The sequence below is a fragment of the Manihot esculenta genome, chromosome 15 (genome assembly GCF_001659605.2).
Source record: "Manihot esculenta cultivar AM560-2 chromosome 15, M.esculenta_v8, whole genome shotgun sequence".
In the NCBI taxonomy this organism is placed as follows: Eukaryota; Viridiplantae; Streptophyta; class Magnoliopsida; order Malpighiales; family Euphorbiaceae; genus Manihot; species Manihot esculenta.
The window spans coordinates 12,736,763-12,806,949 of record NC_035175.2 but is presented as its reverse complement, the minus strand read 5'-3'; the positions used below and the strand labels follow the sequence as shown (position 1 = coordinate 12,806,949).

Below are 70,187 nucleotides of genomic sequence, written 5' to 3'. Positions count from 1 at the left end.
TTTGCATACATTTTAATTTTATATATAATTAACACACACACTATAGCGTAGGCATAGACATGAAAATTCAGTTGATCTCAATCACCTTCTTCCCTGGTTTCTTAACCTCCTCTTTAGGCACAGTCACAACAAGCACTCCATTCTCCATGGAAGCTTTCACTTGATCAATCTTAGCATTTTCCGGCAGCCGAAACCTCCTCAGAAACTTCCCCCGACAACGTTCGACCCTATGCCACTTATCATTTTCGCCATCTTTGTCCGCCGAAGGCCTTTCTCCACTTATCTGAAGCACTCTCCCTTCATCAACCTCCACCTTCACATCCTCTTTCTTCAGACCAGGGAGATCAGATATGAAGACATGGGCTTCTGGGGTCTCTTTCCAATCTGTTGGGGTGTTGAGAACTGGACATTTGTTGATCATTGAAAGAAAAGGGTCAAAAATTTCATCAACACACAGTTGAGAAATGAGGGACGACATGCTTCCAAAGAGTTGGGAACAGGTGTTGAATGTTTCAGACAGAAATTTTCGTAAATCATGGGAGAGAATGGAGGAGTGTGTTGTATTTAAAGGGAGGATGTATGATTGTCTTGAAGTTTCTTGGATGTTCTTCTCTTTTCTGGTTTAATTAAGATAAGGATTAACGTGGGATGTTCTACGAGCTTCTCATGACATGGAGCTTCAAAATTATTTTATTTCTGTTTCACCAACAAATCAATAAAAGAATGACCGAATGTGACTGATTGGGCCCCACTTTCTTGCAATTTCTCTTATATTTTTTATGAGTAAATTATTTTTTTTATGCATATTAAAATTAAGGAGATAACTAAAAAAAACTACTATGTATTTTCTCGTTTTTTTTTTAAATAGAATTTTATAATTTAATTTATAATGAAAAAATATGTAATTTTACTAACAAAATATACTGTTTTTCTTTAACAAATTTAAAGAATGCTGACATGACATTAAAATTAATTAAAAATAATTTTTAATTAGGTAAATTTATATTTTAATTCTTGAAATTTTGTAAAATATATAATTTACTTCATATATTTATAAATTTAATTATAAAATTTTATTTTATAATAAAGTAGTCCTTTAATTATAATTTACCTTTATATCCTTATAAATTGATTTCTAAAATATTTATAATTATTTACAAATAATTATTTATATCTTTTTATAAATTAATCTCACATATTTATTAAGTTTAATATCTTATACTTAGAAATAAATTGATAAAATAAAAAATAAATAAATAATTTTAACAATATACATTTAAATTGAAGTTGAAAGAATTCTTTCTCATTTAACTTTTAACTTTCTCAATAATTTTTTTATTTAATTAAATAAAAAATATCAAAATTTTTATTTAATTTTTTTTCATATATAAGATATTAAATTTTAATTAGCAAAAATATTAGTTTGTAAAAATTTACTAATAATTATAATATTTAAGGACTAATCTATAAAAACTATATGAATTAATTTTAATTACAAATATAAAGTTTAAATTAATAAAAAAATTTATTAATTAAATAAAAATCTTATCCCTTCCACTTTGCTCAATTGACGTGACCTTGATACAAAGGATTCTTATCAATTCAGGCACCTATTTCAACTTTGGCTTTATCTTTCTCATATTCAAACAATAACCTCATGCCCCATTTTTTTCAACAACTGGGTTTATCCTTCTTCTTGAACCTTCTCTCCTTATTAAACTTTGATGTAATGTACACCAACACCTTCCAAGCACATATACTAAAATCATGCTGCTAGTTGTTTTAATAATTATTAACTATTTAGGAATTAATAATTATTATGATAGTGATTAATTAAAATTTAACATAAAAATGTTTTGAAAATTCTTACAAAATAAAATAATACCGGTGATTGATTAAGAGAAATTATTTTGATGCTTAAATTAGTAATGTAATTTAAATATAAATTTATACGAAGGTGATTAAAAATATCAACAATATGAATTTTAATTTTTGGGATTGAGATCCATGTATTTTAGTTTTTAGAGTCAAAATTTGTGAATGTATTTTCTTTTTATTTTTATTGACCATGATGAGTATTTTTTTAATTTTAATTTTAAATTTTTATATTAATATTTAAATAATTTTGTATCATTCATTTTCTTAAAATATAAAAAATAGTATTACCGAATAGTCTAAATTAACAAGATAATATGAGATAAATGAATTATTTCATATTTTGTTTTATGTGAGAATTAATTAAAATTTAGAATACATGATGATTTACAATAAAAATAAAATAGAGCAAGTGAACTATTACACATTCATAGGAAATAGAATAAATTATCTTCCGTCTTTCTATTATCTCAATTAACTTGTATTCTTATATTCCGAAAAATAAATAAAAATGTCACAAAAAATTGAATTTCATTATACATTAATTTCCTCTATTAATATCAATGGATAAAACTTGGTCAATTAAGGGATTAATTAAAACATTAATAATCGTAAAATTAAAGATCAGGAATTTTCTTAAATGATAAAATTTATAGACAAAACATTAAAATTTGAAATTAAATATCACATTTTTTTAAAGTAAAACTATTCATTCTATTAATAAAATTTAATCAAACAAATAGGGATATCATTCAGACGATTATACCTAATAAATTCTCTTGCCAAAGTATGAGCAGTTAGAGTAGCATTATGACGAATCCATATAACAAAAATATCAGTTCTATAATCTAATAAAAATTTACAATCATTCAAAATCAAACCCCTATATAGGATAATTTGGCAAAAATGCTCCTCAAGTGTCTGCCTAAACCTCTGCATAAGATAATTTGGCAAAGATGCTTCTCCTTCTTTCTCATCTCTTAAGCATAAATCATTAAAGATTTCCGGCGACATAGCTGAAATATTTTTCATATCATACTCTTTATAGTGGCCAACAAAATCCTCGATTAATTTAGCCAACGTCTCGTTATAATAACTAGAAGGGAGGTCTTTAATCATAATCCAAAAATCAGAATGAGTTAGAGGGATATGGAGAGGATTTTCATTATCTAGTATCTTGTAATACCAGGCTAGATTCCGGCATCGGAATCCCTACCTTCCGGCTGAATCTCCGTTGGAATCAGGAATTCTGTCGATGTCAGAGTCTTCTAGAGGGGTAAAATGTGTTTCTAAAATGTTTTCACATGATTTTTATGGTTTTAAATGGAAAAGAATTGAGTTTTGAAAAGAAAAGACCAAGGAGGCATTTGCCAGGTTCGGCCGCCGAAAGTGAAGTTCGGCCGCCGAATATGGAAAGGTTTCGGGAGCGCTTTTGGCCTCCGAAAGCCTTGTTTGAACGAACCAAGATTCGGCCGCAGAACATGCATGAGTTTAGGGGGCACGTTAGGCTGCCGAAGGTTGTTGACCAGGCCACCTATAAAGAGCCCTCAGATCGGAAATGGGCGAGTTTTCTCCCCGTTCTCGAGCTCAGGTGAGTTTTTGTACTCTTTTGGTCGTTTTCATGCTTTTTTTACCCATCCCTCAAGTTTTCATGAGTTCTACCCTTGTTTTGAAGTTTTGAAGTTTAAATAGGAGTTTTGGGAGCTTGGAGGCTTTTGGAGCTTGGATCCTTCACACCTCCGAGTTAGGGATCACACCACCCCTCGATCTTCAAGAGGTAAGTGTAGATCCTTGCTTTCCTTGTGTTTTAATGAAGTTTTAAGCGAGTTTAAAGATGTTTTGATGGTTGAGTATGGGTAGATATGCATGTTAGAGTTTATGTGGGTTTTATGCCCAATATATGTTTATGTGCTGATTGTTGGGGGCTTGGACTAGTGTTTATGCTCCTTTATACATGTGGGAGAGTGTATGTATGATTGGGAGAGAGCGAGTGAGATTTTGAGTAGTTTTGATGGTTTTGGCTTATGTGGGTCATAAGCTACTTATGTGTGCTTTATGATGTTCTTTGTTGGAGTTTAAGCTTGTTTAAGCTCCTTTGTGCATGGTTAAGGGTTTATGCATGTTTTTATGAGGTTGGGTGCTTGTTTTGGGGTGTTTGGAAGGTTTGGGAGGCTGGTATGCAGGAGAGGCTGAGTTCTGGACGAACTCAAGTTCGGCCGCCGAAGGTAGTTTCGGCCGCCGAACTCAAGTTCGGCCGCCGAAGGTAGTTTCGGCCGCCGAACTTGCCTGTGGATGCATGGTTTGGCAGCCTAACCGTGCCCCCAAAAGTTGAGTTTTGGCTTGAAAGCAGACTTTCGGCCGCCGAAGGAAGGTTCGGCCGCCGAAAGTGCCTGACTTTCGTCTCTAGAGAGGGACTTTCGGCCACCGAAGGTGCCGCCGAAAGTGCCCGAGTTTCGTCTCTGGAGAGAGGGTTCGGCCGCCGAAGGTGCAGCCGAAAGTGCCCTGTCCAGCCTTTTCATGGTTATTTTCTATGCATGATTAAGTGATATTTTAGGGGGTTTTTGGGTAGTTGTTTATGAGTTGTTTAGAGTGTGTTTGGCACCTCATTCGAGTCCACCTGTGTAGGATCGGACCCGAGGGACCGAGGAGGCCATCAGTGTTAGCAGTTGCAGAGTCAGTCCAGCGTCTGCCAGAGGTGAGTGGAACTAAACTTAATGTTTTAAATTGAGAAATTAAATGTTTTTAGAGCATGATCCATGCATCATAAAATGCCATGATATGTATTAGGTTGTTTTGCATTAGAATCCACGAATATAATGCATTGCATAATATGTTGTTGATGTGGATGGATATTGGATGATCCTTAGCCCTCAATATGAGATGGGATAACATGATATGAGATGATATGGCATGAGATGGAAAGACCAGGTGTGGCCTAGTCGCCCCTGGCATTATGTATATGTAAGGAAAGACCAGGTGTGGCCTAATCGCCCCTGACGTAGTTGAACATGTTATGATATGAGCTAGTTAAGGGAAGCCCAGGTGAGGCCTAACCACCCCTGGCGTAGTTGGACATATTACGATATATAGAGGGCTATTGGTGACAAGTTCATCCTTGATGTGATATGCTTGTGATGTATTGCATTTCATGAAAGCATATGTTTAAAAGATTCTTATTATTATTCTGCTCACTGGGCTTTATAGCTCACCCCTCTCCCCTAACCCCAGGTTTATAGGGTCAGAGATAGTTCAGGAAGTCATCAGGATATGGCTATGGCTATGATATGTAATAGAATAGTTGTGGACATGATGTAATGTAAGGTTATGTAATGATATAAAAGAGTTGTATTGTAAAAGGATATTATGTAATGTGTTCAGAGTTATAGTATTGTGCTTGGCCCGAGTTGGTTAATCCCTTTGTACATGAGTTTTATATTATATTGATATATGTGTTGGACCAAGTTTGACATAGGGTATGCTGACCCTAGGGGTTTTATGAGTTCAGTCATAGTGCATACACAGGTCAAACTTGGTAAAGGTAAAGTTTTAAATGTTTTATGGAAATGTTTGATCATGTTTGGGATTATACCAATTGTACAGGATGCATAGTAGGCTTGCTACGGGTCCCGGCGGCCTTATGCCGATCTGGATCCTAGCGTCGGTAGCGGTCCGGTTTTCGAGTCGTTACAGATTGGTATTAGAGCCCTAGGTTCATATGGTCGGACCTATAGTGTGTCGGGCTCATAAAGGTTATAGACGGACAAGCACAATAGGAAAATCATGTCCACTAGGATAGGATGTGGAGTCCTGTCTTGCATGATAATGTGGAATGCCATGATTTTATGCATGTGCATTGATGTTATACTATGTATGCTATGTATGTTGCAGGTTCATGTGTTTCCACCTGAACCGTATGATGATGCTAATGTTCGTATGATTGTGTATTGTGGATTCATATGTTCCCGCATGGATCATATGATGTTATGTTTAGTATGTATGTTGTGCTTTTCAGAAAGCAGGATGAGAGGAACTCGTCAATCTGCTAGATTGACTGGAGCTCCACCAGAGAATGAGGGCATGGATGCCCATCCCCCTGCATTGCCAAGGGCAATGTCATGTAGATCAAGCAGAGAAGGTACATCAAGGGACCCTAGAAGGTCTTTTGATGCAAGCAGGAGGAGCTCAGTTCAAGGGGGTATGTCAGAGGATATGAGGGGATCGGAGGAGAATGATCAGAGAAGAGATAGGAGTATGGGCGTGAGTATGTCAGTAGAGGATATGGGAGAGTCCCAAGGAGGCACTCAGGCCTCGGGTTTTGTTCCATCACAATATCCACCCTACCCGCAAGGGCCAGGGCGTCCGATGGGGAATGCAGCGGATTTCTTTAGCTATAACCCATATCCCACCTTTATGCCCTATCCTCCCTTTTACCCGCCATATCCACAGTATCCCATGTTTCCACCCTCACCCTTTTTTCCAGGTACAGCAGACCCTAATCCGGGGAATGCTACACCTCCTCCTCCACCAGTAGAACCAGTAACCCCAGTAGTCCAAACACTTAATCCTAGCTCATCTGGGGGGAGCAAGGTAAAGATGACGGACTATCTGAAGTTGGATGCTCCCAAGTTTGAGACAGGTGATGACCCTTTTGAGTATCTCAGAACGGTAAAGATGATAACTAATGAGTTGGGAGCTAATGATAGTAGAGCCATTCAGATGGCAGGGTTCACATTGAAATGCAAGAAGGCAAGGGAATGGTTCAAAAACTATGTGGACCCAAGGTTGGAGAGCTTATCCTGAGAGCAGTTTGCCAATGAGTTTGCAGGATGGGCTTTTTCAGATAGTTCCAGAGAATTGAAGATGATTGAGTTTGAACAACTGAGGCAAACAGAAGAGATGAGTGTTGAGGAGTTTACAGATAAGTTTGTGGAGTTGTTGCCATATGTGGGGCAAGCCTATGATACGGACCAGAAGAGGGCTAAGAGGTATACCTTGAGGCTCCATTCCAGGTATTCCTCTTTGATTCAATCAGTAGGCAGGGAGAGCTTCCATGCCATAGTAGATATGGCTTGGAAGATGGAGGCTAGTGCCATCATTCAAGGGACAGTTAAACAGTACGTGGCACAGTCTCCGGGTTCCAAAATCCCGGGGACAAGTGATGTTAATCTCTCCCCTCTGAGCGAGGCTGTCACAAAGAGTAAGAAGGGAGGCAGAGGCCTCAGAAGATCGAAGAAGAACAAGTTCTGGAACCGGATAAAGTCTGGTCTGGGAATAGGTGATGGTTCGAGCTCTGGTTTGGACTACTCCAGATGTACGAGGTGCGGTAGGCCGCACAAGGGAGTCTGTCTGGTGGGGACAATGGCATGTTTCAGGTGCGGACAGGAGGGGCACATGGCACGTGAGTGTCCCACCGTGACCTTGGTGACACAGTCCCAGCAGACAGCTTCAGGTAGAGTGGCTCAGCCAAGAGATCCAGCCATGGCGCAGGGCAGAGGCAGAGGGAGAGGGATAGCTCCTTCTTCAGCAGGTTTCCCAAGTGAAGGTCCATCAGCTTCAGCGCGGATCTTCACTATGACGTAGCGGGAGGCTGACACATCGGACATGGCGGTGACAGGTAATTTTCACTCCCTTATGTTTTGATGTGTCTGCTTTTATGAACCCTGATGTTTTCCTTTCCTTATTGCTTCGAGAGCCGTAGTGAGAGTGGGTTTGATAGCTTCTGGGAATAGAGTGTCCTCTCTGGGTCAATGGACCCAAGTGTGATCCATCAGCAGCAGAGTCAGTCTGCCGGTATAGTTCAGTGTATGTTGTGAGTAGGCGCCTTCCAGTTGACCTAGTGGTTCTGGAGTGACTGTTTGATGTCATTCTAGGGGTGGATTGGCTAGCTGCTCATAGTGCTGCCTTAGTTAGCAGAGGCATGGTAGTCATGTTTAGAGATCAGGATGGATCAAGGTAGTCTTTTGAGGGGACAGTGTAGTGATGCCTAGAGGTTTGATATCAGCCCTTCAGGCTCATAGACTGTTTATGAAAGGTTGTCAGGGGTTTCTTGTTCATGTGAGGGAGCGTAGTAGTCAGATCGGAGAAACCAACTTCAGTGCCCGCAGTTAGAGAGTCATTGGATGTTTTCCCAGACAAGCTGTCAGGTTTACCACCTGCTAGGGAGATGGAATTTGAAGTTGAAGTAATGATGGGGGCCAGACCCGTCTTTACCACTCCCTACAGGATGGCACCTGCAGAGTTAAAAAGAGTAGAAAGAGCAGTTATAAAAGTTGGTAGACAAGGGTTTCATCTGACTGAGTACCTCGCCCTGCGATACTCTAGTGTTGGTTATAAAAAAAAAAAAAGGATGGATCCCTAGGACTTTGTATTGACTACAATTCGTTGAATAAAGTCACTACCCAGAACAAGTGTTTGTTACCTTGGATTGATGATCTATTTTAAACCAGCTAACAGGAACTGGTTGTCTTTCCAAGATAGATCTGAAATCTAGGTACCATCAGTTAAGATCAAGGAAGAAGATGTACCGAAGGTGGTGTTTAGAATCAGATATGGGCACTATGAGTTCCTAGTAATGTCGTTCGGGTTAATAAATGCCCCTACAGCATTCATGGATCTCATAAGCAGAGTTTTAGTCGATTTCTGGATCGCTTCGTTATTGTCTTCATTGACGGTACCTCGGTGAGTTCCAGAAATATAGAGGAGTATGCCCATTATCTGAGGTCAGGATTGCAGATCCTGAGAGAACATGGCTTGGATGCCCCGTTCTCCAAATGTGAGTTTCGGTCAAGGAGCATATCTTTCTTGGGTCAAGGTATGTCGGAAAAAGAAAAATGAGGTTGACCCCGAGAAAATTGAAGTTGTAGTTGACTAGCCCAGGCCCATTGGAGTGGCAAAAATCAATAGCTTTTGGGTTGGGCAGGTTACCTACTAGAGGTTCATCCAGAACTTCTATAGAGTTGCCGCTCCTATGACCAGATGGATCAAGAATAACCAAAGGGTTATGTGGTTTATTCAGTGTAAAGGGAGCTCTGAAAAGCCGAAGAAAAGGTTAATGTCAGCACCGGTGGTGGCTCTGCCTACCAGTAATGAAGATTTTGCAGTGTTCTGTGATGCATCCCGTGTGGGGCTAGATTGTGTGTTAATGCAAGTGATGGGGTAATTGCTTATGTTTCTAGGTAGCTGAAGAAGCATGAGTTGAATTATCCTACACATGATCTAGAGATGCAGTTGTAATCTTTGCACTCAAGATGAGGAGGCATTACCTTCATGGGGTAAAATGTGAGATCTTTACAGATCATAACAGTTAGCAGTACATCTTGAGTCAAAGAGAGTCGAACCTAAGGCAGAGATGATGGGTAGAACTGCATAGTGACTATGATTGCAAGATCCAATATCATCCGGGTGAGGCAAATATTATGTTAGACGTCCTCAGCCGGAGATCACTTGGCAGTTTATCCCATATTACAGTGAAGAGAAGGCCTGTGTTTAGAGGAAGAAGTAGAACTATTGTGAGTCAGCAGAAGAGTTGTGTAGAGTTCCAGAAAGGGAAAGAGTTTTATCAGAGTGCGCAGTGAAAGCTTGTTAAGGTCTAGGAGAAGGTTGTGGTACTACTGGAGGTGTCTCCTTAGAGAGGGTGATTCGTTATGGGAAAAAGGGTAAACTAACTCTAAGATACATCAGACCCTTTGAAATCCTGCAAAGGATTGGGAATGTATCCCACGAGTTAGATTAATGGAAGAGATCCATCCGTTTTTCCATGTTTCCACGGTATGTGAGTTCGTGTCGGATCCGAGTGAGGTTCCTAAAGGAACCAGAGGTGAAGATCGTAGAGAATCTCACCTATATTGAGCAGCTAGTACGGACCGCAAACACGCAAGTCAGAAAGTGTGGAAACAAGAAAATCCCGATGGTGAAAGCCTCTTGGAATCACCTTAAGATGAAAAGTCCACCTGGGAGACCGGGAGTTCATACTCCAGTGGTACCGTGTTTCTTTATAGACTAGAGTTTATGTGTTGTTATGATTGTGTTTATGTTATGTTTATGCATGTGTTAGTTGAGGAACATTCGGGGACGAATGTTCTTAAGAGGGGAAGAATGTAATATCCGGCTAGATTCTGGCATCGGAATCCCTACCTTCCGGCGGAATCTCCGTTGGAATCAAGAATTCTGTCGATGCCAGAGTCTTCTAGAGGGGTAAAATGTGTTTCTAAAATATTTTCACATGATTTTTATGGTTTTAAATGGAAAAGAATTGAGTTTTGAAAAGAAAAGACCAAGGAGGCATTTGCCAGGTTCGGCCGCCGAAAGTGAAGTTCGACCGCCGAATATGGGAAGGTTTCGGGAGCGCTTTTGGCCTCCGAAAGTCTTGTTTGAACGAACCAAGGTTCGGCCGCCAAACCTCAAGTTCGGCCGCCGAACATGCATGAGTTTAGGGGGCACGTTAGGCTGCCGAAGGTTGTTGACCAGGCCACCTATAAAGAGCCCTCAGATCGAAAATGGGCGAGTTTTCTCCCCGTTCTCGAGCTCAGGTGAGTTTTTGTACTCCTTTGGTCGTTTTCATGCTTTCTTTACCCATCCCTTAAGTTTTCATGAGTTCTACCCTTGTTTTGAAGTTTTGAAGTTTAAATAGGAGTTTTGGGAGCTTGGAGGCTTTTGGAGCTTGGATCCTCCACACCTCCGAGTTAGGGATCGCACCACCCCTCGATCTTCAAGAGGTAAGTGTAGATCCTTGCTTTCCTTGTGTTTTAATGAAGTTTTAAGCGAGTATAAAGATGTTTTGATGGTTGAGTATGGGTAGATATGCATGTTAGGGTTTATGTGGGTTTTATGCCCAATATATATTTATGTGCTGATTGTTGGGGGCTTGGACTAGTGTTTATGCTCCTTTATACATGTGAGAGAGTGTATGTATGATTGGGAGAGAGCAAGTGAGGTTTTGAGTAGTTTTGATGGTTTTGGTTTATGTGGGTCATAAGCTACTTATGTGTGCTTTATGATGTTCTTTGTTGGAGTTTAAGCTTGTTTAAGCTCCTTTGTGCATGGTTAAGGGTTTATGCATGTTTTTAGGAGGTTGGGTGCTTGTTTTGGGGTGTTTGGAAGGTTTGGGAGGCTGGTATGCAGGAGAGGCTGAGTTCTGGACGAACTCAGGTTGGGCCGTCGAAGGTAGTTTCGGCCGCCGAACCTGCCTGTGGATGCATGGTTTGGCCGCCTAACCTTGCCCCCGAAAGTTGAGTTTTGGCTTGAAAGCAGACTTTCAGCCGCCGAAGGAAGGTTCGGCCGCCGAAAGTGCCTGACTTTCGTCTCTGGAGAGGGACTTTCGGCCGCCGAAGGTGTCGCCGAAAGTGCCCGAGTTTCGTCTCTGGAGAGAGGGTTCGGCCGCCGAAGGTGCCACTGAAAGTGCCATGTCCAGCCTTTTCATGGTTATTTTCTATGCATGATTAAGTGATGTTTTAGGGGTTTTTGGGTAGTTGTTTATGAGTTGTTTAGAGTATGTTTGGCACCTCATTCGAGTCCACCTGTATAGGATCGGACCCGAGGGACCGAGGAGGCCATCAGTGTTAGCAGTTGCAGAGTCAGTCCAGCGTCTGCCAGAGGTGAGTGGAACTAAACTTAATGTTTTAAATTGAGAAATTAAATATTTTTATAGAATGATCCATGCATCATAAAATGCCATGATATGTATTAGGTTGTTTTGCATTAGAATCCACGAATATGATGCATTGCATAATATGTTGTTGATGTGGATGGATATTGGATGATCCTTAGCCCTCAATATGAGATGGGATAACATGATATGAGATGATATGGCATGAGATGGAAAGACCAGGTGTGGCCTAGTCGCCCCTGGCATTATGTATATGTAAGGAAAGACCAGGTGTGGCATAGTAGGCTTGCTACGGGTCCTGGCAGCCTTATACCGATCTGGATCCTAGCGCCGGTAGCGGTCCGGTTTTCGGGTCGTTACATATCTCCTTCCAAATAAGTAGGAATCGATTGTACAACTAAGGGTCCCCATTTCTTATATTTTCAAAATCAATATTATTAAAAAATAGAAACAGATATCTTTTTACATCTAATTTCATAATAGATACCCCTCTAAAAGATGTCATAAATCTATCAAAAAGTTCTGCATGTTATGAAAATTGATTGGATTGTATGTGAAAAACATCCCCACCATGCAGAAATTATAAGTAACGATTAGAATATCTCTGAAACTCTTAATAGAGACAACAACGTCTTCTTTTTTATCGATAGTTAATTGACGCAGATCGTCTTTCATGGGGAATGGGAAAAAAGAAGTTAGGTTTAAAGAGAAAGAAAAGACGAAAGAATCGAGTCACGAATAGACCATAGAGAAAAACTTGCGTCAAAAGTATAGTATTTTTTTTTTATTTGTAACCACAATTTATTAATAAATTACATACCCTTATATTTTTTATATTCATAAAATTTCCTACTCAAATTCAAATTAATTTAAAAATATTTTAAAAAATTTACGCTACCTTTAATTATAAAGTTATTTTCCATTTAAAAAAAAAGGTTATTTTAATTTTTTTTCTTTAAATAATTTAAATACAGCGTGAAATACTTTTAAAATTTGGGATCGCATAAATATTTTTTTTATACAAATCAAAGTATGTAAATAAATTGCTTTCAAAAAAGTATGTAAATACATAGATAAAAAAAAAACTATTCAATTTAAATTTTATAATTTAACTTTTTTGTTAAATAAAATTTCAAATTTTATATATAGGATATTATTTTTGTGCAACTCGCATATGTTAAATATTATCCATTAATTTAATTGTAAATTTTGTATTTTGATTTTTGTTTCAATTAAAAAATATTATTAAAAATAATGTTTTATTAAATCAAATTTATTTAAATTTAAAGCAAAATTCAAGTTTTATTTGAAGAAGATTATCAAAAAGGTTAAGCTGCTTTTGAAAGATAGAGAGCTAGTATATGCAGACGCAGAAGTTTATCGGTTAATCATCTTTAAATAAAAATATTTATATTAAAAATTGTATAAATTAATATAATTATTATTAAAATTTTCTTTCTATAAGCTTCAGCTCTTTTATCCTCCCGTAAACATAGGGTAGCATTCAATCGGTTCGATTTAAAATTAATCTGAATCGAATAAATTAAAAATTAAAATTTTAGTATTTATAAAAATCAAATCGAATTGATTTTGATTAGAAATTAAATCAAATCGAACCAATCTGATTCGATTTGATTCAGTTTGATTTGATCGGTTTTGATTTTTAATAAATTTTTTATTTTTTACACTTTATTTTTAGTATTTTAAAATTTAATTAAAATATTTTAATCTTAATATGATTTAATTTCTCTATATTATTGAAAATAACATATTATTATCACTAATCCATTCGTTTTGATTTTTTCAATTTTTTCGATTCAAAATCGAACCGAACTGAAATAACTGAAATTTATGAAATTAAAAACTGAACCGAATCGAATTTTAAAATTAATTTGATTTGATCAATTTTTTCGATTTCAACCGAATACTACTTACTCTACACAAATGTATCATTTTCAAAAAAAAATATTTGAGCAAACCCTAGTAAAATTCATATTTTTAGTTTTAATACTAATTAATTTAACATTAAATGGACTTATTTTGTAAAGAAAATTTTAAATAAATTTTATAAAATCGTGTAAGATTTTATTTTTTTTTAATAAAAAATTTTTAAATTAAAAAGAATGAATTTCTCATTCTAAAATAAAAGAATTATTAAAAAAAATTAATTTACTCAAACTTTTTGAATTTTTTTTTATTTCAAATGGATGGTAAAAAAAATCTATCTTCTCCTCATATGAATATGATTTAAATCGCAATAACAAAATTTCTATTAACAAAAACACAAATTGTAATGTCAGACTACAAGGTTTTCATCAAATTTCAAATTTAGTCTAAAAATCAGAATTTTTAAACTAAAATATTTTTATTTAGCTTTAAAATAAAAAAAACTCAACCTCTTATTTTTTTTTATTTTTTACTAAATTATCGTTTACAATAAATAAATATAGAGTGAAACATTAAAAATTAAGTTAATTGCGAAATTAAGTTAATTGTCATGTCATGTTACGCGCTTATTATAAAAAAAATTTTAAAAGATATATAAATAATATTTACAAACAGAATAGCAAATGCATTTGAATAAATTTAAGAGATTTAAGATTTTACTCTTAAATAATCACAAATAAAATATAATTTATTATAAAATAATAACATTAATTGTGCATAATTTACAATTTACTCCTCCCCATTTCTCTTCACAAATCGACCCTGTTCAACATGAACAAAACCCACATTACAAAAATATTTCTTATCTAGATTTTGTTCATTTTTATATAAATTTTACTATAAATAAAAGTATAAATAAGCATTTTAGAGTAATACCTTTAAACGGGGACGTTTCTCAGCATTAAGTTTTCGAACTTGATACCGAATTCGCTTGGCGAAGAGCCTGCTTTGCCTCTTCTCCTTGTATCTCAACACACTTGCCTCTCTTTGCCCTAATTTCTTCGTGCTCCCTGTTTCTGGCACTGTCCATCCATCCACTGACCACTGCCAAAATTAAGACAATTTTCAATATCAAACGAAAATATATAGTAAAAAAAGCAAAGGAAAAATAAAAAAATTGGTCAAGGGGGCCATAAGCCCAGCTGGAGAAAAAGGTCATGTTGGGTCCCACAAAAAGCTAAAAAGTGCTTCTGTGGCCCCCACTTCTATCTAAATATTGAATAAACCACCGTATAAAAGTATTACACCTCCGCAACTCCAATTTTTCCACCGGAGAGGGCGGCGCGTGTGTTTATCATATATTATATTAAACACAAATACATCACATGTGGTAATTGTAATCATTAAAAATTAATATAATAACTGGAAAATCATTAGAGGAAATTAAAAATATTACTTTGGAATCTTCGTGCAAGTCAGGAACAATTTGTGGGGATTCTCCTTTTATGTATGGTGAGCTCTTATCAGACCAAACGTTCATGATTTCTTGATAATCAAGCTTCAATCCCACCAACCCTTTCTTGCAATCTCCTTGCGCCTGCACCATCTTCTCTAATGTATCAGCAGCAGCATAACAACTACTCACTTCCTCTTGCTCTTTCTTTTCCACCAGTTCACAGTAACTCACCCATCTCTCTTCACTCGCTTCTCTTTCTTTGCACTTCATCGCCGTCTTCACAAGCGAGCTGACAGCACCCTTCTCTTCGCCATCATGCCCTCTATATACATAAGTTAGCGACGGAGATAACGGACCATTCTCCGAGGTGGTCGTGGTGGTGGAGTCAAGAATGCCGTGGAGAGAGGTGGAAGTGTCGGTGGCTGTTTCGAAGAGAAAAGCAACGTGATCGGAGACTTGATCGGAGTCGTGGAAGTCTTTATCGTGTACAAGGTTTTCTGGGTGGAGAGGGAAGAGATTCAGCTGTTGTTTGTGGGGCATTTTGGTGGGTTTTGGTTGGGTTTGTGGTTTCTTGCTGGCAGAGAGCTGAAGTTTCAGAGAAAGATATTTAGGTTTTCTGGTTTTCGTTCTTGTTTTTCTTGCTGATTTCGCCGGAGAAGCTACAACTTTTCTTGCTGATTTTCTTTGCCTGATAGGGCTACTCTTGCTGCACATATTTTTGCTTGATCTTTCTCTCTGGTTTCTTTGTTTGGCTGAGTTTTGTTTAATTTTCCAGTCTGAAGTAGAGAGGAAGGGAAAAGCTGAGTGAAAAGTGCAACCTTTTTGTTGGGCAAGACTTTGATCAAGTGACATCACAATGTAATAAGGTCTAAAAATTTTCCAGGTACCGGTAGGTGATGGCGATGTGTTGGATTATGGACACGTGGAAGGATATGATTGGGTGGAGGTGATTGTTATCTTGGATTTCCTGATGAGGTGGAGGAATTTTGAGAATTTGGGTTTTGTTAGTGGGTAAATGTGTAATTGGCTTATGACCCTATATTGTCATGTGCCCTTTCATTTGCAATTAATACGAATTCACTTATTTATATTTGGATTCGGTTTATTGCAGATTTCAACTATTAATTTTTTTAATTTAAAAATTTATATTTTGAAAGAAATTAAATTTTATATAATTTTTAAAAAATTAATTTAATCCCAATAAGAAAACAATCCAAAACATGATATCAAACCTAATCTAAAAGAATTAGATTTGAGTATTTCCATGCCATAATCCTAAAAGAGAAGAAATTCAAAGCGTAATAATCCCAATAATGCGATCAGTCACCGTTGATCAAAGAGGAGACATCACATCACTCTTATGAGTCTCCATCCCTTGCAAGATAAGGAGGAAGGGAGTAGGGACCAATCACCACTGACTCACACGGGAAAAGTGCAGCTGGGTTGGGTCCCACATGCAAGAGAGCGCGCTTTTGTATTTACTTTTCAGCATACGTGCATCATTGGTCCCACATGAGCTACGCCTTTTTATTTACGTGTGCAAAGATCCAAGGAAGGACTTCTTGGTAATTTCAGTTTTCAGAACGTGTTGTTTCAGGGGTTAAATGCGGAAGAGCAAAAAATAAACATAGTTTTCTTTGGGGCATTCCGAGAATTGAACTCGGGACCTCTCGCACCCTAAGCGAGAATCATACCACTAGACCAAATGCCCTGTTGCTTTAGAATCCAATCATTTTCAATTTTTCCCAGCAGATGAATTTTTTTGATATCGAGCCTAACACCGACACGGCGACGCCCCTCCCATGACCCGACCCCAATCCATTATTGTAAGGGTCCTTTTGATATTATACTTTAAATTATTATTATTAAAAAATATATGATTTTAATTCAAGCATTTCATCACTTTTAGATAAATAATTTCATTTTTATCAATTTTTTAATACTTTAGATAAACTTTGACTAATTTCATAAATTTAAAAATTAAAATTAAAATAAATTTCATAAAATTTTAAGTAATTTTTGGAGGAAAAAATTGTGAAGTAATTTAATTTGTGAAATATTCCTAAAGGCAATATTATAGTAAATTGATGGTTCAAAGAGCAGGTTAGATAATAGATAAATATTATCGGTGATATTAATCTTAAATTTTACGGCAGATTTAAATCGGATCTAATTTTTATTGTTGATATTCAATGGAAATCCACGATAGTTTTTCAAAATGAAAATTTTAAGACGCATGACTTTTAAAAATGTGATGAGTACTAAAGGTCTGTTACAAAGTTGAAAGCGAAAATTTCACCGCTTATAAATTAATTTTATATTTTTAATTATTTTTTAGATATTTTAATAATATTACGGATTAAAATTTTTTTATTATAAATAGTTTTTTTTCTTGACTATTTGATACACTTTTTAATCTTTCAAGAATTTTAATAAGATTTTTTAATTTTTAATCTCTCGTTTTTATTATTTTATTTTAATCAAATATTATTGATTAAAACATGGAGTCTAAATAGTTAGTTGAACTTGTATATATTATTAAATTTAACATATATACTGTTTGCCAACTCTAGAAAGGAGCACTGCACGTTTGAGTTGCAGAGAAGAGGAAGAATGAAAGTATTTTTTTTGTAGAATTTTGATCAACAAAGAGTCGATGTATTGTAGAATTCACTAACTCTGCTCGACAATGAGAATCGTATTAAATTCTGGAAGTTTTAGAAACATAAAATTATTAGATGCAATCGTTATATATATATTTACATGATACAATAAGTTAATAGAATAGAAATCTTTATATAAAAATAGTTATATTTTTTTAATAAAATAAAAATGCTAGTTAATATTGCCATCTTTTATAGTTCACTCATCCAATTAACAGTTTTCTTTACAGATGTTTAAAGAAAGAAAAATTTCCTCTAAAATCTATATATATCGGACGGACGACTCAAAAATTTATTTGGAATATAAAATATATTAATATAAAGAATAGAGATAATAATACACTTAGCATTTTTAAGAGTATTTGTGTAGAAAAAAATGGTTGATGTATCAAAATATTGTTGGGTCTTATGGTTTCCAACAATATTTGTATGGACATTGATAAGGTTTAATCCTTTGTGCACTAACTTTAGGGAAGAAGGAAAATTTTTGGTTTATTTGATGCTTTAATTAAGCCATGGACTAAATATTTGCTCTATCCTCGTGGCTATCGTCATCAACATCATGCAAAACCTCTCCAATTATAGAAAAATATTATAATTTTTTTTAGGGTGTCCGATAATTTTACACAAATAATAAAAATTTGATAGTATCTCATGCTAGAAAGATGGCCAATGCCTTGAGCCGTCATACTTTTTACTTTGAAATCAAGACTTATTAAGGTTTAAAAAAACTGGAATTCTTAAAAAATGAGGGAGGCAATTATTCTATCCTGTGGCAAATCAACTTCTAAAATATCTCCAATAAAATCCCCTATGATTTGAGCATTCTTGGTGTTTAGTCTTTATTTAAAAAATAAAAAATGTTAATAAATTTATCTATAATTGTATTAATGTGATTCTTAAAAAATAGAAAATGATTTTTTTTAATAACAAGTCATTTTCTTTAAATAATAACTTATATATTTTTTTCATATTTCAAATATATAAAAAAAAAATCACGAAATAAACGGGGGATAAGAATAAATTAAATTATCAATAATTGAAGAGTTTTAAGTTGAAGTGAAATCTCTTTAAAGAGTATGATTAGGATGGTTTCTTCTTTTTTAAAACTTGACCTAAATGAAAATGGACATTTTGTCGGATGAGTTTTACTCAATTATTAAAATTTTAAATACAAAAGTTATTTCAATCATTAGATAGTCTCAATTCCATGAAACAAAAATAAAGTTTAAATTATTCTGGAATTGAAATATATAATTGATACCAAATTTATGAAACATCAATTTCTACCCTACATTTTCTTGCTTATTCAAGGATCCATCCAACTTAATCTTAACCTTCAAGTAATTAAGCAATCTCTTGCTTATTCAAGAGATTTAAAATATATTAATTATATTAAAATTTATGGATTAAAATATAATTTATTATTAATTTTTTTATCAGTTAAACTCGGTGTAATTTTATCCAAAAGTCAAATAAGTCATTGATGTTACATAACATCCGCTCAAAATAAGTTATAAACTGTCACCACAGGAGAGAGGCTACGTGGTAAGAATCTGATAAGTGGAAAATACAGTCTCATTCATACTTTAAGAGAAAATTTTTTAAAATCAGATATGGAGAAGTAGATCCAAATACTTTAACATCCGGATTATCGTCAAGACTTGCCCTTTTCGAATAGGTCGAATCTTGGCACAAAATTACCATTTTCAGATACATTCATACTTCACTAAAGATTGTGAGATTACCAATCTAATTAGCCGATGATATCCATTATCGAACAGTCGGTCACATCATTGCTAAAATTTCAGGAAACACTAGATTTAACTCCATTCTCTCACAATATAAAAAGAGAACGATTCCAAAAATAAAAATATGCTATCTTTAATATTACTCAAATTCTAAGTAATCTTTCGCATTCCCTCTGTTATTCTAAACACTAATTTAAGCGTCGAAATAGCTGTCATAGGCACCCTGGTACCCACCACGATCTCAGGTTTTGTCTTAGAAGTTCTAGCTAATTGCAGCTCAATTCAATTTTGGTCACATTATCAATTCAATCGTAGCAATATCAATCATGATCTAATATAATATTATTTTTTAATAATTTAATATTATTATATAATAATAAAATTTTATTTTTGTATTTTTAAAAATTATTTACTTCTATTTTTTAAAATTTTTATATTAATTAAAATATTAAATTTTAATATTTTAAATTATAAAAATAATATTTTATTATTAAAAATAATATTATATTAAATTATTTAGCCATTAAATACAAATATAAAATTTAATTAATAAAAAATATAAATTAAATTTATTTGGCCATAAAGTAAAAGTCCATGTTTTATTGGACTTACTTTCTTTTCATAATTATATTACAAAATTTTAATTAATAATATAAAGTTCTTAACTAATTATAATTTTATTGGAAGGGTTAATAAATCAATAAGTTAATTAATATATTTTTAAAAAATTAATCTTACCGTATATTACAAAAATTATCAGATTATCGATTATTTTATCAACATATTAAAATCATTGATAATGCTAAAGGATTTTAAAATCCATTGCTAAGTTTTTAGCTAAAAAAATTGGATAACATTTATCAACAAATTCCAAATTTGTTAGTATTACTAATGAAATTCAAAATCTTAAAATTTATTAACATATTCAAATTCAATAATAAATTTATTGATAAATTATTAATAGATTTTAATTTATTGGTAAATTTGTAAAGCTGATTTCTTGGGCAATAATTCTCGATTTCTAGAACATCATTATTAAAATATTTAGGATTAAGTGTAATTAAGAAATATTTTAAAAAGAAATGTTTATAAATAAATTTTTCGTTCATACTATTTAATATATTAATATAATTTTAAAAACCCTTTTTCTAATTTAACTATTGATTTTTAAAAATATATAAAATATAGGATGATTTGCAATTAGATACTTAAGATTTAATACTTAAAAAATGTAGTGAAAAAAACTAGATGACAATTTTTTATTCCTTAGTAATAAAGATTTAAAAATGTTTAGATACTGAGTTTATTGTTTATGCGATAATGTAAATTTTTTATATAAAAATATGAAAATAAAGATAAAAGGAGCCGACGTTATAGACTTTTTATACTTTGTTAAGACAAGTGTCTGAACTTGGCAATTAAGAAATGGGAAATCACCTCCCCCTTCAAAATTAATTCATAAACACTATTCATCACGTTTTTTTGGAAAATAATCTTTTTCTCTTTATAGGGTATCAAAAGATGAGATTTTATTGGTAGGATGAAATTTTATTGATAGGACTTAATTAGGACGGTAAACGAATCGAGTCGAATCGAGTTTTGAAGAGTTTAAATTTGATTCGTTAAAATTTTTTTGAGTTCGAGTCGAATTCGAATTTTACTCATTTCGAATTTGAACTTTACATATTTCGAATTCGAACCGAGTATTAAGAAATTCAAGTTTGATTCGTTTAACAAACGAGTTTAGACGAGTCGAGTTTTTATTGAGTTTCGTCTCGAATAGTTTAATAAGTAGTTCAATTTATTTTCATGTATAATAAGTTTTAATTTAAAATTAATAAATTTAAAATTAAAATAATTTTAATTAAATAAGTATATTTATAAATTAGCTCATAAACTTATAAAGATGAGTTTTTAAATCTTAATGATCCAAATATATGCAAATTTAAGGGTGTAACTAAATTGTATATAACTGAATTTTAAAAAATTTAGGTTTAACTTATGAAAGTATATATAGAGTTTGAGTTTATTTCTCTTATAATAATAATTTCAGTTTACTTAACGAAACTGTTTACGACTCTATTCGCGAGTCTGCTCATGAAGTCAGAAACGAGCCGAACTCACGAGTCTTAACGAGCCGAACTCACGAGTCTTAACGAGTCGAATACTACAAAGTTCAAATTTGACTCATTTACCAAATGAGTTTAAAAATTAAGCTCAACCTTAATTTATTTAGAAATCGAGTCAAGTTCGATCGAATTTATCGAACCGAATATCGAGTAGCTCACAAACGATTTGGTTCATTTACACATTGCTTCAAACTTAGCACTCATAAGCTAAGTGTATTCTGCAATGAAAAATTATGTAAAATCAATTAAAGAATGTCATTTAATCATCAAATACTTTCCTTGTACTATATATAAAATCTACTTTTACATGTTATATGGTTAAAGTTTGGTTTTTTGTTTTAATTTTTAGCATCATGAAATATACATGAGATAAACATTTAATCATTAATAAAGACAATGGGTTGTCCCTCCATAATTATTTAATTTAATAAAAGTAAAATAAAATATATAAATGTGAAAAATTAGACTATAAAAAATTATATGAAATTATTGATATTTTAAAAATTATTATAAGGTCCCGAATAAAACCCAATTTGGCGGATTGCATGAGATATGATAACACAATTTAAACACTTGTAGTCTGCAAGATTGGCTCATTAAGAGACAGAAGAGAAGAGAAGAATCCTAGAAATTGCAAGTTGAGCATTGATCAACGCTTTGAGACTACCGAGCTACAAAGACCAGAGCAATAACTCAAGCTTCGACCCAATTCCTTGTATTAATCACGCCATTAGTCCAAGCTTTTCTCTCCTTTGTTGCACATCATCAAGAACAAGAAAAAGAAGAAAAATGTCTGCTGATTCTGTTTCAGTCCTTTTTCTCTTCTTCTTCACTCTTCTAACCCCACATTTAGTCATCTCATCTCCAGTTCCTGATCATGAGCTGGTGGTACAAGAAGTACAAAGGTAAATATGAGTGTACTCTTAGCTAGTTTTTGTTTACTAGCTAGTGCTTAATTTCCTCGTTTTCTTTCTGCAGGAGCATTAATGTGTCGAGGAGGAACCTTGCCTTTCTCTCATGTGGAACCGGCAACCCCATCGACGATTGCTGGCGTTGTGACCCCAATTGGGAGAGGAACCGCAGGAGGTTAGCAGACTGTGCTATTGGGTTCGGGAAGGATGCTATTGGTGGAAAAGATGGAAGAATTTACGTGGTTACTGACTCGAGCGATGATGATGCTGTGAATCCAAAGCCTGGGACTCTTAGGCATGCAGTGATTCAAGATGAACCCTTGTGGATTATTTTCAAGAGAGATATGGTGATTAAGCTGAAGCAAGAATTATTGGTGAGTTCCTTCAAGACCATTGATGGAAGAGGAGCTAGTGTTCATATTTCTGGAGGACCATGCATTAGCATTCAGTATGTGAGCAATATCATCATCCATGGATTACACATACATGATTGTAAGGAAGGAGGGAACGCTCAGATTAGAGTGTCTCCTAGCCACTATGGGTGGCGGGGTAAATCCGACGGTGATGGGATTACCATCTTAGCTAGCAAGCATATTTGGGTTGACCACTGTTCACTCTCTAATTGCTATGATGGTCTCATTGATGCCACCCATGGTTCCACAGCCCTCACTTTCTCCAACAACCACTTCACTCATCATGACAAGGTCATGCTCTTGGGCCATAGCGACTCGTGTACTCAAGACAAGGACATGCGGGTTACAGTTGCATTCAATCATTTTGGAGAAGGGCTAGTTCAGAGAATGCCAAGGTAAGCACAAATCTATAAATCACATCAAAGTTGAAATTTTAGAGAAAAAATTATTAAAAAAAATGGTATTTAATTTTTAAAGAATATTTTGTTGAAAAAAAAAAAATTTTATATGGATTGTCTAATTTGTTATTATATGTTTAATTTAGTAATATTGGAATTAATTAAAAAGAAATTGGTGCATGCATGCAGGTGTAGGCATGGATTTTTTCATGTGGTGAACAACGACTACACCCAGTGGGAAATGTATGCCATTGGAGGGAGTGCTTCTCCGACCATATTCAGCCAAGGGAATAGATTTCTTGCATCAGACGACAACTCCAAGAAAGAGGTAAGAATTAATATTCATACGACAATAAAACCTGAAACACATTTTTTTCTTCAATGGGTCATATGATTCACAAGAAATTTAAACAAAAACGTTTAGGTGACCAAACACGAGAATGCACCGGAGAGCGAGTGGAGCAAGTGGAACTGGATGTCGGAGGGAGACTTAATGGAGAACGGTGCCTTTTTCCGGCAAACCGGAGCAGGAGCTTCCGCAAGATATGCTAGAGCTTCTAGCCTGACAGCAAGACCATCGTCTCTTGTGAATTCAATAACCAGAACAGCTGGTGTACTTAGCTGCCGGAAGGGTTCTCGTTGCTAGCCACAGTGAATTAATCAACCCAAAAAAAAAAAAAATCACTATATTAACTAGGCCTTTGTTCTGTGTTCAGAGAAAAAGCATGACCTTCAGTTTATTACATACCCAGAAGTGACATGTAATTAATTAACTCAGATGATGTTTTAAGGTTTTTCATAAGGATTTAAGAAATGATTGAATAACTTTATTTTTATGAAAAAATAACTAAAAAATTAATTAAAATACTCTTTATGTTCATTTGGAAAAGTGTGAAGAAAGGGATAAATGTATTGAGAAAATATAAACAATCATAAAGTTTTAAAAAATTAGTACTTTCTTTTTTTTTTAAATGGAAATATTTTTTTTAAAATATCACTTTGGTATAAAATAAATAAAATGATGGATTAAATATATAAGAAATTATTCAGTATTGAATGTTGCATATACACTAGATATGGTTCTTATAAATAACATTAGTATATCAGGAAAAAAATTCATAGGCCATTTCAAATTTACATACTTTAAATTTAAACTATTAAATTGTGAACTAGACTACTAAATTATTATATAGATTATTAAATTTAAAAATTTAAAAATTAATTAAAATTATATTAAAATACAAAAATTGGACCAATTAAAAAATTTTAAAAATTTAATTAAAAATATATGCTAACATTGAGCTTTTTTTTATTAATGGGCCTATTTTAAACAATGTTTATAAATATTTATAAAATTCAATTACCCAATTAAAATTCGAAACAGAGTTGAACATAACTTCTTTTCCTCAGTGCTCATTAGAAAAAAAAATATTATTTTAAAAATTATTATTTAATTTATACAGTACAGAAAATTTATTATTTATTCTCATAATTTTAAAAAATATATTAAAATATTTCTAAAATCTTAAAAATTTTACTAATTAATCATTTCATTAATTTTACCTGTTAGTAGTCTAAAATATTTTTAAATGGAGGGATTAATTAATTTATATTTTTATAAAGCTAAAAAATTAATTAATAAATTTTTTTTATAATATAAAAATTAAATAGTACAATATTAATTGAAAAATAATTAATAAATTTTTTAATATTTAAAAAAAATTTAATATATTTTTTAAAATAAAAAATTAACTAATAATTTTTTTTATGAGATAAAGAATAAATAGTAAATATATATTTTTTTATAATCACAAGTTTCACATACAAGTCTCAAAACGAAATTTATGCTCCATTTATTTGCTAAAAATAATTTGTATTTAAGAAAATATTTTTTGTGGATAATATTTTTCAACAGAAGAACTTATTTTTTATTATTTAATTTTAATTTAAAAAATAAAATTTATTAATAAATTTATACATAAAAATTTCAAAATATAGAAAATGGCTTTCTCGTTTGATTTAAAAAAATATTTTTTGATAATTAAATTTTTTAAGTATTTCAAACAATACAAAATATGAAAAAATAATTTTTTAAGGAGATAATTTATTTTTATTATTTAATTTTAATTTAAAAAATAAAATTTATTAATAAATTTATACATAAAAATTTTAATAAAAATATAAAGGTATGAAAAATAACTTTCTCATTTGATTCATTTTCTTGTTTAATTAGATAAATATTTTTTATTAATTAAAATTTTTAAGTGGCTCAAATGTTAAAAAATAAAAAAAATATTTTTTTATAAAATAATAGAAAGCCTTAATAAAAATATTTTCATTCTTATTTATGTAATTCTGAAATAAACAAGCTAATGGTATTAAAAGAGAATATTCGGAGAAAAAGGCAAAACTATTTAACCAATAAATTACGAATTTAATGCATATAGATACAACACACGTACTCTTACTAATATGTAAAAACAACAGTATTTTGAATTTCATTTATTTAAAAAATATTTTTATATTTTTTATAAAAATTATTTTTGATAAAAAATTTTTTTAATAAGATAATTTATATTTTATTATTTAATTTTAATTTAAAAAATAAAATATATTAATAATTTATATATAGAAGTTTTAGTATAAATATAGAGAAAGTATTTTTTTAAATCATTTAATTTTTTTTTGGATTAGAAAAATAATTTTTTGTTAATTAAATTTTTTAAAAATTTAAAAATTTAAAAATTTAAAAATTATTTTTTTAAAAGATATTTTCTATGAAATGAACGGTAATTTAAGTAAAAATTGTTTTTTATTTATTGGCATTTATCTATACATCCAATTAATAAATTAAATATAGAATTTACTATGACTAAATATTGTATAATTGTATAATTGTATAATTGGGAGAAAAAAGAAGCATATAATAAATATTTAAATTATTAAACTTTGAAAATAGGCAGCCTTTACCAGGAAATACCAAACAATGTTATGGCATCTTCTTCTTTCTTTTACTTCTTCCTTCTTCTTGAAACAAAACAATCTCATCATCAAGATTCAACCTACATTCCATCACAATAACCTTAAAATGACAATAAAAACAATCCAGCAGCTGCAGCAACAGCCGAGATCTTCAGAGTGGCAGCGCCACTGTCAGCTGGAGCCTCAGCAGGGCCATCAGCTGCAGCTGGGCCAGTGGCATCGTCAGATGTGGATCCATTGAGGGAAGGTGGAGGAGGAGAGGAGACAGCAGTCTCAGGGGCGGAACCCTCGTCAGAAGAGGAAGGAGAAGGGCCAGAAGAACTAGCGGGACCATCAGCAGAGGACTTGGGTGCCTCAGAAGAAGAGGGGGATTGAGCGGGGGAAGTAGCAGATTCTGCAGGAGCCTTAGAAGGAGCAGGTGAGGTAGAGTTCTTTCCAGAAGGAGAAGATGATAGGGAGGCAGAATGTGAACTTTTTGCAAAAGCCCCAGCAATGGCGACAAAGAGAAGAGCAAGAACAAGAGCTTGACGTGCCATTATGGTTATTAAAGATTTCCTGGTTTTAGCTTAGATATTTTCTTTTTTAAGTTTAATAATGGATTCTATGCAGAGGGCAGTGTCTCTATATAATATATAGAGAACACTGCAGAGCTGTAGAATGAAGGAGAGAGTGATGATGGAAAGAAGTTATATAGGATGAGGAATGAGGGAAGTAAGGGAAATGTTATTAGGACTTTGCTTGACCGAGTTTATTGGGTTTTTTTACTAAAATATTTGTGGTTAATTTTATTTCTTGTTTTTTACTTATTTTTTTCTACGAATCAAAATTACGAACAAAAAGGTTTAGATAATAATTTACTATAAATGGTATAATAAACTAAAACTAAAATTAGTAAAATTTGTACGTATTTATCCTATATTTTTTTTACTAAAATATTTGTGGTTAATTTTAGGATCTCTCTTCTTTTGAAAGTGATTTTCTCTAAGCTGTTTTTACTTGGGTTATTTTTAAAAAATTTAAAAAAAATTAGCAATTAAACAATTAAAATTTTAATATTTTCTTCAAACTTAAGTTTTTAAATTGAATTATCTTAATGAAAGGAGATGTCATTTTACTTAAAAAAAATAATTTTCTATTAAATAAAATAACATTTTCATTGATAATTTTTTACGGCACAAATGTTAAAAGAATGTGAAAAATAGATTAGTTATAAAAATATTTTTTTAAAATAAATAGAATTAAGTATAAAATTACTAATGAGATTTAAATTAAAATTGAATAAAGAAAACAAAAAAATGCACGAAAACCATAATTAAAAAAAAAATACCGGCGATATCTGTCAGACTGTTACTGACTTTTTGTTTGGGCGAGTAATATGATGGGTGGATAACCAAGACGATCCATAGAACAAAATGGCGAAGGAATCCTCCCGCATTCCCGGCGTCGGCGGCCGTACGAAAGAAGAATGCCAGGATATGATTCAACGAAGTCTCAGAAGTAAATTCTTTCATCTCTCTTTTATTTATCCATTTTAATTTTCACAAGTCTGACTAGGGTTTAGGGTTTTAGAAGGCGGGGTAAGCTAATTGATTCATTCAAATATATAGAAAAATGGAATATAGGTTCGAATTGTGTGTAATACCAAGATTAAGCTGCTTACAGAGCCTATTTGTCGTTGCTTTAATTTTTAATTTTTTCAGCTCCAATGGTGAAATTTCTGAAGGAGCATTTAGAGAAAGCAGGGTGTGGAGTTGGGGACAATTTCATCAAGGCTGTTAATTGTGATAAGGAGATTAGTGGTGGTTATGTTCGTGGTGAAGGGGTAACTTCCGTGGACTGTATTTCATTTGTGTAATTGAAGCTTTTTTCCTCCATGTTTGACGTTTCCAGAATGTGATCTAAGTTCACATTTTACTTTCATTGGGACTTAGATTCGATAATGGTTATGTATCTGCTGCTGAATTTATATTGTCTTTTACACTCCCTGATTGAAAAAAAAAAAATACTTATTTTCTAATTATTTGATCTTTCTATGAAGAATGTAGTTTCCACTTTCCAGTAATTATGAATTCAGTGGCATCTTTTCTGATCAATTTTATCAACTTCTTTGCCTCTTCAGTTTACTTTTTCCCCAGTTTTCTTTCTGTAACTTTTTGTTGATAATTAATCTGCTATTCTTATGTTCTTCTCTGGTTATGCTTTGTAAGATAATGGTGTGCAGTAATCACATGAACATTCAAGATGAGGTCAACCAAGTGGTTATACATGAACTGATTCATGCGTATGATGACTGCCGTGCTGCAAATTTGGACTGGGCTAATTGTGCTCATCATGCCTGTAGTGAGGTGCACATCATGGCTAACACTACCAACTACTGAGTCTTTTTTGCATCTTTTGTTTGACGGTGTTGTTTTGTCATTCTCTTACACTAGCCATATGGTAACGCACATGAACCTTAGTGGCATTATTGACTCTGTGAACATATTTTGCTTGTTTATGGTCATATATATTTATTCAAAATAATAATTATGTGATAAAATGATGACAATGATGCAGACTGTTCTATCATAAAATATTGCAGGATAAAATAAATTGCTCCATAAAAGTACAATTATCCTTTTAAGTAAAGAAGTCTAAGTGAATCAAGATTAATAAAAATATGCACTACACTTTTTAGTACATATGGCAGGACTAACTTGCACTGGTATTGGTGGTTAAAGCGTTTGAAGCATCTTCCTAAAAGTCTCCACTCCTTCCTTTTCTGTGTGAAATCTTACAGTATCTATATCATATTGGTGGAGGTCGGAGTATTAGGTCAATTATTAATATGTTTTGGAGTAATTTGTAACGGAAGATTTACTATTTAGTTCTTGAGTATTGCCATTGTTAACAAGTCATGAGAAACCTTGCCATTAAAATTATAGCAAAACACCAAATTACCCCCTTCAAGAGAGAGAAACTATTTCGTTGACCGAAAGGAAAGATAAGAACGTTTTAATAGATTTAAGAAAAAATAATGACATTTTAATAGATTTAAGAAAAGATAATGACGTTTTAATAGATTTCTGAAAATTTAGGAACTGAGTTGCTAATAATAGTAATATCTAGGGACTAAAGAGGATGAAATGATTATTTTCTTAACGGAGAGAAAAAATAAAAAAAGTTTTAATAGATTTCTGAAAATGCAGAAACTTACTTGTTAATAATGATAATACTTAAGGATTAAATAGTAAATTTCTCATTTGTAATTTACATGATGCCTAATAGCATAGTAATAATTATACAGTCTTAGGTAATATATCATATTATAGATTTAATACTTAGTTCCTTTTCCTTTTATCATTTATGTGATACAGATTCGTGCTGCCCATCTAAGTGGAGATTGCCACTATAAAAGAGAGCTGCTGCGTGGTTACATGAAAATAAGAGGTCACGAACAAGTGAGTTTAAGATTCTTAAAAAGATATTTACATATGAACTCTATTTGTTGTTTATTATTTTACTTGCTATGTAACTTTGTAATATCCTTCAGATGTGAAAAAAATTTGAACCTTCTATATTCTGTGAAAAATTGAATAATTCCATATCTAAGGACCACTCTAGAAAGGGAACGTGACCCCTGGCCTTCATAACAACTGTACACTTAACTTGGATGTTCGTTTTTTCTCACAAGCTTGAGGTTGAGAAGAGCCTATTTGTGTGCGGATTGGCGGCAGCATGGTTTTAAATCGCAGTCCCGGCCATGTTTGCAGTCATGTATAGTGGAAACAGACCTACAACAGCCGTAACGTAATGGTAACAGCCTAGTACTTTACAAATTTTTCAAAACAAATTGCAAAGTTCATAAAAATGAATTAATATTAATAAATATAAGTCAGAATAATATATACAATTATATAAATAGACATAAATATATCAAATATAGACTATACAACTTAAATTAAATATCATTATAATAAATTAATGAAATGAAATTAAGTGCTACATAGCAAATCAATTACATAAACATAATTTTTATTAATCAAAATTTATTTAACTTTTTAACCCTAAACCTATATCTTAATTTTCATTTATAATAACTAACACGGATATTAAATTTATAACTTGTCCCAAATAGTGAACTACAATTATAAATAAATAACATAGATATTAAATAAAAAAAGCAAATTATAAAATAAAAGCAAAAAGTAGAAAAATAAACTCATCTTTTAAAACAAAGAAACTAAGAAATAGAGTGGTTTATGATGGATCTAAGTTTATATTATAAAATTATAGAAAAAATGAGTTGTTTAAGAGAAAAGAAAAAAAAAGTTTGAAAGAAAGGAGCTTTGAAACTGTTGTAACTCATTGGAAGCTCAAAATATATTTTGTTTGGTTTGTCTAATTTAAGGATTGAATTATTGGCAACGGCTATTACCATTACATAATGTTCGGTTACCGTTATGTAATGATTATAACGGTCGTTATGCATACAAATCAGGGAAGACCTTTAAATAATGGGGTAAGGGGTAACGACCTCCCCATTTCCTGTTACACAACGGCCATATTATTTAAAACCATGGGTGGCAGTGCATTTTCAGTTTGGCAGCGCTCAACGCATAAATCTTTTCTTGTTTTAATTGGAACATGAAATTTGGAACTATTATAGAATATGGGAGAACAAACTTTCTGTTTTCTTTATCAATTTCCTGGTTCGTTTGGCAATTGCCACCTGGAAGAAATTGCTGAAAATGACATGTTTCAGATTTGAGTGTTAAATTTCATTTACTCTTCTTGATCTTGGCTTTAGTCCAGTTCTGGGTGCGTGACTGGAGGTGGGAATAACAAAGTTTCCAATAAAAAGAATCTATACATGAGGCTAGGATTTTAAAGGAAGAGAGGGGAAGGATGTGTTAGAACCGAGTCTGATGTCGTATCAACTTTGAACTAATAGGTTCTGTTTTACATGACAATGCTAGAGTGTCTGATGGCCCAAAGTGTAATGATGACTTTTGTCTTATAGAGGGGTTCAAAGAATTTTAGATAGAGGAAAATTAATGCATTGATTGTTGTCCCTCCAAAATAGGACCTTGTTATGATCTACTTTAATTAAGAGCTGAGGTTAAACATAAAGAACTACAATCAGCAGAAGCCTTCTTTTTTCTCGGTGTACACACATACTATTTTGCATATCTAATAGCAAAGCATACTTTATCGATTGAATCTTTTGCACTTAAATCTATGGAAAGGAAATACGCACCTTGCAAAACAAGGAAATGTATCATGTGCCTCCCCCACCTACCCCTCTTTTTTTCTGTAGTTCTTGCTTTTCTTCTCCTCGTTTAATTTGTTCTTCAAATTTTTACAATACTTCTCAAGTTTTCAATGTTAAATTGAAGGAATGTGTAAGAAGAAGAGTCATGAAATCAGTGATTCTCAACCCGTACTGCTCAGAAGCAGCTGCAAAGGATGCCATGGAAGCTGTCTGGGATGTCTGTTACAATGATACAACGCCATTTGATAGAGCTCCCTGAATCATGTTGAACTCCACATTTTTTGTTTGAAATGATACCAAAGAAGATCCTGGCTTTTAAAGGCTTAGGAACAAGCCCTACATTCAAAACAGATAATTTAATTTTTTTCAGAAGTTCTAATTTTTCCTTTTCACATGCAACTGGACCAAAGGGATCTTTTTATTTATGAACATTACACTGGTGTCCACATCAATGATTGGTAGTCCTCTGAGGTCACATTTTCATTTTTAGTTTTTGTTTTTTAAGAAACTTGTTAGTTTCACTTGTCTCAGAAGGGAATATAGTCAAGTAGATCAGTTCTCTTGGATGAGACGTGTATTCCTTTTTATTTATTATTCTTCTTTTACTTTTATCTTTTTTCTAGTGATTTGATTAATAAGATGCTACTGTGATTTGAGAAGTTGGTACAATGTGCAGACCAGATATTCTTGAGAAATGAGTAAACAATCAAAATAGAGCTATCCATTTTCTTCTTCAACGATATGCGTTGCTCTCACAAATTGTAATACATTTTCTGTTTGAGGCTTTCCACGGTAGTATGTTTAATCGTGTAGTAAGCTACTTGTGGTATATATTTGTGAACTTCTGGTTAGGAGCAGATCGCAGAAAAGGTGAAATTGAATTTGAAGTACATTTCGGGAAGAATAATATTTGCTCCATCCCCTTTCTTCTTCAAATTCTATTTTCGATTTATTTTTATGTATTTTCCATGTGATGTAGCTCTGCCGCTGTCGACCAATAATGGGGCTTTTGTCACGCAATTCCAATTACGAAGGCTTCTGAGTTTATTGAGACCTTTCCCGCTTCAGTAGCTTTCGAAACCTTTTCTCATTTAGTCTGCTAGCTTCCGTGAGTTGGTTAGTTGATGTCAATTAAGAGTATGAATGTGCAAGAGCAAGATTATATAATAGAAGTTGATAGCTTAACTAACTTGAGAACTATATTCTCAGAGACGACCATGTGTTTGAATAAAATATCTTTTGTAAAGTAGCCATTCTTGATCATAAATCTCATGGTTGAATCTGGTTTCCAGTTTTCAACAATGTAAATGGAATTGGCAAAAAATACATTTCAACTTTCAAGATGATGGACCACATGATGCCCAGCAGCATCGCTTTAATCTTTTTGAAAATTCTAACACTAAAGAAACTTAGAAAGAACAAAAAGAAACCCCAGCATGTTATGCACGCAATCCTATTATATTCTTGTCTAAAACTTTCTGCAGTAGCTTGGTTCACCTATGATACATATTTTCACTTTTTAAGAAAATTCTCAGCATTAGTGGGTCCTCAATTTCTTTATCCACTTGATATATTGTAATGTAGAAAGGCAAGCAAGTATATATGTTGCAGAAGTAATGCATAGGCAAGTATATATTGGGGAGGAAAGGGTGTGGAGAAAAACTGATATGGAAGTAGCTGTGCCTGTGCTACTAAAGATGGTATTTTGCCTCTTCTTGCTTAAAGCATTGGCTGCTAGACCACATTCCTCAGGTAGAAGAAGAATGCTTGGTGTTTTCTTTTGTGTTAAAAGAATTAGTGATGATGTATTTTAGTGTGTACAAGCTCAGAACTCATTCTTTTGTTTGCAGGCCAATACCAGCAAATGGGTAGAAGAGGAGAGACAGGGCTGGAGCTGGCACCTCGGTGGTGGTCGGAGGATTATTCTTTACCGCGAAGGCGAAGACACGTGAACAATAACTTGGAGCATTGAGAGTTTATTCCTCTTCTGTCTGTCTTCCTTCTGTAAGCATAACGTTTGTTGCTGGTTACTTTGTCATTTCTTTATTTATTTTAAGATTGGAAATCTGAGAGAGACGTCAAAATGCCCGAGTCTTAGCCGGAGCTTAATGGTGTAGTGAATGACAGTAACAATTTTCTGCAGTCTAGGTTGGTCCAAATTCAAGTGGGCAAAGTTTATCTTATTTTTGTTATCATTTTTTTTTTCCATATAGCATTAACTGAATTCAAACTTGATAAGTTACACCATAGAGTTGTTACAACCAAATCTCATTGGTAAGGTGAACAATAGATATTTTGATCCTCAAAGATAAAGTTGACTAAAAATTTATGGCAGAAGGGTATGGTCAAGTGGTGGTCTTGTCAGGATAATCTTTCCTTTTCAAACATAAATTTTGGTTATCATCTGCAGAATAGCTTAAAGCAAAATGAGATAAGGGGAGACTAAAGACTACCACATTACATTGTCATTATGAAGAATTAACAGTGCTAATCATAAAAAAAACTTCTTTCTCTTATAAATTTTTGTAATTGTAATTCATACTAATTATATCAATTAAATCTTAAATTTTACATTTTTATCTCAAATGCATTTTACCGTTACTTCTACCATTAGAGACTAATGTAATAATTATTATATTATTGCCGCATAATACTATTAGGTTAGCAAAGTTTAAGGTATAATTGATAAATCTTAAAAATTTAAGATGGAATGATAAATTATTTTAAAGTTTATGATTTTTTTAACTATTTTACTTAAAATTAAAATTTATAATATTAACAAATAAATTAATATTTTTACTTCCTCGGACTCTTTGTGGTGAACTGCAACGCATGATGACTAGATATTGGTGGAGTAAGGGGGCAGATCAAAATCGGGGTATTCATTGGCTGGGTTGGCACAGAATGGCAAAGCACAAATCTGATGGCGGGCTAGGTTTCAAAATTCTTCATAAGTTTAACTTGGCCATGCTTGGGAAGCAGGGCTGGCACATTATCAACAGGCCTCAGTCCTTAGTGGCTCGTGTCCTTAAGGCTCGCTATTTTTCGACACAATCTTTCTTTGAAGCTCCTTTGGGAAGTAACCCTAGTTTTTTGTGGCACAGCATATGGGAAACTCGGGGTCTGATTCGAGCTGGGGCTTATTGGAGGATTGGGAATGGTCAGTCAGTTTCAGTCTGGGGGCAACCCTGGTTGAGAGAGCTGCCTGAGTCCCTGGTTTCCACAACCCCTCCTTTGAACTATGCTAGAGTTGTTGTTTCAGATCTCATAATTAACCACAGATGGAACGAGAGTTTAATTGCACAGATGTTCAACGAAAGAGATAGAAGTTGTATTTTGAACATCCCTCTTAGTCTTTCATCGTGTTCTGATACATGGTGCTGGAAATTCGAGTCCAAAGGTCACTATTCGGTTAAGAGTGCATATAGGTTCCTGGTTGATGGCTTTCAACATAGGGAAGGGAGCGAGATATGGAAAAGGTTCTGGAAAGCTAAAGTTCCCCCAAAAGTGCTCAATTTCTGCTGGCGGGCTCTAGTTAATGTTATCCCTTGCCTCTCGTCACTTCAGTCCAAGAGAGTCCCAGTTGATCCTTCATGCCCGTTGTGTCATGTAGCCCCTGAGAATGTCTTGCATATTCTGATTCAGTGCCCTTTTGCCTGCAGCTGCTGGTTAAGCTCGCCGTTGGGTTGGCCTGCGCCTTCTGCATCTTCTTTAAATGAGTGGTTTTCTTTAGCCTTCTCTTCTGCTTCTGTGGAAAATGCCTCCCTTATGCTAATGATCTTATGGGCTTTGTGGCAAAATAGGAACAATGTTGTATGGAAGGGCCAGGGTCAGACTGCGAGTGGTGTGTTCTTCATGGCTCTGAATTTTTTGCAGCAACGGAAAGCAGCCCGGGTCGTGTCCTCAGTAAGTACCATTGTCGACCCGGCTTGCCCGATCTGGTCTCCTCCGCCGCACGGTTGGATCAAGGCGAACATTGACGCCTCTTTAAGCTTGCAACGAAGTTCGGTAGGTTTCGGTTGTGTAATCCGGAAGGATGATGGGAGTTTTGTGGCTGCTAGAGCAGACTCTTTTTATAGCCAGATGGATGCAAAGTGTGCTGAAGTTATAGCATTCCGGGAAGCATTGAGCTGGATTAAAGCGTGTGGATGGGATCGAGTTCTTTTCGAATTGGATGCTCAGGTACTTGTGATGTCAGTTAATTGTATTTTGTTAGATGATTTATCGTCTTTTGGCTTTTTGGTTCAAGATTGTAAACTGCTTCTATCTAGTTATGAGGAAGCAAAGTGTGTTTTTGTTCATAGATCTGCGAATGATGTCGCTCATGTTCTAACAACATCGGCTCATTCTGAATCAGGTCAAGGAGTTTGGATTGATATCCCTCCTCCTCATATTGTTTTTTTTTTTCTCTTTGAATTAACGAAGTTTTCTTGTTATTTAAAAAAAAAACAAATAAATTATATTATTTTTATATATTTTTTTAGTTTTATCAATGATTTAATTATACTAATTTATCTTAATTCAATATTAAATTAATTCACCTCCAAATTAATCACTTATAAATGATTTAATTAAATACATTGTAATTTTCAACACTCTCATAAACGAAACAATTAATATTTTTCAAAAAGTCAAAATCGACACCTTGCCAATCAGATTAAACTTAATTATATCCAAAATTTAAACATTTTCATCTGTCAATTTATTTAAATCTCAAATTTGGTAATAATCTAAATTTTGAAATGGTGAAGAAATTATATCCAAACTAAAATTGAATCTAGAAATTTGTGTCCATCTCATTTACCAATTGAGGTGACATTTTGAAGTTATAGATTAGTGCCCATTTGGCACATGCAATTAATTCTTGTTAGATCATCAATTAACTATGGTGAATAGATAATTTAATTTTTTTTATAAAAATTGTTAAATTGAAAAATGGTTGATGTAAATAAAAAACCCTAATATGCTAATCCTAATTTTTTAAATCAAATAATAATAATAATAATATGAGTCTATAGTTAAAACAAAAAGCTTGAAAAGCATAGAATGGATCGCCGAGGCTCAAACATTTACATGTAACCCAAAGAAGAAAACATTGTTTCTAACGAAACGCATCTGTCCTTTCTGACCCGATGCGCTTTCTGTTTCCCCTATATCATCCCCTCTTCTGTTTTTCTTATTCTTCTTCTTCTCCATCCTTCTTCTCCATCTCTCGTTCCCTTCTCTCTCCTTTTCTTTCTTCTTCTTCCTTTCTCATGGCCCCACCTGCTGCCATGGAAGCGCCAGAAGCTGCTCCAAGAAACGCATTCACCAACGTTGCTTCTGCTGCTTCACACATTTCTAGAGTCACTGTTGTGGGTAGTGGCAATTGGGGTAGTGTGGCTGCTAAGCTTATTGCTTCTAACACCCTCAAGCTTCCTTCTTTTCATGGTATGTGTCATTCATTGCGCAATGGGTGGCTACTAGAATTTTAGTTTGCTTTTTATTAGATATGATTTTTTTTTTAATTATCTAATTTCTGGAGCACAATTGTGTTGTTAAGTATGCTTCTTCATCGTCAACACTAAGGAAAAGAACAAAAATTATGATAATTTGTCTTATGGTCTACAATGGAATTGTAGGAGATGGAGAACTGAGTTTGCTTACTCTTAGCTTATCCCAATTAGAAATTTATGAAACTTCTCTATCCATCTCTTGCAATTCTTTGTTCTTCAGCACCTAGTTAGCATTTGTTTCTATAATCTTGTACTATGTCTTTGTTTTGTTCTTATGCACCCTTGCATATCCATTTGTATTGTATAATAGTGTACTATGTCTATGTTGATAAATTTTTATAAGATCTAATCATCATGGCATTCATTTTCCTTTTTATTAAGAACTCCTTAAAACTATCCCAAATAAACATATATGACTTCATTGAATGGAGTTTTTACAAATATTATTTAAAAAAATAAAATAGAGATTTTAAATAAGTTAGAGAAGGAGATTTAAAATCTATCCCTTTTCTATAATTCTTGGTAACCATAGGATCTTTTAGTAGCAACTCAGTTTGAAATTTTCCAATGGTGTTCAGATGAAGTAAGAATGTGGGTGTTCGAAGAGACATTACCAACTGGTGAGAAGCTAACAGATGTCATTAACAGAACTAATGTAAGAATTCAATAAATTTTAGTGCATTGTTTGATTATGTGTATTTCATTCTTCATAATTATTGTCTCCTTTCCTGGTATAGGAAAATGTTAAATATCTCCCTGGTATAAAGCTTGGAAAAAATGTCATTGCAGATCCTGATCTTGACAATGCAGGTATTCAATTTATTGCTCTACTGAGGTTCACATGTTGCTTGTTACCGGAGGATATTTGATCACCTTGTGAATCTAACGAAGTGATTGTGCAGTGAGGGACGCAAACATGTTGGTATTTGTGACTCCACATCAGTTTATGGAGGGTATATGCAAGAGACTTGTTGGAAAGGTAAAGGAAGGTGTAGAGGCTATTTCACTCATCAAAGGAATGGAGGTCAAAATGGAAGGCCCTTGCATGATCTCAACTCTTATAACTGAGCAGCTTGGTATTAACTGTTCTGTGCTAATGGGGGCAAATATTGCAAATGAGGTCATTAACCAATTCTAGAACTTTCATAGCAAATTTATTTGCTTTTGCTGTTGGTTTTTAGAAGACAAGATGCTACATATTGCAGATTGCCGTTGAGAAATTCAGTGAGGCGACAGTTGGATACAGAACCAACAGAGAGATAGCAGAGAAATGGGTTCAGTTATTTAGTACTCCTTACTTCATGGTCACACCAGTGAGTACAATAAATATGGTCCTTGGATATCTATTAGTTGTATGAAAACAGCTTATTTTCGCAATAAATGCAAAGAACTAGAAAACCCACAAAGTAAATATTGGCATAACTTATGAGATAAAATTAGATAATGCAGGGACATAAAAAATTCATAGCTATCTTTCAAAAATGAAAAATTTTATTTCTTAGCAGATAGTGTTAATCACATTGTTCTTTAACTTCGTTTCTTATGGGAACATGCAGGTCCAAGACGTAGAGGGAGTTGAACTCTGTGGGACCTTGAAGAATGTTGTGGCGTTAGCAGCAGGTTTGTGTACAGGACTTTTTTTCCATTTTGATTTCGCTGCTTCTTCTTCTTTTCTTCGGGTTAGCAAATGGAGCAACTGACCTCTGATGGACAGGTTTTGTTGATGGTCTGGAAATGGGAAATAACACAAAGGTACATGTAAAGAATTCTAATAAGGTTTAGCAACAACTATTATTGTGTTTCTCTTGCACCTGAACTGTTTTTATTTTCACTAGGCTGCAATAATGAGAATTGGTCTGAGGGAGATGAGAGCCTTCTCCAAGTTGTTGTTTTCATCTGTTAAAGACAGCACTTTCTTCGAAAGCTGTGGAGTAGCTGATGTCATCACAACATGCTGTAAGGAAGCATGTAGATTTCTTTATTCTCTGCAAAGTAAACATTGCTTGGAAAATAATTATATCATCTGTGGCAGTGGGAGGAAGAAACAGGAAAGTTGCTGAAGCCTTTGCAAAGAATGGGGGGAAAAGGTATCCTCTTTTGCTAGTTGGTGCACAAATATGAAAAAAGGTTGAGGCGCTTAATCTTAACCTTGCTTTTTCTCATCTATAGGTCTTTTGATGAGCTTGAGGCAGAGATGTTGCAGGGCCAAAAACTACAGGTACACATGGAAGTTAATGATTACTTTTTCTTTTTCACATTAAATGTGCATACAAAGGATTTCATTAGTCCAGACGCAATATCACTTGCAAAGACCTTAGCATACTTCACTGTTTCTGAGCACATTGCACAACTCAAATTAAAGATACAAATTCCATCAAGCATCCTACTCTGTTTAGAAAGGAGTCGCGAAACTCATTCTATTACCTAAAATGGCATATCATTGGCAGTGGTTGAACAAAAAACAGTTATTTTATAGATGTATCACATTATCAAAAATCTAGTTGTTGAGCCTAACTATTTTATGAATTTCTGGTTCCTATATGTTAAAAGGGTGTCTCAACTGCAAGAGAGGTGTACGAAGTCTTGAGCCACCGTGGATGGTTAGAGTTGTTTCCACTCTTTGCAACAGTGCATGAGATTTGTATTGGGCGTCTTCCACCATCAGCCATAGTTGAATATAGCGAACACAAACCAAACTTCGCCTTGGTAGAGGGCTCAGCTGAATATTATTGACTTTTCATGAGGATGAAACCAATATAGTAGACATATTCGAGGTATAAAATTTAGTAGGACCTTTCCTTAGATTTTGAGTTCGGTTTTCCACTTCACGGTAACTTAGCTTCCAAGACAGCAAGACAGTTGAATAGTCTGGAATACAACTTGTTAGGAAGCTTCAAAGGTTGAAGTTGAAGGCAAGTAAAATAAACAATTTTTCAACAGTTTTATAGTATCTGGTTTTACTGTTGTACCGGAGTTTGTAGACAAACATGTAATATTCATGCAGAATGAATAATAATCTTCAGATGTTGAAGTCCTACATATATACAAGTTTGTTTTACTGTCTTACTGTTGAAACAGAGTATATATGTCTATATATATACATATATATTCATGTCTCAGAGTTTTGTCTTACTATTGTACCGAGTTTGTAGACAAACCTGCTCATCCTTCAGAATTCTCTTTACAATAGACTTTAGCTTTTGGGCTCAATTTTCTTTTCATTTCTCAGCATCCAATCTAAGGTTTCTATGGAATTTAATTTAGAAGAGTATGTGAGGTTTAGAAACGTAGATTTTTTTTCCTTTTGGAAGAGAAGATGGTCAAAAATATTTTCGTAACTATAAGACAGGCAGGTGAAGGTGGTGGCTTTGTCTTGAAAAGAAAGGACAAAAAGCTTTCAGAAGAAACGCCAAAACGACATGTCATTTCATAACGCATCAAACAACAACCCTATTTTGGTAGAACTGAATTAACAGTTAGTGCATTTTTTTAAGTCATTTTGATGTGGTCGTTATTGCTGAGGTTTGTCCTTGTTCCCTTGTCATTTCCATTTGAATGTACCTTGAAGTTAAAACTCATCGTTTATTCATTTGATTCTCTGTATCCTTTCATGCCATTGCTGGTTTGCGAGTCTCGTGGTTCTTACACACTTAATTTTTGGTAGTCATTATTATAGGTGTCGTTTAATGCAATTGCTGGACGTTGCTTCTTCACAGGGAGGAAGAAGACCATAGTTACCCCATTCCCTATCCACTTCATAACTTGATACCTGATTCAATCATGAATTACATTATCTCAGGAAGTTTTTAGTTCAGTCAAGAATGGAGGGTTTTGCTTTAGGTGAAAATTGAAAAATGAAGACAATGATGAAATGCATAGCAAGAGCCAATAATAGTAAATCAATGTAACACCAAACCTTTTCTCATTTCATGCCAGTAGTAATTATAGAGATAACACAAGCCAATTGCAAGGCAAAAGAACCATATAAAGTAGAAAAGAAAAAGCCAAATAAATTCCCCACAAGACCAAACCCATGCATATATTTTACGGTTGTTTTCAAGTATCAACCAGTTCGTATTCTATCCAACCTGTCAACGCTTTTTCGTGCTCTTTCCAGTTGATGGTCGATGCTTTTCCGGGACTTCTCGAGGCAATCAACACTTCTTCGAGACCTTTCCATTTGATCAAAGGAGATTCGCAACTTTTCTAGCTTATCAGCATTATTCGATTGGTTTTTGAGCTTTTCCAGCTTTTCTGCATGATTAGATTGGCCTTTTAGTTTCTCCGGCCTGTCAGTACTATGCCTCGGTTTCTCTCTCCGGTCTGTACTTTTCCTTGAAACCTCAAATACATCAGTACTCTTCCGGGCTTGTTCAAACTGATCTGTACTTCTCCTTGAACTGTATCTTTGAGAAGGAGATTTCTCAACAGTTGATATGAACTTCTTCAGATGCCTGATATACTCTGGAAAGTGCTCTAAATCGCAGTGGTTCCCTCCTTTAAGCCATAGTGGTTCATATTTTTCTTTACAAAGTTCCCAGAGTTGCTTACCATGGGAGCAATCGACCACTTCATCTGAAGTTCCCTACATATTAGTACACGAGAATCAAAATAAGGAAGAACATATTGATTTTTCCAAGACATATTGTGATCAGCTTCAAAATGCTATGAAAAATGTTCGTACTACCTTACACTTTTTCAGAAGCTATTGCCATTTATTTTGAGACACCAAAATGTCTCAAAAGAATAGCAAGCGACATTTTAGGCACTAAACTCACATACTCTGTTTACCAAATTAATTTGCATTGATATGTTAGAACTAGAAGGCATTGTCAAATTAAAAGTCCCAAACTAAGAAAGCAAGAAATTTCTAAATAAATGAAACGATGCTCCTAAATTCTGGGTAGCTATCCAACTCATTCGTCCCAGCTTATGCAATGAAGAACACTCATTCACAACATAGAAACAAAGATTACAAAAATGAATGAAAAAACATGCATACACAATAAAGTGTATGCTTGACTTAGAAATGGAATTACTCAATGTCAAAGGTGGAATCTGAAGCATACAAGTTATCCCGATATGTAATGCAACAATGAGAAATGAAATACAACAAACTGTGTGATGTAGGAATGTGGAATGGATCATCCATGGGGTTCATAAGGATTAGATTACCTTTCTCCGTAATATACTTGCTCTTCAAAATATCCTTCACATTTTCCTACCTTTTCTATTTCACCGGACAACATGCTTGCAAGGTTGACAATTGATTCAAGTTTTCCTTTTAACCCCTCGTTTGGCATGAATGACTTTGCAAGAAAATAATTAAAATGAATTCTTTCCAAATCTTTCATGATTTCATCTCCATACATAATGAAAAATTTTCAAGTCAAAAAATTTTGAATTCTTTTATTCTAAATAAGAATTTTGCAAGAAAAGAATTCAATTAAATTGAATTCTTACAAAATTTTTTATTTCAAACGGAGGATAAAAGTTAAATCTATCTATGTAACTTAAGCAAATTCACTAGCAATCATCCTGCTCTTCATCCTTTATAAATGTATAATATTGGGAGTCTATATTATGATAAGTTGTAATTGTAAAAGGCTTAATTTACTCGGTAAGTTTGTATATATCTGCAGTTTTTTTAAGCCTGGAAAAATAATAGGCCATCAACATGATAGCCATCTTCTTGATTGGATTTTAGATACCTAGATGGGCCTTAGGACTAAAGCATATCCAGTTAAGTCAAATTTATTTGAAAATAATATGATATTGTCAAAACCCTATAAAAGGAAAGCCCAAGTGCCACCAAGTATTTCAAGGCTAAAAAATTTGAAGCAAATGGCATGGTAAACATAATCTACAAGGTTTAGCAGCCAGAGTAATCTTACATGATACTTCTTAGATGTCGCAATACTTAGCAGTAGAAAATATAAGGATTTTATAACATATGTGAACTTAAAAATTCAAAATACAGAATCAACCCCAAAAGGTGCATATTTGCATGGAACACCAAGAACCTTTTAGCTAACAAACATGCCTAGAGGAACTAAAACTTTCAAGTGCCAGAGCTTGAGTTCACTGCCTGGGATACTTGATAGTTTCTCAATCCTTGGGCAGTTTCAAAATTGTTAAAGGTTTTGACCAGAATAGAATGCATTTCATATTTCGTTGTAGAATATGGGTATCTAAATGCAAAAGGGGCAAGCAAGTGAAGGAGGCAAATAAGAACTTGTAAGCTCATTGTATATTGACTCAAAGGTCCAAAGGTGTGAGATACAAAATATAAAAATAGCAACTGACTGGAAGAGAGAGAGAGAGAGAGCTTAGATGATCCAATGTGTTGCAGTGGCATACTTACGTGAATGATAAGAATAGGACAGTTAACTAGTGGGATTTTGTCAATATTCTGCCAAAAAACAAAAACAAGAACTTCATTTTGTTAAAACTAAAAATACTCATCATTTAAATCAGATGAAACAATAGAACATACTTCAAAAAATTACCTTATAAATGTCAAACCAGTATGTACGCTTGACAGGATACATGACTCTTAAACCCGAGAGTATGGGACTATGCAGAACAACAGCTCGTAACTGAGGCAGCCGAGCAGCAAGATCTAAGGTGGGGCCACTTCCAACTGATTGTCCATAAAGGATAATGTCTTCTTGCTTGGTGCCATAACTTTCTTCTAGACACTTGTATGCAGCTTCAATATCTGCATATGTATTCTGCTCACTTGGCTGCCATACATGAACATGGATTCAGATAAACTTGTATTTTCCTCCCACTAATGCCATACAATTCATGAAAGTTTACTATATACAAATATATATGTATTGCACTTGTGGGGTGGGGGAGGGTTGGAGTGTGCAGATAATTCATAAAAGATATGCACACACACACACAAAAAAAAAAAGGCATATTAACTACTAAGGAGTTTAGACCAGCAAACCTTCCCAGATGATTGCCCATACCCGGAATAGTCATACCTGCAAAAGGTTGTGCATGCGAACTATGAATACGTTTCTGATTACAAAGATGCATTAACAGAAACTGTTCACAAGTTTTTTTTATTTCAACAATATGGATAGAATAGTGCATCTTCAGATATGATAAATAAATAAAAACAATTCAAACTTTTGGACAATTAACACCAGATATCACTATGGCAAGGGAACGATATAGCTTAAGATACTAGCATATTTACGACTTGAGTAACGAACAACATGGGTGAAAGCCTGTCAATTGTTTCCTTTTTTTTTTGGGCTTTTTAGCTTTCTTCTTCAGATATCAGTTAAGATCCTCAGTTCATTAAATTTATTTATAGCTATGGTTTCTTCCCAATGCAAGAGAGTAATTCATATCACAACAGTATTCGACATAAACCACAACATCACTTTCTGGGATATGCCAAGAACCTACAAGTTTTTCACATTGGTGAGACCTCGAGGAAAGTTAAAATTAAGCCTTAGTTGAACAATTAAAGCTCATACCATCATCATCATGCTAAACGTTCTTTTAATGAGAACGATCTTCCGACAATCTTGAATTATATCGTTTGTCCACGAATTCCTATAAAGTAAAACGTTGTTGCTACATATAATCATACTTCAACAAATCAACAAAATTGACCAAATATACGCTTTCAGTTAATTTGAAGGAATCCCAGCTGAAAAAGAAAAATTCCAAGCTAAGTAAGCATTAAGTATTTCCCAGTTTCTTGCAAACTAAACCCAGAAGAAACCCACCTTAATTCCTCAAATAAATCATAAAAAGCACAAAAAAGCTAGATACCAAAAACTACAAAAACATCATCACAAAAGCCGCATAAAAGCTCAGAAAGTTTCCCAAACCAGACGCCACAACACTTCAAATATAGTAGCAAAGATAGTAAAAAAGTAACAGCTATAGTACCCCATGAGATTAACCCTCAGGTGGATGCTCAATTCGATGAAGAGTTCATACATCTGCCCCAGATCGGCAGCGTTCCCATGAGAGTAAAGAAGAGTAGAGGTGGCCATAGGATGCCTTATGTACATTGCCACTATCTCAGTACCTTTCCTAGTGGGCAATTTCAAGATTTCAACATTTTCACGGTGAGGGAAGGGACTCAAAAGCAAGAGACCAGTGAGGTCATCTGTTATTAGTTTGTATGAAGGTGGGTTTGGTGGAAAGAAAGCAAATTTCGCCGCCATGGACGATGTCACCCCTCCCATCTCTTTCTCTGTCCCTCTTGCTCTGTTCTTTTTTTTTCCTTCTATGCTTCCTCTGTTTTCTGGGTAAGTTAAATTTTTCTGTTTTAGAGAGCCTGCAATCTGGACCTGGTTTAGATCAAAAACATTTTATTCCATTCCACTTTTTGCTATTTCCAGAAGAATAAATTGTTTAGTGAGGCTGAGAGAGAGAGAGAGAGAGACAGAGAGAGAGAGAGAGAGAGTTGTTTTGTTCCCCTAGTCTTTATTAGGGGCTTGCAAAAGAAAGGTGGGGCTCTGTCCAATTTGAGGCACTTAAAAGGGCTTTTACTTGCTTTTTCACTTTGTTCATAGAGAAGAGAGGTTGAAACTTGAATTATTTGTAGGGACAATACTCCTTTTGCTGGGTAAGACTTATGCCAGAGATTCTGTAATATTAATTGTTTTAATAGCAGTAAATTTTGATATATATGTTTAATTTACTAATGATTAAGCTGATTGATATATGGTATGAAGCTTATATTATATGCAAAACCTTTTCTTTGATAGTGGAGAAGAAAAGTTGTTGATGGGGAGAGTGGAAATGAAATGGGTTATGGTGGAACCCTATGATCTAACAACAAACCAATGGATACCCATGTGGATAAAGTTGATTTTGATTTTAGGGATTGACGATGAAGCTTTTGAATTACAAGTTTTTATTTCATCTTCTTGATATTTTCATTATTTTGATGCTTAGACCTCACTAAGAAATTTTGTTCAACTCTTCCTAATTCACAATCAATTGTTTTGGATTAAACCCATCAATCATTTGTTCTTTTTTTTTTTAAAAAAAAAAAAAGAAATTCATAATACCAATCATACTTCAACATTGAGGTTTACATCGCTAATATTCTTTTGTTAGTCCTACCAAATTATAATGAAATAAAATAAATTAAATGGTTTGATTTAGCTAAGTTATTATTATTATTATGGTGAGGAAGCTCAATCGTATATATTGGTTTCTTGTGTTTTTATTCAGAGCTTCTTAAATGTGTTTCACTGGTTGTTACACGGTGGTTCATAAAGCTAAAGCATCTTAGGCGGGAATGAGTCATGGAAGGATTACACCTCTTCCCCAGCGTTGTTTTTTGAAGAATCAGGGCAGTTTCCTTCCTTGGCTTAGGCGACCGCAAATCTCAACAATGTTTTTCTCTCGAAGAGTGGTTAGCGGACTCGATTGTAGAAATTTTTTCGCTTTCTTTGCATCTATCGTTTACATTTTTCGCCTTTCTCGATGATGTATGTTGTTTTCTAGTTTGGTATTGCCTCTGTCTCTTTCACTTTGAATATTGGAATCCGACTCCGGTCCATTTTCCGTTTCTTCACCGCATGTTTTATGGTCGGCCACGGCTATTTTTGTGGGAGACACATTCGTTTATTCACGATGGTTTTTAAATGCTGCTTTAATCTACACTTCAACGCATACTTTGAAATTTTATATATTCTTTGTTTGGAATATTAAATTTTAAAAAAATTAATTTTTTTTTAAATTTTTGTGTTCGGTAAAACTAATAATATACGAATCCAATTCTCATGAATTTTTTAGAATTGATTTTGAATTAAAAATATTTTTTATCAAAATTATTAGAATTTTGTAAACAATAGTTTCACTTAAGATTATCTACATCAACATTACTTAATTAATTCTTGAAAACTCTTTTTATTTTCTTTTTTTTATTTATTATTTATTTTAATTTTAAATTTATTTCTTATTTTTAATTAATAATTATTTTTTATAAAAATTATTTTAATTTAATAGTGACTACTAATACTTAATACATTAATAATATATTATTTTATTAATTAAAAAATAATTTTTATATTTTTAATCATCAAATATTATGTAAATTCATATGTTAAATATTACAAAAATATTAATAATAATTTTATATTAAATGTGATAAAAATATTATTATTTATAAGAATAAATATTTATATTTAATTTAAAAATAATAAGAATGATGTATAAATTAAATTAATTTAAATTTTATTATTAATTTATCTAATATAAAAAATCTAATTGAATTCTATTACATTTAAATTGATTTCAATAAATAAATTCTTTTTTAAATAAAAATGAATAAAAATTTATTGATAAAATCTAGTTTTTTTTATAAAAAAAAAAAAAAAAGAATTGCATACACAAGCGCATAATATAGTAAAAAATTAAATTTTTATTTATTTAAAAAAAATTTTAGAAAAAAATATATTGAAAAATATTCCATGTAAAAAATATTTTTCAAAAGGATATTTCTTAAGAAAATAATTTATTTTTATTTTTTAATAATAATTTTAAAAATAAAGGATATATATATATATAATAGTATACATAGATTCTTAAAATCCGAAAAAATAATAGTATAAATAGATTGTTAAACTCCAAAAATGATTTAATTTTTTTATTAGAAAAGTATTTTCTACTGTGAAGCCATCTAATGCACAAAAATATAAAACAAAATATGGAGATTGTGTAAAATCAATGACTTGAAGCTGAAGCTTCTTTGGTCTTATTATTATGGGAAAAAAAGTTTAAAGATTGATACTTTATAGGAATACCAAAACCTAAAGCAAGAACCACATAGTAAAATTCCCTTGTAAAAAAGAAATTAAAAAGATAAAAAGTTAAGACTATTTTATTGATTAATTTTTCTGAATACCTAAAAAATTTGCAAATTAATCTAAATTATTTAAAAATTGTTGGAGTGGTTATATAAATCCTTTACAAATCACATTTTCCACTAGATGTGGGATTGCTACACATAGGCTTTTGTGACGCAACCACTTGCATAAATACTTGGCTAGGACATTCCCCTTTCTCACGTAGGTTAAATTCTAATGACCCTTCCAAACCAAAACATAATCAACTAAATTGTTCAAACTAGCTCAAAACATTCAAGTTTACAGATGTTACCCATTGATGCCAGAACACCAAAAGGAAAGGAAAGACTTCGTTTTTCTTTTAGAAAAAAGCCCCTCCTTTTCATTCCTAACAAAGAAATGGAAGTCTAGATTTGTGGCTATAATGAGTTTATGAGGAAAATATGGGATTAAAACCATCAAAGCAGAGCACTGACGTCTGCATTTTATTTCCATGGTAAGAAAAAGAAAAATAAACAAATTGCCCTGAAAGCCCATTTTTTCTGCTTAATCAAGGATCCAGACACTAAACTAGGAAGTTAACATGTTAATTACCCTTGCTCCAATCCCTATGAATCCCGTGACAGCCACTTGTAATGCCCTGCACGTGCACCCTCTTGGCATCCCTTGAAGCTTTAACCAAGCAACAGAGGGTAGCCCCCCAAGAAAGATAGCAGAGCACTTTAACCCCAGGTTAAAGAACTTAACTTTTTTTTTTTTTGTGGGTGTGTACAAAAATTCCCTACTGCTGCTCTGCAAGTGGACGTAAATCCATGCTCTTTTATGAAACTATACAACATCAACCAAAAACAAGACTATGATTGATTTGATTTCCAGCTCATCATAAGCCAACAAATGAAAATATACTGTTTTTTCTGAGATCTCCAACCACCCTGGGAAGAAAAGAAAAGGTTGATGACATATCTCCAAAAGTAGATTGCTAATATTACGGGTCATCTAGTCAAATCTAATCATATTGATGCTCAGATTATAAAATGTTTTGGGGAAGGACACTCCAAAGAAAGCTCATTTTATATCTCAACATCTCATCTACAGTTAATAGACACATATTCCAGGACACTAAAGTCTAAACTACTTATCCTGAGCCATAACTTACACTTGGTTGACAGCAACTCAGAGATCAAGAGGGTGAAATGGAGTTCTGAATATTGAGATTCAAAAGAGTTGATGAAGGGGGGAGATTTACTCTTCATTGTGCAGTTTAACTCCACCAAGCTTCCTGGTAGACAAAATAAATAAATCAAAAGGATGTTGAAATATGAAGCAAATGAGAGAATAAAAAGGATGCTATGACAAAATATGGTCCTTGATATTAAGGAAAAGAAAGAAAAAGAAGTAGTGGGTCTCACTCAGCTTAACTCTATCTTGTTGTTGAGATGGAATGATGAGACATGGTCCCTGGCTGCTACAAAGATGTTAAAACTATGTCTCACATAATTCTTTCTAATTAATGAATGCTTTCCATTATCCTGGTTATCAAAATCAAGTAATGCTCGATTCATTAACACCACATAAATGTATGACCTGTAGAGGAGTCCGACTTTCAATGTGATTACGATGCACAAGTATAATAACTATTAGAAATACATTACCATCAGAAAGAAAATGGCTAACGAATATCAGATATAGAAGTTCATGTTTAAATGAGAAACATTCAGCAACACTAGACACCATGTTGTCTAACACTGGGCAGAAGAGAACATTTTTTTCTTCAACATTTTCTGCCAAGTTCGGATAATGTGACAGAAATGCCACCAATAATTTTTGGGTGACAGTGCTTTTGTGGTGCTGATCAGCACAAAGAAGTGTAATTTGACTTTGTCAATAATTAGAGGGGTTGTCCCCCTGATCAAGAACAGTGGGGCTTATAGCAAATAATATAAATAGGGGGGAAAAAGAAAGAAAGAAGAACGAGAAATAAATAGAGTCACTGAATCACAAATGCAGACATAGTATGCCCCTGAGGTTGAACTAACATTTGGAGCATCTTCACCTATCCTTTACTGGTCTAACATATGCCGAGAAGATTAGATTCTATGTCATCCACAAATTTATCCATGAGAGAATGCATATATATTCACTTCTTAACTTCAAAATTAAGAAGAGAAAAAAAAAACAGATGACTACAATTTCTGCAAGTTGTTAAATGCAAGGCTGAGAAACAGTCAATAAAGTAACACACTGTTGAAAGTTCATTTTCATCCACAAATTTTGAGCAGTTTATTCCAGGAGCTACTGTATGAAAAATTTTCCACAAACATATGCTATGTTAATATTAAATAACATAGAAATCCCAAAGATAAACCACAACCAGTAGGATCCTGCTCAATAACCAACATTCTGTCTTAAATTTATAGTTTCTAGTGGCTGCCAGCAATCACTCCTAAAATCACAAGCAATCATCTTCCTGCACAGATTCTATTCAAGAGCTAGAATTGAAGTATATTATGTACTTGATCTCCTATCAAAAAATTGCTTCCATCTTCTAATTGGTGTAACAAAAACAAACTGTCCTCCGGTCCTCATTTCAATTCAATTGGAACATGAGCAGATGCAGCTGTTAGAGGGTTATGAGAACAGGCATAAGTTTGATTTCTAGCCCACCTGCCTTGGTTATTATTTTGAAAATCATACCAACTAGTGCTAATTATACTAAACTCCTACCAAAGTTTTTAGGAGACAAGTAGTATAAAGTAATCACATCAATTGTGTTCACCACTTTAACTCGATACATACACCATATCTGATTATGTTTGATAACTAAACATATTATAAAGGCTTTATATTTTTCAAAAACAACTTGTTGAATAGGAGAACAAAACATGATCACACTCTTCAGAACACACAAAAAATTTAAAAAAAAAGCAACAGGAGATTCAAGGCACTGATTGAATATAAATACAATCTTATTTGCAAATCTTGAAATCCTACCTTGTAACCTGACTGTTGGCTTCACAAGGACTTGATGCAAGATTTCATGGCAAGTGTCCAACAAAAGTACAAATGGCTGATTTTATGCTTCCATATAATCCTATCTGCTTGTAGAAACTGATTTCTATTACCAGTGGTCTAAATAAAATTTTAGGCTATTCCTACTTGTTTGATGACATGAAGAGATAAGGCAAACGCAAACTCCAAGAAACACCAACCAGAGGCAATAACCAACCCTTGATGCTGCCAATAAGAGAAATAAGAGAGGAAACTAGGGAGAGACCAAAGAAGAGATAGAGCTACAAAATACGAAGCATCCTTGAACCAACAACCACACAAGACATTGAAGCAAAACCAAAAGATTTATTCATCCAAAAATATGATGGTAGCCTCACAATCATTGCCTCGACATAAGTGAATGCCTGACAATGCAATTATCAACCCTCTTGAATCGGCAAAAAAGAAGGAACACTAATAACCCAAAAAAAAAAGAGAGAAATCTGAACTCCAAAAGTAATAATTGTAACAATTTACGGAAATTCAGTTACCAACATTGGATTAACTAGGCATTGTAATAGAAAAACATATCCCTTTCTGCTAACAAGATTTTAAGCCTGTATAGCTGTCAAAATGATAAATTTCTCATCATCTGCAAGTAACATACTGATTAAAGAATGTTTTCAAGAAACTTGGGGTCTAAACTAAAGATAGCTATATTACTACTCAGCAGAACCTTGAGAAGTTTACCATAGTGTTTAAATAAACATGGTATTCACATTCTCTTCTGGTGTTCACCAACATCCCACAAATTGCACTGAACAAAATAAACACTTCAACTATTAACAAGATAAGGCAGGACAATTGCATTACCTGTTCCTCAATGAGGGTAGATACATTCACAAATAAAATAAAAAGTAAAACTTGTGTCCATGCAGAATCATGACAAGAAAGGAGCACATTCAACAACTTCTATTATAACTAGATCCACCTCACAAAAAACTTGGAATAACAGAAATGCAAGAATGAATCCATCCTAACTATAATCCACGGAACCCATAAATCCAGTCTTTCATGACCAAGGCAGGTCCAAGAGTGTACCATGTTCTTTTTTTAAAAAAAAAAAAATTATCATACTTCCAAAAGCAAAGAATGATAAATTAATCCAATTTCACTAAATGTCTGATCAAATAAACTGCAAAATGGTTTTTACAAACCAAATGACTAACAATGGAAATGCCATTTAAGCTTTTAACCAATCTTTGCCATAAATGAGTACACTATCAAGGCAAAGTTATCAGTTCCCACAAGAGCAAAACAAGTCAAATAGAGTGCTGCACCCTTAAAAAGGAATAGTAAACATTATTAGTAAAACCCTCACCGGAAACAAAAATGACAAAAAAATATATATACAACACTAAGTCTGTCTTCTGAGCCGCTTCCTCAGCTTCTTGTACTTGTGCTTGTTCATCTTCTTCTTCCTTTTCTTCTTCACGCTATCAGCCAACATTCCCGAATCCTCGCCATTCTGCAAATCGTGGATCAACTCAGTTGATAGAATCGGATGTAAACAGTACCCAGATGGATGGACCGAGGAAAACGGCAAGGAATCGAAATGGATCAAGCTCCTCTCTCTGAATGAACCCAAAGGTAGAACGGCATTGATGATATGGTTTTCGTTAGGTGTGCTGTTAAGTTGCTGACTTTGGGAGGAAAGAGTTACAGGTATTGAAGGATTTGGTGAGTTTATACACGGGCTGCGCAGGAAAGCGAGGATTCTTGTTGTAGGCGGTGGAGTTCTGAAGAGTTTTCGGAGAGTCGACGACGCCATCACAGCGGAGAAAGTCAGTGCCGCAACTGTGTTGCGGGCGACCTGCGAGAGTTGGCTGTTAGGGAAAGAACGACGGGCGGATTGTTTGCTCCTTTTGGGCTTAAGGGTAGACCCGGAACCATAATAATCCGGCCCGTTCAGATTGAGGCCCGTTTTTATCCATGGATCTGAATTATATCAGAACTGTCAAAGGAGCCTCCCACAATGTAAATCTATAAGGGCAAGTCCGGTGAATATATCAAATTAATTAAAATATATTATATATAATAAAATTATAAGTGTTTCATTTATGAAAGCATATTAGTAATTTATTATTGGCTAAATATTTATATAACTTATTGCATTTAAAAAATTTTCAATTAATTAAAAATAAATTAAATTAATTAGCCGTAGCTCTTATAAAATAGTAACCAGTTGCTGTTAATTTTAATATATACTAATTTTTTTTATACGTGGATTGCTGGTTGTATACTCATTATTTATTTTATAATTAATTCATATATTTATTATTAATTATTATATATAATATATTATAAAGTATTTATGTTATTAAAAATTTTAAAAAATAATTTTAATTATCAAAATTAAGTTATTTAACATCACATTTAATTTTATATGATTTATAAAGGTTTTTAATATTATTATTGACATAGTTGAAAATAAATTGATGACGTAATCGAAATAGAATTGTATTGTAATTAGTCCAAAAAACTATGCTGTGATTGGTTCACTTATAAGACAGAGAACGTGAAGTGGTTGATGCTTACAGCAGTCATTCTGACGCTCAAGTCAATAAGAGAAAGAGAATGCGAGTATAATATTTAGAATTCAAGAATAGTTATGTGAGAGAATAATATATTTTTGTCTCTATGATCGTTCTCTTTTTATACTATAAGAAAGTGGGGATAAACATAGTATTTCCTGTTAATCCGGCAATGATGTGACCGATTCATTGGTAAAAGATTTTTACTCGCTAATTGGTTGAGAATTCCCTAATCGCAGGCATAAAAGAGATTTACTGGATTGTAACTGTTAATGGTAACTTTCTTATGGAGTCTCGCTTTGAAATCGAGAGAGCGAGTCTGTCCGACTTGAGGTCGATTTGTAGTGTTCGGATCTTCTTTTTTCTCTGTTCTGGACATCATTGGCCATTCGGGCCTTTGTTTCTATGGGTAAAATCGTGTGTTAGTTTATCAGATGTTTGTCATATGATCCTGTCTTATATGTGTATTTATTGATGCTACATGAACCTCGTCCAAAGTAGGTAGTGAACCATCATCGTAAGACAGAATCACATGACAAGAATCTGATAAATCTACATACGGTCCCACCATAAAAAAGAAGACAGAGGTGCTTCAGGTCAGTTTGAGGATAGGTCGGCCTCAGGTCGGATAGTCTCGCCCTCTCAACTTCAGGGCGAATCTCCATAAGAAAGTTACCGTTAAATGGTTATAATCCTACAAATCCCCTTTACGTCTGTGATCACGGCATTCCCAATCAATTAGTCGGTGAAAATCTCATACCTACGAACTGGCCACATCATCGTCGGATTATCAAGAAATACTATATTTATCCCCACTTTCTTACAGTATAAAAGGAGAATAATCACAAAGGCAAATGTACGCTATTTTCTCGCACAACTACTCTTGAGTTTTAAATATTATACTCGTCATTCTCTTTAACTTACTGATTTGAGTATTGGAGTGGTTGCTGTAAGCGCCAATCACCTCACGTTTTCTATCTTACAGGTGGACAAATCACACTATAGCTGTATTTGACCAATCACAACACAACTCTATTTCGGCCACGTCATCAATTTATTTTATGTAACATCATTTGGTTCCGTTGCTAGAAATCCATTGAATTCTCTCCATTCATTCATAATAAAACCGGTCTCTTATCCCTTCTCTCTAAAAAATAAATCTCTCTTTTATCTCTCGAAATAGCTAACAATTCATGATCTGCTGCTAAGGTTGGTACCGATGAGGACGCCATCATTTTCTCCACTCCTGGCAGTGGACAAAACACACATTCTATTGTCAACAAAGCAAATTTCAACAATTTGAGTATTAAGCAAATGTTACATTATGTTAGAAGGTTGCAAGTTACTTTCGAGCAATGTAAAGTTCAGGAGGAGGCGTCACTCATAGCTCCCAATGGAAGGGAGCAAGCCTCCATTGATATATCAAGAACTCGGATAGGGGTAATCCAGATGCGGTCCAAAGACAAGTTCGAGAAAGGGGAGTCATCAAATGACGCTCCAAAGGGCGTCGACTGGAAGTCGGTACGGGCCGCTCAAAGGTATCGAAAAGAGCAGAAAGAGAATAAAAGAACGGGCCAAAAACAAAGGCCAAAAGCTGGAGAAGTAAGGGTATAAAAGAGACCATAGAAGTTATTAGGTCTCCTAAGGAAAGAATGGTCGAGGTAAGTATGTAATACCCAGCTAGACTCCGGTATTGGAATTCCTACCGTCCGGTGGAATCTCGGATGTCGGAAACCAATAGAAGGGTAAAATAATATTTTTATAAAATGTTTTCAAGTATTTTATGGTTTTAAATAAGAAAGAAATTGAATTTTGAATGAAAGTGACCATAAAGGAAAATCCAGGTTCGGCCGCTGAACTTGGTGGAGTTTTGGAGTCACCTTTGGCTTCCGAAAGTGGTCTGGCCAGCCACCTATAAAAGGCCCCATGGCTGAAAATGGGCGAGTTTTCTCCCTTATTTTCGGTCAACGGTGAGTTTATGCCCTCTCATGGTTGGTTTTGATGATTTTCCTCAAATCTTTCAAGTTTTAACGAGTTTTAACTTGGTTTTTGAAGTTTTTGGAGCTAAGATCAAGATTTGAAGCTTGGAGACCCCGGAGCTCTCTTCCTCCATTTCTCCAAGTGTAGGTCACCTCTCCTCTCGATCTTCAAGAGGTAAGGGTAGATCTTTAGCTTATTCCATATTTTAAACAAGTTTATGAAAGATTATGGGGTAGAAATGCATGTTTAGGTTAGTTGATTTTTGTTAGGGTTAGTGTTGAGTTATGGATAATGTATGTGGTATGTGTATATGCTTTGTGTTGTTGTTGGGGTTTAGGATAGTTTGAGACCCCTATATGCTTATTTGCATGAGTATGCATGTTGTAGAATAGCTAAATGCATGTTTGAAAGTTTTGAGAGGCAAAATGTGCATGAGGAGGCTGAGTTCTGCCACTTTGGAAGAACTCAAGTTCGGCAGCCGAAGGACTTTCGACCGTCGAACCTGCCTGTGGAGGCAAGCTTTTGGCTACCGAACCCTGCCCCCGAAAGTTGGACTTTCGGCTCTGGAGGGGAGTTTCGGCCGCCGAAAGTGGCTGAGTTTCGTCTCTGGAAGGGACTTTCGGCCGCCAAACCTGCCGCCGAAAGTGCCATGTTCAGCCTTCCTTTGCATGATTTCTATGATGTTTTTGGGGGTTTTTGGGGAGTTGTTTAGAGTCATGTCAGTGTATGTTGGTCCCTCATTTGAGTCCACCTGTGTAGGTTCGGACCCGAGGAACCAAGGACCCCAGCAGTGAGATAGCTGCTTCAGAGTCTTTTTAGAGCTAGCCTGAGTTGAGTAGAATGACTCTTTATGATGCAAAGTAAATAAATGAATTTTGAGCATGTTCATGCATCACGAATGCCATGAGATATATTTAGGTTGTTTGCATTAGAATTCACGAATATGTTGCATTGCATAATATGATGTTGATGTGGATGAACTTTGGATGATCCATTAGCCCTCGTATGGAATGATATGATATGATGACGATACGGTATGAAAGTCCAGAAAGACCCATTCTATGTCCCTGACACAATGTAAGAGAAAGTCCAGGAAGACCCATTCTGCGTCCCTGGCATATTGGAATGTTATGATATGTTATGTAAGGGAAAGACCAGGACCCATTCTACGTTCTGGCACTATTGGATATGTAGAGGGCTATTGGTGACAAGTTCATCCTTAATGTGATTTGTTTGTGATGTGATGCATTTCATGAAAGCATGAATTTTAATATAATATTTTACTATTCTACTCACTGGGCTCTAGTAGCTCACCTCATTCCCTTAACCCCTAGGTTTGCAGGTACGGGATAGACTAGAAAGTCAGCAAGAGTAAAGAAGTCATGTTTTATGTAATAGTTAGATGTGGACATGTATTGTAAAATGTTATAATGTGATGTAATGTAAAAAATTGTCTTGAGGATAGAATTGTGCTTGGCCCTAGTGTATGTTAATCCCTTTTTGGTACATGATCTCTTTAATGAAATGTTTTAATGATGTATGTGTAAATCAAGCTTAATGTATGATATGTTACCCCATTGGAGCATTTGATGAGGGCTCCAGTGTGGGGTTTTATGTTTATGAGTTTGTGCATGCACAGATTATGTTCGGTAAATGAAAGAAAAAGTTTAAAGTTTTATGTATTTGTATGATCATGTATGGGATTTAACAGGTATACAGGATGTATGTTAGGCTTGCTACGGGTCCCGGCGACCTTAAGTCAATCAGGATCCTAGCGCCGGTAGCGGTCCGATTTTCGGATCGTTACAAAGTATAAGAAATATACCCCATTGAACAACTCATGAACACATATTCTAATATGTATTAGGAAAAACGAAAAGATGATCAGGTGGCCTCTCAAGCTCAACTTTAAGAAAGCTGAAAAATGAGATAGAACCAGGTACTGCCATTTTCATGAAGACCATGGACATGTAACGGAGGAGTGCCGTCAATTGAAAGACGAGATCGAGAGGTTAATAGAGAACGACACACTTTGGAAATTCATCAGAAAGAGTAGAAAAGATAGGAGGCCCAGCTCGAGGTAATAATTCCCGAAACCACCCCTGCCAATGAACCTGTGGTGGTTATGTAACGCCCCGAAAATCCGGACCGCTACCGGCGCTAGGATCCAGATCGGCATAAGGCCGCCGGGACCCGTAGCAAGCCTAACATATACCTGTAAACCTGCTTAATCCCATACATGATCAACCATCATACATAAAAATTAAAACTTTTCTTTTATACATGTGATCAATCACCAACTCAACCTGTGCATACTCTGAACATATACATAAATAAAGTCCCTCTGTGGGATCTCATCAAAGCCTCGAAGGGCTATACATCATGTGTTGAGTTAGTTTTGCATAAACATCATATCAAAAGATCATGTACATAAAATAAAAGGGATTAGCAATACATTATGGTCAAGCACAACTCTATCCTCAATAACATAATTACACAACTGTTCAAAACTCTACATTACATTCTTATCATTGTCATGTCCACAAACTCTAACTATTACATACATATGACTTTTCTCTTCTTTGCTTCTCTATCAATCCCGTACCTGCAAACCTGGGGGTTAGGGGAGAGGGGTGAGCTAGATGCCCAGTGAGTAGAACTATAAAAAGAATATTTAAAACATGCTATAATGGAATGCATCATTGCACAAACATTTCACATCATGGACGGACTGACTCAAAAATTCCTCAGCTCCATGCCCGGCCCTATTATGGGCACCACAGGACTTCGTATTGCCCGGCCCTATTATGGGCACCACAGGACTTCGTAACTCGGAGCTATTGCCCGGCCCTATTATGGGCACCACAGGACTTCGTACACAGGGCTAGTGAGTCGTGCAATGTCCATCCTCATCAACCACAATATAATAATGCAATGTAGCATATTCGTGATTCTAATGCAAACATCCTATATTATAGTCATGATGCATGAAACATGATAAAACATTCACTTTCTTAATTTAGAAAAAGGTTAAGTATAGTTCCACTCACCTCTGGCTGACTCTGTCAAACTCTCAGCAGCTGGCTCACTGCTGGGGTCCTTGGTTCCTCGGGTCCGAACCTACACAGGTGGACTCCAATGAGGGACTAAACACATATAAACATATCTCTAATATATCCCCCAAAAACCCCCCCTAAAACATCATGAAAACATCACAGAAAATATGCATGAAATGGCTGAACAGGGCACCTTCGGCGGCCGAAAGTCCTGGACAGAGACGAAACTCAGCTAGGTTCGGCGGCACCTTCGGCGGCCGAAAGTGCCAGACAGAGACGAAAGTCTCTTTTCGGGGGCACCTTCGGCAGCCGAAAGCTGCCTTCACAAGAGGGGTTCGGCGGCCAAAACTCCCTTCGGCTGCCGAACCTGGTTTCTGCCAAACGGCAGAGACTTGGTTCAAATGAACCTCCTGCCTCCCAAAACCACAGATCATGCATATTTCTCAACCAAAACATACATACAAGTTCCTAGGGGCCTCAAACATGCATATACCCCATCTACAACACTTCATACACACACAATCAAGCTACATTGCTCAAAATCTCAACATAACCCATAAACTCAACATATGTCCTAACATGCATTTCTACCCATAGATCTTACTTAAAACTTGTTTAAAACATAAAAAGGGTTCAAGATCGACCCTTACCTCTTGAAGAAACGAGAGGAAAGTGATCCTAGCTTGGAGATGGAGAGATTAAGCTCTTTGAACCTCCAAGCACTCAAAACTTGCTCAAAACTTGCTCAAAGCTCACAAATCTTCAAAACGAAGTTATAAACTCGTTAAAACCATGAAAGATCTAAAGGAAACACTCAAGATCGAGGGAGGAGCGGTGGAGACTCACCTTGGCCGACAATGGAAGAGAAAAAGCTCGCCCGTGCGGACCTAGGGGACCCTTTTATAGTGGCTGGCCAGGCCACGTTCGGGGGCCGAATGTGCCTCCGCATCCATGCAATGTTCGGCGGCCGAACATAAGGTTCGGCGGCCGAACCTGCACTTCCCTCTCTTAGACTTTCGGGGGCCTAACGTGCCTCCCAAAGTCCATGCATGTTCGGCGGCCGAAAGTGAGTTTCGGCGGCCGAACCTGGGTTTTCCCTTAAAGAAATTTTCATGCAAAAACTCATTTAAAATCATACTTAAAACATTAAAAACATGAAAACATTTTATAAAAACATGCTTTTACCCTTCTAGAGGTTTCCGACACCCAAATTCCACCGGACGGTAGGAATTCCGGTACCGGAGTCTAGCCGGGTATTACAGGTTATTCGTGTGATTGCAGGAGGACCGAGTGTTACTATGGGTGATAATAAGGAGAATGTCACAAATGTCCAGCTCTTGGATCAAACTTCGAGTTTTGAAATTGGTTAAGTCAGACGACCGAGTCTTTTATTTTATCTTTAGAAAATGTTTGTGATTTATGAAAATGTTATAAAACTAAGATACATTCTTCAAGCTTCTTTTTTTTTATATATAGAAAAATTAGAAATGTTGGATGGATGAAAGCATGGAAGCAATCACCAGGCCAAAATTCGGGCGTTGGACCGGGAAAACACGAACTTAAAATGGCCACAAGACCATCCAGACATGGGTTCCGCATATAATCTGGACATTAGTCCGTGGAAATAAACATTCATAAAAGACTACAAGGCCATCCGGGCATGAGTTCCGCATATAATCTGGCTGTTGGTCTGCGAAAATAAATATTCATAAAAGGTCACAAGGCCATCCGAGCATGGGTCACGCATAATCAAGGCAACTCATATGCTAGGCCATAAGTCGGAAACCCGTCAAGTCAAAAGACCAGGTGTTAGTCCCACTAAACAACACCATGAGTCGAGAATCTATCAGGTCAGAAGACTGTGTATTAGTCCCACTAAAATAAGGCCATAAGTCAGGAGCCCGTCAAGCCAGAAGACCGGGAGTTATTCCCACTTCACAAGGTATTTCTAAGGCATTTGATGATAGGCTTCAAGGCGGAAATACGTCAGGCCAACCAACCTGTGTTAGTCCTGTTTCATAAAAAGTTTCTAAGGTATGTAATGTCATGTCGTAAGGCAGGTATACTCTAGACCGACCAACCGGGTGTTAGTCCCATTTCACAAGAAATTTCTAAGGTATTTAATGCCAGGGCAGAAGACCGGGTATTAGTCTCACTTCACGATAAATTTCTAAGGCATTTAAGGTATTTCTAAGGCATTTCATGATAGGTCTCAAGGTGGAAATATGTCAGGCCGACCAACCGGGAGTTATTCTGTAATACCCGGCTAGACTCCGGTATCGGAATTCCTACCGTCCGGTGGAATCTCGGATGTCGGAAACCTCTAGAAGGGTAAAATCATGTTTTTATAAAATATTTTAATGTATTTTATGTTTTTAAGTGAAAAGGAAATTGAGTTTTGTATGAAAATGACCAAGGAGGCATTTCCAGGTTTGGCCGCCGAACCTCAAGTTCGGCCGCCGAACGTGGGATGGTTTAGGGGGGCATGTTAGGCTTCCGAAAGTCTCAAAAGGTTCGGCCTCCGAACCTCATGTTCGGCCGCCGAACTTGCATGAGATGTGGGGGCATGTTCGGCTGCCGAAAGGTGGTCTGCCAGCCCTATATAAGAGCTCCATGGCCGAAACGGGCGAGTTTTCTCCCCATTTTCGGCCACGGTGAGTTCATGCTCTCCTTTGGTTCGTTTTTGCTGTTTTTCCTCCGATCTTTCATGTTTTAACAAGCTTTAAGTTGATTTGAAGAGTTTTGAACAAAAAGAGCAAGTTTTGGAACTTGGAGACTAAAGAGCGGATCTCTCCCATCTCCGAGTCGGATCGTCTCTTCTCTCGTTCTACAAGAGGTAAGAGTAGATCCATAGTTCCTTCCATGTTTTAAGTAAGTTTTATGAAGTTTCTTGGGGTAGAAATGCATGTGTAGGTTTATGTTGAGTTTTTGGCTAAATGTGTGTTTATGAGCAATGTATGTTGGATATTTATGTTTGATGTGTTGTAGATGGGGTTTAGGATAGTTTGAGGCCCCTAGGAGCTTGTATGCTTGAGTATGCATGTTGTAGAATAGGAAAATGCATGATTGAATGAGTTGGGAGGCGTTTATGCATGTTGAGCTGAGTTTCTGCCCTTTTGGGAGAAACCAGGTTCGACAGCCGAAGGTTCTTTCGGCCGCCGAACCTGTCTGTAGTAGCATGAATCGGCTGCCGAACCCTGCCCCCGAAAGATGACTTTCGGCTCTGAAAGGGACTTTCGGCCGCCGAAGGTGCCGCCGAATATGCATGAGTTTCGTCTCTGGAGGGAACCTTCGGCCGCCGAAAGTGCCGCCGAAGGTGCATGAGTTTCGGCTCTGGAGGGCCTTTCGGCCGCCGAACCTGCCGCCGAAAGTGCCCTGTCCAGCCCTCCTTTGCATGATTTCCATGATTGTTTTAAGGTGTTTTAGGGGGTTTTTGGAGAGTATTTTTAGAGTCATGTTCATAGATGTTTGGTCCCTCATTTGAGTCCACCTGTGTAGGTTCGGATCCGAGGAACCGAGGACCCCAGCAGTGAGTCAGCTGCTCCAGTGTCTGGTCTGAGCTAACCAGAGGTGAGTGGAATAACTCTTTCCGTTTTAAAGTAAATAATAAATGATTCAGCATGATTCATGCATCACGAATGCCATGTGATATAATAGGTTATTGCATTAGAATCCACGAATATGTTGCACTGCATTCTTTATTGTGGATGTGGGTGAATGCTGTATGATCCAATCAATCCCTGAGGAAAGACCAGGACCCCATTCTACGGCCTGGCACGGTATAAAAGACCAGGACCCTATTCTACGGCCTGGCACGGTATGATACGTGAAGACCAGGTGCCAGATGAGGCCCTGGGGCAATGGTAAGAAATGTTATGATATGACAGGAAGACCAGGACCCCATTCTACGGCCTGGCACGAATACGATGCTGGGACTATTTGGTGACAGGTTCACCCTTGATGTGAATTGTCTGTGATGTGAAGCATTTCATGAAAGCATGAATATTAACATATGTTTTTACTATTCTGCTCACTGGGCTCTAGTAGCTCACCCCTCTCCCTTAACCCCAGGTTTGCAGGTACAGGGTAGACCAGGAGGTCAGCAAGAGTAATGAAGTCATGGTCATGTAATAGCTAGAGTGGACATGATAAATGTTGTTATGTTATGTTGAGTACAGTCATGTAAAAGTATGATATAGAATGTCATGTAATAATGCTTATGAAAGTTTAGAGTTGTGCTTGACCATAGTATTATGTTAATCCCTTCTAATACATAATCTTAATATTTAATGATGTTTATTGTAAACCAAACTCAATACATGTTATGTCACCCCAGTGGGGCAATGATGAGACTCCAAAGAGGAGTTAATGTTTATGACTATGTTTATGTATAGTGCATGCACAGGTTGAGTTTGGTGAATGAATGAAAGAATGACTGAATGTAAGGAAAAGTTCAAAATTTTTATGTATGTGTTGATCATGTATGGGATTAAACAGGTTCACAGGATGAATGTTAGGCTTGCTACGGGTCCCGGCGGCCTTATGCCGACCTGGATCCTAGCGCCGGTAGCGGTCCGGATTTTCGGGTCGTTACATATTCCCTCTTCACGAGGTATTTCTAACGCATTTCATGATAGGTTTCAAAGCGGAAATACATTAGGCTAACTAAAGGGGAGTTGTTCCTACTTCGCAAGAAGCTTCTAAGGTATTTTATTAGTCCCGCTTCACAAGTTTCCAAGGCATTTAATGCCATACTACAAGGCAGGTATACGCTAGGCCGATCAACCGGGAGTTATTCTCGCTTCACAAGAAGCTTCTGATGCATTTGATGCCCAGGGCATAAGGCATGTGTGAGCCAGACCACGCGACCAAGAATATTGGTCCCATATCACAAAGAGAATCATAGGCAAGTGTCGCTGCTCTTTCAAATCACTCTCAAAAAAAGTAAAACTTTTTGCAAGGAGGTGAATGACCAAAAGCTCGTTAGGGCAAATAAATGCTTAGAAACTCGTTAAGGCTGTAAAAGGCTAAAAAACCCGTTAGGGCTATAAAAAGCCAAGGAGCTCATCAGGGTTAAGAAAATGCTCGGAAACTCATCAGAGCTGTAAAAGGCTAGGAAGCCTGTCAGGGCTGTAAAAAGCCAAGAAGCTCGTCAGGGCTAAGAAAATATTCAAAAGCTCGTTAAGGCTGGAAAAATACACGAAAGTCCATCAAGGATGTAAAAAGCCAAAGAGCTCGTCAGGACTTGAACCATACATGGAAGATCGTCAAATCTGTAAAAGGATCAGGGCTGTAAAAAGCCAAGGAGCTCGTCAGGGCTAAGAAAATGCTCAGAAGCTTGTCTAGGGTAGAAAAATGCATAGAAGCTCGTCAAAACTGGTTGGAGCATGAAAATGCTCGAAAATACGCTAGGGCTGAAAAATGTCCGGAAGTTCGATAAGGCTGGAAAAGGCCAAGGGGCTCATAATGGCTAAAAGATGTCCAGATGATCTAAGGTTAGAGAAAGCCCAGAAACTCGTCAAGGCATTACTGTATCAGTCGGATTAATTTTTGTCAGACAAGATCTTAGATCTAACTGGTCAGCAGGACAAGTAAGAAGAAAGTAAGGACGTCATGCACTCAGTCCGGACAAACAAGCCACATGATCTAGATCATTAAGACAAATATCACCTTCGAATCTAAAAAATCGAAGACCAGCGGGGACCTTTGATACTACATAAGACTCATCCAAAGTAGGCAATGAGCTGTCACCGTAAGACAGAGCCATGTGGCAAGAATTTGATAAACCTATACGCGGTCCCATCCGTAGAAAATAAGACCCGCGCGCTTCAGGTCGACTTCAGGACAGGTCGGCCTCAAGTCGAACAGACTCGGCCTCTCAACTTCAGGGCGAGTCTCCATAAGAATGTTACTGCTAAAAAGCTACAATCCTGCAGATCTCCTTTACGTCTACGATCACGGAATTCTCGATCAATTAGCCAGTGAAAATCTCTTACCAACGAGTCGGTCACATCATCGTCGGATTATCAGAAAATATTATATTCATCCCTACCTTCTTACGGTATAAAAGGGGAACAATCATAGAAAAAAAGTACACTATTCTCTCACACAACTATTCTCTCACACAATTATTCTTAAATTCCGAACATTATACTCGCTATTCTCTTCAACTTACTGACTTAAACGTCAGAGTGGCTGCCATAGGTGCCAACCACCTCACATTTTCTATCTATTGCAGTTTCATTTTAACCACATGTTCGATTTATTTTATGTATCATCGCTTATTAAATTAGATTAATTAATAATTTAATAATTAAATCATAAAGGATAATTTTGGCAATCCCATTATTTCACTTTTTACTATTATTATATATAATTATAGAATTATAAATTTATTATATATATTATAGAATTATAAATTTATTAATATACATGATTTTCTTTAAAAAAATAATTTTTATTTAAATTGATTTTTTAATAACTATTTTAGTTTTTATAGAATATTATTTCCATTAATATCTGAATACAAATATAAGTACTAAAATTAATTTAAATAGTAAAAATTTGTACAAATTTTTTTTAATAGCAAATCAAATTTAATTATTTATTGTAATAAAAATAAAATATAAAAATTATTTTGGTAATTTTATTATTTCCCTTCCTTATATATATATATTTGAGTTTGTAAGTAACATTTTTTAAAAGAAATTAATAACTTTTAAATATTACTACCATAAAATAATAAAAATGGTAATAAAAATTATTTAATATTATTAAAATTTACAATAAAAATTTAAATTGAAAATTAAAAGATACTAATATTATTATAAAAATTATAATTAAACATTACTATTATTCAAAATTATTTTTACTGTTTTTATTATGAGCACTAGCTGATTATTTTTATAATAATCACAATTTTTTATAATAAAATTTTATTTAAAATTAAGAAAATATAATTTAAGTAACAAATAGGAGTAAGTATTTTAAATCTATATAAAACTAAAATAATTTAAATGCAAAATTAATTTTTAACTATTATTACCATAAAATAATAAAAATTATAATTAGAAATTACTATAACTAAAATTACTATAGATATTATATTATCTAAATAGTTAATATTATCTATTTTAATAATCTTTATTTTGAAATTTAATATTGTTATATTTTTATATCCTTTTAAATTTTCTTTTCTTACTTTAAAAATATCATTCTTTAAAAAATTACGATATTGTTGTATTTTTTATATATTTTTTGATATTTTTTTAAATAATTCTAAAAGTAATTTGAATAATAGAACAATTATATATTTTAAAAATTAAATTTTAAATGATAAATTTATCAACTGTTTTAAAATTAAAAATTGTAAATAAATTAAAGACTTAAGAGCATTTTAGAAAGTTTTAATATTTCTTCTCTTTCCACTTTTATATATGGTATAGATTAATTATCAAATAAAATTTATTAAACTCAAAAAAATTAACAATTTAAATTTAATTATATGATATTATGATAATTATTTCAATATTTTAATTAATATTTAATCTTATGATTTTAATAATCTTATCTCAAAAAATTTAATTTAAATTTTATTAAAATTATTAATTTTTAATAATTATCCTACATAATTTAGTATTGCACATAATTATCAAATAAAATTAATAAAACTCATGAAAAAAAATATTTATTAATTTTAAATGATAAATATCTAAAATTATTTTTATAGGGATTTGTGTAGTAGAAGAAGGAGAAAATTCTCAAGAGAAATCAGTCCATTATAAATTTAGACATCGGAGTGGATTCACTATTATTTTTATTAGGTTTGTGATGTAAGCAGTATTCGATTTATATTGAAAAAATCGATTAAATTAAATTAATTTTAAATTTTAATTTAATTTTTTATTTATTTTAATTCGATTCAATTCGATTCATTTCAACTTTTAATTTTAAAAATTTCAGTTGTATTAAAATTTTTAATTATTTCAATTTAATTTAATTTTAATAAAAAAAATCAAAAAATTGAATTGAATCGATTAAGGATAATAATATATTATTTTTAATAATATAGAGATTAGATTATAAATATTTCAATTAAATTTTAAAATATTAAAATAAAGTATAAAAAGTAAAAAAATTATTAAAAATTTAAACCGATCAAATTAAATTAAATTAAATTAAATCAAACCGATTCAGTTTAATTTAATTTCAAATCAAAATTAAATCGATTTGATTTTTTTAAATACTAAAATCGAATTGAACCGACTGAATACTCCATCTGCATTTTGTGCTTCAGAAGTTTCAAAAAATAAAATGGTTTAAATTTTATTATTTTTTATTAACTTTTTTATTTTATATATTATAATATTATTAGATTGTTGTATACAACAGTTTTAAGTAGAATTGGTCGGATTTGAAACGTAGCAAATTCCCGGAAAGGAAAATTTTAAAGATGTTTGTAAAGTAAATAACTTGAAATCAAAACAAAAAATTTCACTTTGCATTAATTAACGAATATGGTAATTAAAGTGATGATTACATCAGAAATCTCATCAAATCTTTTATTTATGGCTTCAAATGCCAGCTTAAACTCGCATGGCAGCCATTGACATCATATAACGAGAAATATAAATCTTAGATATCAAATATAAAAGGTAATTCAACACTAATGCTACACATCAAGCATTAGCAGGCTGCAGCTGTATATGTTGTTTATAGCATCTCTTCAATGGTTTCCTCATGGCAGCAGAGGAAGGTGATGTACTTCTCCATGTTGCGGAGGCACTCGGGGCATTTCATTCCCTCCGGGATCCTACCGGTGCTAAGAAACTCGAAACGGCAGCAAGGATGAGTAACGCCGTGAAGCTTGTCATGATGCTCCTTAAACGACAAGTCGAATCCCTTGACTGGCACATTCTCCTTCCAGATATCAAACTCCGTCAGTGTTGGCAAAACTGTGGTGCTGTGACCATTCACAACAATGTTAGATCCTTTGCTGAGCACAGCCCATCCACCTTCTTTGTCGTAGCTGAGCAGTTTCTTGATTTCTTGCATCATAGGATCGTATTCATCGATCTTGCCGAGTTGAATCTTGGAGAACAACATGCTTTCTAACCTTGTCCAGAAGAACCATATCATTGTCAGATCTTGCCAAACGTAGCTCAGCTTCTCAACTGTGATTGTGGCTATGACTCTCTGGAGTTTGTCTCTCTTGCTGCTCTTCCCCACGTAAACCATCTCCAGTGGGATACGTGCTGCCTGTGCAACTGCTCGTGCCTGGTTAGTGAACTTTCGAACCCACTCGACATCGTCTCCTCCATACAAGAAAATGTACTTCCCTTCCTTAATCTGATCATGAAATTTAGTTTTCTACATGTTAATATTAGTTTAAATACCACTATAACTAATTAGACTTTTAGCAGATTCTAAAATTTAGTAGTGATTCTAAAATTTTGTCATAAAAGATTGAATCTGTTGCAGTACATTTAAGGTTGTCATGATGTGATTAGTTAATTACCCAGTTGAGAATAGTTGGATCAATGCCATCAACAAGAAGCTCAAGCCTCCACGTTTCCTCCTTCCAGAGGGATTCTTCTCTCAAGCTAGTGAAAGGGAAGGCGTTGCTTCCCCAAATCCACATCATGTGCAGTGCATTAGGGCATACAACTTTGCCTTGAGGGTCAAGCACCACCAGAATAGGCTTGTTTCTGAAGTGCCACACCTCCTTCATGAATTTAATAACCACCGTTTCGATTATTGATGGGTGGTGAACCGAGTACCATGGCATCGTAGCCTGCAGAGCCTCAAACTGCTTTTGCTTAGAGTCGTTCCAGGTTACTGAAGGGTCCACAATTGGGATCCAGACAACCTCGTACTGACTGTCTAGCCTGGTGGCGTGGAGCCTGGACTCATTGTATATTTGTTCAAGAATCGAGAGCTCATCATGGGAAATGTCTAGCCCCGAAACAAGCAATAGCACGTTCTTCCTTCTCAACACATCAATATTAACCTATTCAAACAATAATAAACATGAGAAAAACTGCAGTAGATTGAAATGTGTTGCTATTTGTATAATTGGATTTGCTAGAAAATCAAACCCTTCTCTTTGTAGACCCATCAAGCAATGGTGGGATGTCATCCTTGGCGTAAATCAGAGCCTTCAGGATCTTCATGTTGTCAATGTGAACTGCATCGAAGAGATTCAGAAGCATTTGATATGCTTCAACATTCCTCTTCTCCTCTGCATATTAAACATCATCAGTACTTCCAATTTATATTTTGAAGTTTGTGAGCCAAGGTGGATAGTCTAAGTAGCAAACCTATGTGTTGGTGGCAAAAAAAGAGCTGTTTCTTTAAATGTTCATGTATGTTTTGAAGTTTGTGAGCCAAGGTGGATAGTTCCCATGCCTCAGTGGTCGCAAACCTGAAGTGAACGAAAGATTATTACTACATTTTCTTAACTGTAATTAATAACATACCAGCTAATTAAGGATGTCTGAAAATTGAAAAGCTCCATCAACAAAGCTTATGTATACATACTCATGTCCCAAGGTGGTGAGACTGGTAATCTGAGTTGCGCAAGCCACGACACTCCGCATGGTCCAGTAGACAGCAGTTGGGATGTGAGCAATGGCTGTGGCCAGTGCAGGAACTTCTGAGGAAATATAAATAGATGGTAATTCCTTGAACTCAACTATGCACCTAGTCACATCCGTCATGACTCTGATCAGTTTGTTAAGTGCATCAAACCGAGGCTTCAATGGGCCTGTATGTTCCAGGATGACAGGCAATTGTCTGAGGATTGCCATTGATTTAGCAAGTGGATTTGAGGAGTAAATCTGTGCAAGGAGCCAGAATTCTCCATAATTCAAAGCAAAAGCAGCCATGGTCAGTACCAGCTTCGCATCCCAGGAGTAGCTTGACAGCATGTTGAATAATGACATAGTTGTGGCATGAGCATCTGATCCACCTAAAGCCTTGTAGGAAATCTGAAAATTCAATTTTTTTTTTCACCCAGACAATTAATTAGGCCAATGCATACATATTGTAAGTTATGCATATGCAAAATGAAAGCCTTTTTACCTCGCAAGCAATTCTGTCAATAACAAATGACAATGATTCAAGCATGGCAACGAAATTGCCTTGACGATTCTTGTCCTCAATATCTGCTTGAGCTTGGGTAGCCTATACATTGAAACAGAAGTGAATACTATTTTCTAACAATTCAGAAATGGCAGAAGTTTTGTGTTAATCATTACCGTCAAGGTGCTCTCAACTTGAAGGGTGGCACGACTGAGGATGTCTTCAACAACATGAAGGAGAGGTCTGACATCAAACTCTCGACCATCAGGAGCATGGGTTGTCAGAATTTGTTTCATCATTGAATTCTCATCGGAAAGAGCTAACATGCTCCGGTCACTCTTGATAAGTTTCTGGGTAGCGCCAGTGCCTGGAGCAGCTGCGAGTGGTGACCTGAAGGCCATGGCTATAAGGGTGGGATTTAAGGCAGAGAAGAAAGAAAATGAATTGGGTTGTGTGTTGCAATTGCCATTGTAAGGGTTTTTATAGTAATCAGAAATGGAATAAAGCAAAGATTGAAACTTCCTTGCTTCCATTGTAATCTAAATCTTAAAAACGTTGAAGGGAAGAATGTTTGTATGTATGTTCTTTTGCAAAGCTTATGATCCATGTCTTCTTCTTCTTTTTTGGATAGAATCTAACATCAAGAATCCTCTTGTAGCTCAACTCTCACGGCAGTTAACGTTCCCTGTCTAATCATGTATTAAAATACGTATATTGTTGAAAGCGCAGACCTAAAATCAGCGAAATGAATCTGTTTTTTTTTTTCTTTAATTTTATTATATTATATTTTAAATTCATCCTATGCAAATGAGGAGAGAATATACAGTATCA

General features: G+C 34.5%; 8 protein-coding genes and 1 non-coding gene across 12 annotated transcripts in view; 3 read left to right on the top strand and 6 right to left on the bottom strand.

The window, feature by feature from the left end:
- Nucleotides 1-621, bottom strand: part of LOC110601421 (class I heat shock protein) — a 653-nt gene extending 32 nt beyond the window's left edge. The window contains exon 1 of the mRNA XM_021738544.2: nt 1-621. This exon is cut by the window's left edge and continues 32 nt beyond it. Within this exon, the coding sequence (XP_021594236.1) occupies nt 68-478 (411 nt within the window). The 5' untranslated portion in view covers nt 479-621 and the 3' untranslated portion in view covers nt 1-67.
- Nucleotides 622-14,095: 13,474 nt separating this feature from the next.
- Nucleotides 14,096-15,667, bottom strand: LOC110601107. Its single transcript, XM_021738121.2, has 3 exons — nt 14,823-15,667; nt 14,303-14,470; nt 14,096-14,188 (listed from the first exon to the last, which is right to left on the bottom strand). Exons 1-3 carry the CDS (start codon nt 15,534-15,536, stop codon nt 14,156-14,158), a joined length of 915 nt encoding a protein of 304 aa, XP_021593813.2. The 5' UTR covers nt 15,537-15,667; the 3' UTR covers nt 14,096-14,155.
- A 794-nt stretch (nt 15,668-16,461) lies between these two features.
- TRNAP-AGG lies at nt 16,462-16,533 on the bottom strand. Its single transcript has one exon. It is a non-coding gene; the product is annotated as a tRNA-Pro (tRNA).
- Nucleotides 16,534-21,924: 5,391 nt separating this feature from the next.
- LOC110601108 (probable pectate lyase 5) lies at nt 21,925-23,864 on the top strand. The gene is made up of 4 exons (XM_021738122.2): nt 21,925-22,270; nt 22,344-23,084; nt 23,277-23,415; nt 23,512-23,864. Exons 1-4 carry the CDS (start codon nt 22,155-22,157, stop codon nt 23,731-23,733), a joined length of 1,218 nt encoding a protein of 405 aa, XP_021593814.1. The 5' UTR covers nt 21,925-22,154; the 3' UTR covers nt 23,734-23,864.
- A 2,306-nt stretch (nt 23,865-26,170) lies between these two features.
- Nucleotides 26,171-26,605, bottom strand: LOC110602022 (classical arabinogalactan protein 6). The gene has a single exon (XM_021739451.1). The coding sequence runs from the start codon at nt 26,603-26,605 to the stop codon at nt 26,171-26,173; it is 435 nt and encodes a 144-aa protein (XP_021595143.1).
- Nucleotides 26,606-27,397: 792 nt separating this feature from the next.
- On the top strand, nt 27,398-33,456 carry LOC110602753 (mitochondrial inner membrane protease ATP23). Of its 2 annotated transcripts, none has more exons than XM_021740350.2 (5): nt 27,398-27,566; nt 27,770-27,891; nt 28,277-28,414; nt 29,426-29,509; nt 33,174-33,456. In XM_021740350.2, exons 1-5 carry the CDS (start codon nt 27,482-27,484, stop codon nt 33,273-33,275), a joined length of 531 nt encoding a protein of 176 aa, XP_021596042.1. In that variant the 5' UTR covers nt 27,398-27,481; the 3' UTR covers nt 33,276-33,456. The 2 variants fall into 2 exon arrangements, with proteins under 2 accessions (XP_021596042.1, XP_021596041.1); XM_021740349.2 differs by lacking the exon at nt 33,174-33,456 and adding an exon at nt 31,448-31,992 and having other exon boundaries at nt 27,403-27,566.
- Nucleotides 33,457-36,369: 2,913 nt separating this feature from the next.
- LOC110601750 (glycerol-3-phosphate dehydrogenase [NAD(+)]) lies at nt 36,370-46,469 on the top strand. Of its 2 annotated transcripts, none has more exons than XM_021739028.2 (11): nt 36,370-36,753; nt 37,397-37,473; nt 37,556-37,628; nt 37,721-37,938; nt 38,024-38,131; nt 38,375-38,438; nt 38,533-38,570; nt 38,654-38,774; nt 38,851-38,905; nt 38,988-39,036; nt 46,032-46,469. In XM_021739028.2, the coding sequence occupies exons 1-11, from the start codon at nt 36,456-36,458 to the stop codon at nt 46,080-46,082; spliced, it is 1,152 nt and encodes a 383-aa protein (XP_021594720.1). In that variant the 5' UTR covers nt 36,370-36,455; the 3' UTR covers nt 46,083-46,469. The 2 variants fall into 2 exon arrangements, with proteins under 2 accessions (XP_021594720.1, XP_021594719.1); XM_021739027.2 differs by lacking the exon at nt 46,032-46,469 and adding an exon at nt 39,369-39,883 and having other exon boundaries at nt 36,373-36,753.
- Nucleotides 40,711-45,308, bottom strand: LOC110601751 (alpha/beta hydrolase domain-containing protein 17B). Of its 2 annotated transcripts, none has more exons than XM_021739029.2 (5): nt 44,739-45,305; nt 43,777-43,813; nt 43,328-43,564; nt 43,183-43,230; nt 40,711-41,403 (listed from the first exon to the last, which is right to left on the bottom strand). In XM_021739029.2, exons 1-5 carry the CDS (start codon nt 45,038-45,040, stop codon nt 40,882-40,884), a joined length of 1,146 nt encoding a protein of 381 aa, XP_021594721.1. In that variant the 5' UTR covers nt 45,041-45,305; the 3' UTR covers nt 40,711-40,881. The 2 variants fall into 2 exon arrangements, with proteins under 2 accessions (XP_021594721.1, XP_043806749.1); XM_043950814.1 differs by having other exon boundaries at nt 41,147-41,393; nt 44,739-45,308.
- A 20,277-nt stretch (nt 46,470-66,746) lies between the features above and the next one.
- On the bottom strand, nt 66,747-69,904 carry LOC110600938 (protein SIEVE ELEMENT OCCLUSION B). The gene is made up of 7 exons (XM_021737889.2): nt 69,533-69,904; nt 69,357-69,458; nt 68,814-69,262; nt 68,594-68,697; nt 68,372-68,514; nt 67,792-68,283; nt 66,747-67,622 (listed from the first exon to the last, which is right to left on the bottom strand). Exons 1-7 carry the CDS (start codon nt 69,887-69,889, stop codon nt 66,987-66,989), a joined length of 2,283 nt encoding a protein of 760 aa, XP_021593581.2. The 5' UTR covers nt 69,890-69,904; the 3' UTR covers nt 66,747-66,986.
- Between the last annotated feature and the right edge of the window lie 283 nt (nt 69,905-70,187).

Bases quoted from the DNA above. Each gene is read 5' to 3' on its own strand.
- LOC110601107 (XM_021738121.2), bottom strand. From the start codon at position 15,536: ATGTGCAGCAAGAGTAGCCCTATCAGGCAAAGAAAATCAGCAAGAAAA. The intron at 14,471-14,822 runs GTAATATTTTTA...TAATTTTGGCAG, and splicing joins ACTTGCACGAAGATTCCAAA to TGGTCAGTGGATGGATGGAC. The intron at 14,189-14,302 runs GTATTACTCTAA...CATGTTGAACAG, and splicing joins AGAAACGTCCCCGTTTAAAG to GGTCGATTTGTGAAGAGAAA.
- LOC110601108 (XM_021738122.2), top strand. From the start codon at position 22,155: ATGTCTGCTGATTCTGTTTCAGTCCTTTTTCTCTTCTTCTTCACTCTT. The intron at 22,271-22,343 runs GTAAATATGAGT...TTCTTTCTGCAG, and splicing joins GTGGTACAAGAAGTACAAAG to GAGCATTAATGTGTCGAGGA. The intron at 23,416-23,511 runs GTAAGAATTAAT...AAAAACGTTTAG, and splicing joins ACGACAACTCCAAGAAAGAG to GTGACCAAACACGAGAATGC.
- LOC110602022 (XM_021739451.1), bottom strand. From the start codon at position 26,605: ATGGCACGTCAAGCTCTTGTTCTTGCTCTTCTCTTTGTCGCCATTGCT.
- LOC110602753 (XM_021740349.2), top strand. From the start codon at position 27,482: ATGGCGAAGGAATCCTCCCGCATTCCCGGCGTCGGCGGCCGTACGAAA. The intron at 27,892-28,276 runs GTAACTTCCGTG...ATGCTTTGTAAG, and splicing joins GTTATGTTCGTGGTGAAGGG to ATAATGGTGTGCAGTAATCA. The intron at 28,415-29,425 runs GTGCACATCATG...TATGTGATACAG, and splicing joins CTCATCATGCCTGTAGTGAG to ATTCGTGCTGCCCATCTAAG.
- LOC110601750 (XM_021739027.2), top strand. From the start codon at position 36,456: ATGCGCTTTCTGTTTCCCCTATATCATCCCCTCTTCTGTTTTTCTTAT. The intron at 37,629-37,720 runs GTATTCAATTTA...GTGATTGTGCAG, and splicing joins TCCTGATCTTGACAATGCAG to TGAGGGACGCAAACATGTTG. The intron at 38,132-38,374 runs GTGAGTACAATA...GGGAACATGCAG, and splicing joins CTTACTTCATGGTCACACCA to GTCCAAGACGTAGAGGGAGT.
- LOC110601751 (XM_021739029.2), bottom strand. From the start codon at position 45,040: ATGGGAGGGGTGACATCGTCCATGGCGGCGAAATTTGCTTTCTTTCCA. The intron at 43,814-44,738 runs GTACTATAGCTG...AACCTTTTGCAG, and splicing joins CTGAGGGTTAATCTCATGGG to GTATGACTATTCCGGGTATG. The intron at 43,565-43,776 runs GTTTGCTGGTCT...CATGTATGGCAG, and splicing joins ATGGGCAATCATCTGGGAAG to CCAAGTGAGCAGAATACATA.
- LOC110600938 (XM_021737889.2), bottom strand. From the start codon at position 69,889: ATGGAAGCAAGGAAGTTTCAATCTTTGCTTTATTCCATTTCTGATTAC. The intron at 69,263-69,356 runs GTAAAAAGGCTT...TTGAATTTTCAG, and splicing joins TTGACAGAATTGCTTGCGAG to ATTTCCTACAAGGCTTTAGG. The intron at 68,698-68,813 runs GTATGTATACAT...CGTTCACTTCAG, and splicing joins CTCACCACCTTGGGACATGA to GTTTGCGACCACTGAGGCAT.